Raw genomic sequence first — 72,089 nt, forward strand, 5'->3', positions numbered from 1 at the left:
TAGTGTCTGGTTCTCAGGAGCTCCTTGGGAAAGCTAGAAGGAGGACTTTCTCTTAGAGTTCTAGTGTTTGTATCTGCTGCACAGTTCCATGACTTAGGTCACCCTCCGGTTAAATTCCAAGGAGATAAAGGAGGAAAATCCCCAGGAAACTCACTTCAGTTGTGGATAAATCATGCTTTGACTTTCCACCCTAATCTGCCTGCTAGAGTTGTTTGTTGTAATCAGTGGGAAAGATAAGCTATGATTAGTTTACCTCCGTTTAGATAGCACTGGAAGGGAGTCTGAGTTTTACTTGTTCCATAGAGGAAAGAATCTGAAAATTTCTATCAGGTCACTACTAGATTTCATTTGTAGATTTGTGTAATAGTAATTATATTTATTTATTTGACATATACCATGCCAGGCATCAGGATGAGTATTTTAATGTACATAATCTCAATTCCTCATAGTAACCCTGTGGGGGACACATTATAATTTCCCTTTAAAAAGAGCGGGAAACAGAACTGGGACTTTAAGTAATTTTCCTAAGATCAAATAGTAACTGGCACATCAAACTCAGTTTTGATTGGCTCAAGAGCTAGTGCTTGTGCTGCTCTGGAAGGCAGCAGGGGATTGAAAAGGCCAGCGGGAGCCTGTTGAGGTGCACTTGGAATGCTAGAAAAGCTGGTCTCAGTTCCCAAACACAAGCTTGAAAGAAAAAAAAATCCCTGTTTTTCTATTGATCAACCTGATTTTTTTTTTCTTTTTAGTTGTACATGACAGTAGAATTTATTATGATATATTTATACAAGCATGAAATATATCTTATTCTAATTAGGATCCCAGTCTTGTGGATGTACAGGACATTGAAATTCACTGTGGTATATTCATATATGTACATTGGAAAGTTATGTCAGATTCATTCCACTGTCATTCCTGTCCCTATCCGTCCTCCCTTCCCTTCATTCTCCTTTGTCTAATCCACTGAATTTCTATTCTCCCCCACTACCACCCTTGTGTGTTAGCATCCAAATATTAGAGATAACACTCGACTTTTTTCTTTTTTTGGTGTGTGTGTGTGTGGGGGGGACTGGTTTATTCACTTAGGATGATAGTCTCCAAATCCATCCATAAACCTGCAAATGTCATAAATTCATTCTTCTTTATGGCTGAGTAATGATCCATGTGTATCTATACCACAATGTCTTTATTCATTCATCTATTGAACATGGACATCTAGATTGTTCCAGAGCTTAGCTATTGTGAATTGTTTTGCTATAAATATTGATATGGCTGTTTCACTATAGTATGTGATCCCACCTATGGGAAGGATAAAAATAAACATTTCTAAGATTCATTTCTAAGATTCAGGTTCTCATCTCTGAGGTTGTGCTACAAACTTTGGTATCCTTCCCAGTGCCAAGACACAGGAGTGGAAATGGAAAATCTGATCCTTATTGTTAGGTCATGGAGATAACCTCTGAGAAGGCCAATGTCTCTGTCCTGATAACCCTCTTTATGCTCCCTTAGAAGTCCCTACTGTGTTCTGGTCATGGACATGAAGTCAAAGCTGTGGGAACTCCCACTAATGCTATTCTTTGAGATCTTGTCACCTTTGGTTGGTGCTGCTTGGAATCAGGATCTAAATTCCCCAGGCTCCTAGTTCTTCAGGCTCTTTGTTCTCTCTCTCTCTCCCTATCCCCATTCTATTTTGGGGATAAGGGCACACTTTGCTCCCCTTCCTTCTCCACAATACTTTGTCTGTACTGGGAATTTTACTTTCTCCCACTCTTGATTCCTCAAAAAAACAAACAAACAAACAAACAAAAAACCCTATAAATTCTTTGAACTACTAAAGTTTTTGGAAAATTACAGCTAGAAAAGCTTTCAGAAAATCTTATATTTGGCTAAGTACCTTTAATCAAAGTAATAATAGACAGATGGACCTGCTGAAAAAGGGGGTAAATACAGTGAGAATAGAAATGAGTAAATATCTAAAATATTTATCTAGCCAAATGAGCTAAGACATCGGTAGTTGATACAGTATACAAATACATTGATTATTAGCTGTGGAAAGGTTTTACTTTCTAAAATAAGCTGTCTCTAAGTGGTTTTGCTAATAATCACTTCCGTTTTCTGGATGTGCTGTAATAAGGAAGCCAGAGATTTATGGTGCTGTCCTTCATAGCTATGCAGATCGATTAGTGGTATCCATCTGGAGCCCTGGATTCGATGGGATTTTGAAACCACAAGGAAGATCAGTAGAAGACTAATGGAGTCACATATCAATGTCTGCCAAGGGTGGGAGAAGGGGAGAGGCTGCTTGTGGGTCAGATATTTCCTTTCCCTGGTGTGTTTCATCATATTGCTTCTTTTTAGGAGCATACAAAGGGAATAGAAAATTTGAGAAGAGGCAAGGAAGTAGGCATTGTGGTAATACTATGTTGAGTCTGTGCCACTTGAACAATATTGACCTGTCTGCCTTGTCAGCATGCGTTTTAATTGCTATTTTCTATTATTAACATCTGAGAGTCTTAGTTAGATATTAAGAACAGCCAGCAAGTGGCAGAACTGGAGTAGGAATCCTGGTCTCTTGCCTCAGAGTATATTTGATGTCCTTGTAAAATTTCAGATTTGGATTTTTTTTTCCTAGTGAAAAATTTCTGGATCTAAGATGGTTCCTATCATAACACTGATGTTGTTTGAGATATAGGAGCAATAGGGCCTTACCCTCTTGCAGGTACTTAGTATCATCCAGGTTCTCACAAGCCCAGATTCTCCTCTCCCCTCCCCTCCAATCTTCCTTCACTTCCTTTCTACTCTTTCTGTACTTCTCCTTCCTCCCTCTGCATTTCCCCCTTCCCCCATACCCTCCCTTCCTTTCTTTCTCTCACTCACCACACTTTCCAGCACCTATTGTGTATCAGGCATGTTCAATTTTCTTAGTTTTTATCCTCTCTGGCCCTGGGCATGTGCTCCCACAGTTGATGTTAGCAATAGTTAATCATAACCTCAAAATTGAGTTGGTTCCTGTGATTTTGCCTAACAGCTCAGTGACTCTCAGATGATTAGCACATTTGAATCACTGTAAATTTACAAGTTTTATTCTTGTATTAGTTCTCTACTGCTGTGACTCTCAGATTATACAAACATTTGGAATGCATTGTAATTTTATAACTTTTTACTGTTCTATCAGTTGTCTATTGTTTCATAATAAATTTTTCTGAAACTTAGCAACTCACAATAACATGTATGACCTCATAGTTTCTATGAGGCAGGAACCCGGGTAGCTAGCTCTGGGTCTGCTTCTGAGTCTCTCATCAGTTGCACATAACACAGCCTGGCCTGCCATCCTCTCAAGACTCAAATGAGGAGGGATCAGCTTCTAAACTAAATCACATGTTGTTGGCAGGATTCACTTCGCCAAGATCTTGGCTGTAGGCTGCTTTTAATTCCTTGCCTCTGAGATCCTTTCCACTGCAGAGCTTACAACATGGCAGCTTGTTTCCTCATAGTGAGGAAGGGCCAGCAAGATGGAAATCAATCTCTTTTATAACCTAACTTGGGAAGTGATATTCTATAATTTTTTCCATATTCTCTTCATTAAAATCAAGTACTAGATTGAGCCTGAACTCAAGGGGAGGAGATTATGCAACAGTATTAATCCCAGGATGTCCCCACAGTTGTACTTTCAATAGGTATCAATATTCAGGATACTAATGAAAATAAGCAGTTTCCCTTTAGTTGCTGAAGCCAGGACGAAAGGAAGTGCCTGCCCTGTGCCAAGTCCAGGACCGAATGGTTTCATGTCCCTTACTTAATCTTTACATCCTATCTGTGATGTAAAATTTGTGGCAGATTCTGCTAGTTTTCCCTCAATATTCATTCTTTCATTCTTTTCATAGTACAATACTTTTTAGGGTTGTCTAGATAAAAGACTACATTTCCCATCCTTTTTTTGCAGCTAGGTGTGGTGATATTCCTAAATTCTGGCCAATGGGATATAAACCATGGTATTGTGTAGATATAAACCACAGTATTTGTGGCAGCTTCTGGTAACTTCCTTAAAGGAAAGTTAGTGGGTGTCCCTTCCTTTTCTGTATCCCTCTTCCAACCTTCTACTTGAAAGGTAGATCTTAGACCATAAGTTAGAATCTTGTTAATTAAGCAACAAGAAGGAGCCCAGGTCTAAACACTGTGAGCACAATATCAGCATTGGACTGCCTTTTGGGGCTTATTGTTGGGGCAAGAAACAATAAGTGGTCTCTTAATTAAACTACTGCTATTTGAGGATACTGTCATTGCCAGCCAAACCTAATCCTAGATAACTCAGAATTTAGTACCTGGAAGTGAGGTGCTACTTGTGACAGAACCTAAAATATACACAATTTGCTTAGTGTAGGGTTGGCAAACTTTGCTGTAAGAAGCCAGATAATAAATATGTTTGGCTTTGCAGACCATATATTGTTATGCAGCCCTGAATCATTACCCGCCCTTTAAAATAACCTTTTAAAAATGTAAAAAATATTCTTAGCTAAGTCCTTTACAAACACAACAGCCATTTTTAGCTCAGGGGTCAATACAACTGGTTGGTCCTGGAGGGACGTTTAGCTGATCCCATTCCTATCCAGTAGGGTTTAGCAGATGCCCTCAGGAAAATGTCAACTTCAAAGCACACATACCTTTTTGGAGTCCTGTTTTCTCTTCTGAACGTTTCTCTGGTTTTATTTATTGATTAGAAAACAATACAATTAATTCCTAAAAGTCACATTTACTCTCAGAAGATGCATCAGAATTTTTATAAAAATGGGAATGTAAAAAAAATCATCAGAAACACATCACAATTGCGGATTAACAGTAAGATATTTACTCAAAAGAAAAAGTAAAACTTGAGTTTTCAGAAAAGAAGAAATCAGACAGCAAGTTATGTTGATAATTTTTTAAAGTTTATAATGGTACTGTAAAATTCAATTAAAAAACACTTCACTCTCCCAGAATTACACACTATTGCATTGTTTCTCATTTCATATGATTTATAATTCTAAGGTGCACAATATGTTCATATCTTTCAAACCAACAATTATTTTCCCAATAAGCAACTTGTATAATTTTATTTAATTTAGGTAGATAGATAATAGGTTTCTATAAAACATTGTACTCAAAGTACAAATACAAGTGCTTTATGCACACTCTTTAATACTGTTTCTATCTTTCTTTTGGTACCTTAGTTAACTTCACATAAACAAAAACAATAACAATAAGGAAGAGAAGCAAGAGATTGTTTAACATGTGGAAATTAGAAATGCATTTCAGTGAGAGCTTGCTTTTCATCAAGAGATAAGGGATAACAATATTTGGCTATAGTGCAGTCAGAAAAATGAAGAAACAACAGTTCCATGAAGGATTAGGAAAACAAAAATGCCAATGATTACATGAACTATTTATATCAGTGAAAGTGATGATTGATTTAAATAGATACATTTGCAGTTTGGGAGCTCAAAGATGTGCTAGGAATTATAGTGGAAAATGCCAAATTTAAAAGTAGTATTATACATTTGTAAAAAGAAAAAAAAAGTTTGTATATTCATTGCAAATCATTCATTGACAAAAATACAGGTCGGGCTATGGCTTGTTAAATAGAGTTTTGAATTTTGTAAACACAAGCACATCTAGAAAACAGAAATAGTTAATGACCCAAGTGTTATGTTAATAAATGAGTACCATGTTTCTCATTTACTTAAGTCAATATATGAATTTTTTAATTTCAAGTTTTAAAGTGTCTTCTGAATCTCTAATCTTCTTCTGCTTTGGCATAATTCTTTATATTTTTTTCACAGAATATATTTTAAAATTTATTTTGCTTAAACAATAATAGGTCAAACATTAACTTCATCTTTCAAAAAGACTCTACCAACTAACTCAGTGTTTGGCGATAATAGTGGAAACTTAAGTTTTGGAATAGAGCTGATTTATTTTTGGGATTCTGACCAAGTGGTAAAATCTACCAGCTGATGTATTTGTATTCAGCTTTGAAAAAATGCAGAATGGACCACTGGACTGTGTGCCCCACTGAGGAGAAAAATGAGAAATGTATGTATTGGTTTTCACAGTTTCTGGGATAAGAGTAGGTACACAGTAAGCACAGACTGATCACACAGCCTATGAAGAGTAAGTTGGTGGGTTAATAGCAATTTAGCTATTCTTTATTAATAATTCCCAATATTAGTAATGAGAATAAAGGAAGAGTAAAAATTCTATAAAAGGGGAAACTAACCCGTCAGTGTTACTTTAGATTAAAAATAATAGAAACTGTGTGTGGAATTATGTAAAGTTTTTTTTTTTTTTTTGGTGAAAAATATTTGTTAAGCAGCTGTATTAGTGAAGTTACTGCAAGGAAATTAGTGTTTAAACAAATTTGTGAAATGGAAAAAGGGGGGAAAGGCAAAAATATTTTTAAGGTATAGATTTACATAGGAAGTTCTCTCTGATTTGGGATGTAAGTAGCTTGGTTTAAGGAAAAAAGGAACTGGCAAATGTTCTGAAACCCTGTGGATCTTGACAGGTTGGGCAAGCATTCCCAAGGGCCAGCTTTCATCTTGTCCCCTGACAATCTGGCCAAGCTCTGCCAAATCAAGGTGGAATTCAGGTTTTGTGTCCCAGCAGAGTAAGGGGAGACTAGGACTCCCCTTACTGAAAATACACTTATTGAAAATTCTCTGAAACATATGAAAATATACTAAATAGTATACTGAAAATTAATATAAATTAAAAATTAAATTGATATAGCATTTTACTAATCTTATAGAAGTCTTATAGAAGACTTGAAGAAATTAAAAAAAAAAAAACCAAACAAAAATTAATTTTCTGCATAGCTATGATCAATTCATGGCTATTAACAATACATAGCTATAGTTTAACTTCCACCCCGCTTTAAAAAGTTGAGGAACTGTGGTTTGCAAATAGGTCCTCTTTTGTTAGATATTTTTTGAAGTCAAGGTTTTCATAATATGAGGTAGTTTTCTAGCAGCATTTTGGGTGTTGATACCCAAACACAGTGTAGTTCGGCATGATACTGGGGTTGAAGGGTACCCTAGTTATCTAGGAGAATTATGTTTTATTGCAGTCAAAGGTGATTTTCTTGATATATTAAGTGGGGGAGGGAGAGAAATATAGCAATTTGAGAAGAGGCAACATTTTTATAGGTAAGGAAACAAACATCCAATCTCAGTGCTGTTCCATTTCCTCCTAAGTAACACTGGACTGATTTCAACCATCAATAAAATATTCATTGACAAAATTTAGAAGCTCAATACTAGGTATCTAAATTGTTGGTTTAGGTATTTTATTATTATCACTTGATTTGCTAACTAATTTTATGTTTTTCTATGGAGAATTAGAAAGCAGTCAAGGAAGAGTAGAAAAATGAATAATGATGGGTAAGGTATGGAGGTGTTAAATAGGTGCTAATTTCTTAAATCTAAAAATATGAACATTATGCAAAATTAAATTCCAGTTCTATACTTGTTTTTTTAGAAAAAACTAATTTTCCTCCCCAGAGTTTCAAACTCATCATAGCAGAATTTGCTCTATATTTCTTAACTTGGGGAAAATAAAAACAAGCATAGACACATGAATGTATTATAAGGAGATTCAAAGTCTCAAAAACATATCTGTTCACTTGTCTAAAAATCAGTCCTAAGAAGGCAAATGTTACGTATACCTGTGTTTCTCCTCAAACGTAATGATATGGTGTTCCACAGGTAATTTTCTTGACACTTTAGTATTTTTTTTTAATGTTTATATCTCTACTCTTCATCTTTTAAAACATCATTGACAACCTCATTCAGAATAATGACTTTTCTCATTATTCCTGTAGTAACTAATCATCTTTTCATTTGGAATACATTTAAAATTTCTCTGAATTAGTTTTTCTATTTTACATTGACTGAACTTTGCAGAATGCCCTTTGCTATTTATTTTCAAAGATTCTAAGGAAAATCAAAACTTTTGCTCTCGGAATTTGGAATGCTTTTTTAGGCTGAGTGGAAATTTGCCTTGCCCCAAAGAACACTTGTCATTGTAATTGTTGTCTTTGAGAATAAAAGCAGATCTTTGGGGCAGTATAAATTTGAATATAAGAATTGCTTTAGGAGGAATATTTTTACTTTCTCATTTTTAGAGTTTGACTCAAGACTTAGTTCGAAGTCAAATGAATTGTATTTAAATTCATACTGTTTACAAGGTGAACATATGTAAAAATATGCTTTGGCTATTTGTTTTAACTCAGTTTTTCCTGCATTTTTCTATTTAATAAAAGTGAATTTTTTTTAAAAAAAAATTAAGAGATGGGGTGGAAATTCAAAGAATATAGCAGTTCCCAAACTCAGCTGCACACTGAAATCACTGTGGAATTCTTAAAAAATACAGATGCCAGGCCTCCACTCTAAGACATTTTGATGTAATTGGTATGAGGTGTGATCTTGGCATTAGCATATTTAAAAGCTCTCCAGGTGTTTCCAGTTGCAGCCAAGTTTAGAAAATATTATCCTTGGGAATATGAGAAGCTAGATGTGAAACAGAAAGCACAAAAACCTTTCAGAATTTCAGCTGTTGTTTTGAAGACTTTGATGTCTGATTGGAATTCATAAATTGAAATGTTACAAGTACTTTTAATGGTGATTGAAATTTACCTGACTTCAAGTGGAATCTGGCCTGATTTTGGACCACAGAATTCCTAAGGAGCTCACAAAATTGTTGACACCTTCGTGTTTCTGTTTTCCTTGGAGTGTCCTATAATTTTGCAAGGGTCAAAAGATTTTTTTAAATGAAAATCCTCATGCTATGCCTTAAACCTCTGATAAAACTAGCATAATAGTAATAGATATTTGGTGCTGGACTTTGATTACTTATGTTTTGAATAAAGTGATCATTTACAAGTATGTCAGGAAATAAGTGCCTCCTTTGTACCCTCATTCTTGGTTGGCATCACCTCCCCACCATCAGATATTCTTGGAGAAGAATCCCAAGACTCCAGGGAATTTGAGCAAATAATACTCTTGCTGGGTGTTTCTTCTGAAGAAACAGTGTCTATTCAGTAGTGGTGGATATAAAATTATCTTGGAATGATTTCAAGACAAAAGGACTCAGGTCTGATAAAACTGCCTCTCTTAATTGAAAATAAAAGGAAAGGATTCTGTGAGTTAGATAATTCAAGGCTCCCCCAGTTTATGTAACTGTCTCTGAATACTAGATGGTGGTCTGGGTGCTGCAAAAAAAAAAAAAAAAAAAAAAAAATCAAAGAGTTGAAAACAGGACTGGTGGTGCAGGTTAGTGTGGAGTGCCTACCTGGCATGCAGGAGGCCCTGTGTTTGATCCCCAGTACTGCAGAGCAAAGCAACACAAAATGACAATGACCACCAAAACAAAACAATAGACCAAAAAAACTTCACTTTTGTCTTTGACATGACCTTGCAGCCTATTTTGCTGAGTAGGAAAAAATATCTTGTAGATATGTAAAGTGTTTTTACTGCATTAGAGATGAACACCCTGCATCCAAGATGAAAACATTTCTGTATGGATAAGGAAAAGTTTTTAAAATGAGAAAGTAACTTCATATTGGTATGGTTTTTGTACTATGGCATCCTGGGCAGGGCAGGAGTTCTAGAGAAAAATAGTTTAGGCTAAAGAGTTGAATAAATAAGAAACCTGGAATTGTTTCAACAGTATGTGCAACATGTTATATCAGTTTCTAGGATGTCCCCAGAGACTGAAGGGGCCAAAAGTATTCTGATTTATGACAAAATTTGATTGGGTGGAATTTTCAGACTGAAGTGATGCTGAATCCATAAAATCTTGGACAAGTGTCTTAGTTTCAGATCTGGGATATGGGCAATGGTGAAGGTGTTTTGCAAAGTAACCTCCTACCTTCCTTTTGCCTCTTTGTGACTCTTTGTATCACAAAAGCAGCTGTGAGCCAGGGATTGAGAACCTGGAAGTTAATCAGCTTCCCCTTGTTGTTACTGACAACCCAGGTTTGCTCAGCCCTCACACCTGCCTACTGAGAGATCTCTCCCACTCTGTCAGTATTTGTAAACATACTTCCAGGACACTCAGGAACCTTGGAAGAATAAATTTGGGGTCAATGGCTCTGCAGCTTCCTGTTAAACAAAAGGCTCCTTGACATTTGATTTCATTTAGGAATAGCATTCACATTTCATGATTCTATAAACGAGTGCCAGTTATACTGTCTTAGGAAAGGAACTACTTTAGGAAAGGCATGGCTTACGATCATTAGGGTACTGAGTGAGAAGTTTATTTCTCCTATATAGAGGTTTGTGTTTCTTATTCCTAAGTTAAAAGAAAGGTATCTTCAGAAGGTTCCGTATCCATCCCCTCGGGCAGTCACTGCAAAAGTGGGGTAGACCTCATAGGTTGTGTATGCTGCTAGGTCTTGTCCAAGGGTCACTGCTTGCTTGAGCTGGGCTGCAGACACAGGTGCTGTTGCACTGGGGACAGCATATCCTAGAGAAGGAGGCAGAGAAAACTTCATGAAAGGCAGTCAGATTTGCTCCCTTTGGGCATGTTGTCCTCCTTTAGGAATTTGAAAATATTTAACATTGGCTTAAAGTTAAATTTAAGAAGAAAAAAGTTAAAAGCAAGTATGTATGTTTTAAAAGGTGCTCTCATGGGACACAGTAGGTGGGCACACTGATTTTTAAATGGCATTTGGAAAGCCCTAAAACAGTGATCATCAAAGCAAGAACTGTCCGTGTCACCTGGGTCAGAAGCACTTCATACCTGGTGAATTAGAAACACTGGAGAGAAGATCCAGGAAGCAGAAATGTAGGAGGATGCTGGGTTAATGAAAGTCTGCAATGTGGAGCTTTTTCAGAGTGTCTCGGAAATTTTAAAGAAAGAGAGGCCATTGAGGGGTCAGCAGGGCATGGTGGTGGTTCTGCTGCACCCCTATACCTGCCAAATTAAACATGAAAAACCATTGCCTTCTCCCAAGAAGGATGTGTAGGCACTGGCTAGATCAGTAGTGGAAATACTGTAAAGTTTTAGTGTGTGTCTTCTTAATACCATAAAAGCAGATGTCTACCCTGTCCACGTTTGGACTTAACCATAAACAGCAGAAGCCCTATCTTGGGACCCATCCACCAAGCCTGTCCTTAATGTATTCAGAGGCCTTGATACTGGTCCTCACTCTCAGGGAACCAAAGAGTTTGAGTAATAAAGAAAGCATTCATGCTCTCAGTTTATATTATGTCTGGCTGATGAACATTTGTTTTTGAAGAAGAAAACCCAGTAGTTACTGTCTACAGCTATATTTCTTTGTTAGTGTTCTAGAGCAAAGCCTGGATGTTTCAGAGATGACCCCCAAATTGTAAAAAAGGGAGAGAGGAACTTAAGGAACAAGTTGGGATCTGATTTAGAATTTTAAAAGTCCCGTTGGTTTATGTGCAGTGGGAAGTCTACCCTAGCCCAGACACATTGATTTTTTTTTTTTCCTGGTGGCTTCTCAGGAAGTGTTGGCAGGAAGCTAGCTGGACTATGTTTTTAAAGATCAAATTCATACCTCGGTTGTACACTTTGGTTAGTAATGCTGGCTAATGCACATGTAAAGTTTGGTACTTTTCCCAAAGATATGAGAAAAATATCAATATTACTTTCGTTATTTTGGAAATGGTGCTTCTAAAGTTAGCAAGGAATATAAATGTATGAGTGTGTTTGTGTAGCACTGATTTTTCCTTTAGAAATGTTGGATTTTCTCTTTTCTAATTTCCAATTGGCTAATTTCTTAACTGTAAGGGCATTAGTGTTTTAGATTCTGTCCTTGGAGTCTATTATTCTTTGCCTGACTCCACAGTAAAGTTATAACAGGCTACCAAATTCTTAGGTATTCATTCCTAAAACAACTCTCATGCCCTAAATATTTTTAACTTCTTGCTGAACAAATAAAAGGGAGGATAAAATTTAAAAAAAAAAAATCTTGGGTGAAAGCAAATCCTTTGAGAAAACTTTAAAATTCCCTTTGACATGGCTTATTTATTCTTATAGTATATTGGTTGTCTATGGGTACAGCTTTCTGCTCAATTCTCCAAGACTTGAGAAGCCTTAGCATAAACCCTGAGTAGAAGGAAAGGTAAACACTCTGTCAGCACAGAGGCTGATGACAGTGCTGCCCAGGGAGGACCTTGCTCTCTGCAGTGGCAGCTGTTGCCTTGGTAACCTTACAGGGTCTCACCACAGAGCCTCTCCATGTTCTTACAAAGAAACAAAGCTGGAATCGAGGTCACATTTGTGTGTAAAACATGATTAGCTTTAGCCACATGTACCAGAATGGAAGACATTCACAGTCTTTGAGGAATAAAAGAGAGGAAGAGAGAACCCCAGGTGTTCTGGATATGAGGAATATAAAATTCTCCCACCTACACGTGACCTATAATGTGAGTGAATCAATGGTATAATTCTAGGTCTTGCAAAAACTCTCAAATTTGAGCATATGGAGGGGTACATGCTGAAACAATGACAGGACAGAACAATAATTTCTTCAAAAGAAATAGAATTTTTTACTAAAAAGTAGAGGGTTAAACTAGCTGCTATGAAAAATTTTCTTGCTTGGTCCTTTCTGATCTCTAGAGGTTTCATTTTTAATGATTACCCTTTGTCGTGAGTATATAATAAAGTGGGAAGTCCTTTAAATATGATTCCTGAGGACATGTTGATAGAATTCATGCTAAGCAATCAGCATATGCCCTGGACCAAAATTAGAGAATGATAAATTGAGGCCTCATTGTTTACACATTGAAGAGTCTTTGTCTTTCATGCACACACATTTAATTTTTTACTAAAAATGATTTTTTTAAAATGTGATATATGCATCTTTTTCCAGAAAGTAAAGTAATAAAAGTAGATAGAAGACTAAAATTGGAGAGGGAGTTTAAGCATTGCTAAAAAATCTAATTGACATTGGCCCAATTACTTCATCCAGTACCTGGGTTCTTTTATCTGTAAAATGGACATCATGATTTAACCTAAACCAGTGGTGTCATATTATAAAGCTTGTGAGCATTAGGGTGTCTCATTCAGTAACACCCCCTATTAATAGATTGTCCCAAAGTCTGTTACTAAAAGGGAAAACAAAATGTCATCCCAGACTCAGAGAGAGTGACTCATTCAAGATTTTGCAGCTGCTTTAATTTGAGCTGAGTTGAGAACCAACTCTGCTGCCTTGCTCAATTTCCTTGCCTCATACTTGAATGGTTCACTCAAATGGCAGACCCTTTTTGTTTCACAGATGGTGCAAGTAGGATCTATTGGAGGTGGAGTTCACAAACAATTCTATGAGCACTTGATAGCAAGAAGGGTTTCCCAAACACTCTCTGGCATGATTTTTCCTTACCTGGGAAAACAGCAGCAGAAGCAGCAGCAGCAGCAGCAGCAGCAGCAGGTGTTGTCCCCAAGTCACCTCCATCGGTGGGGATGCCCAGGGTCTGCAGGGTGTACTCCGCTGCGTATGTCTTCGCTTCATCCACATAGGCACTTAGCTTCGGAGGTGTGAAAGGGTGGCTGGAAAGCACAGCCAGAGTAGGAATTTTTAACCTTATATACCGGGGTCAGGTGAAAACCTAAGGTACTCTTAGTTATCATTATCATTTTTTCTGATTGGCTATCTGCTGTCACCATTGGAACTTTAAGATGATTAGATGATGGATTTTGTATGGTTATTTTTTTATAATATTTGCTATTAAAATCTTCTAAATATATGTATGTGCATGTAGGGATATACGTGAATTGACCCAATTGCCAGTGGTCCGTGACATTCTTGGGGCATACTTTATAATTTACTACAGCACATGTGAAACGTAGATCCATAAATGCAAACTTGAGATAAAATCCAGAAGGTGGTATCCACTAACAGGGAGGTCATGTCTTTGGTCCAAAACTTTTAAATGATGAAACTGGGTGTGGTGGCACATGCCTGTAGTCCCAGTGACTCTGAAACAGGAGGTTGAAGCTGAAGTAACTTAGAGAGACCCTAAGCAACTAATGAGACTCTGTCTCAAAATGAAAAATTAAAAAGGGCTGGAGATATAGCTCTAGCTTGGTGTAAAGTGCTCCTGGGTCAGATCCCCAGCACAAATAAACAAACAAATGAATAAAAAAACAAAATAAAAATAAAACGTTAAATGATGGAGCAAACATTATACATAAAAATGGCAATTTCATATGGTTCAAACTAAACACAGATTAAAAAAAACTGGCTATAGTTTTTCATTTATTTCTCATGACCTACTGGTCTCCATTGGTTGATTACATTACACAGTTTTTGTTGTCTATAGGAAATTTGGGGCTTTTTGATGCAGGTCTCATAGCTGGCACCTACATCCCAACTATACATCTCAATGTTTGCATTTAATGACAAATTAGTAGGTAATAGACTTGAGAATTTATACTGTTTAGATAATGATCAAATAAATATATTAAATTTACAAGTGGATCTTATTCTAAGAATTTGGAGAAATTTACATACATTGCGGGATTCTGACTGGCCAGAGCAGGAATAGTTACTTTGAATAAAAATAATTGTCTTTGGTCTTGTCCAATGGCAGAATGCAGCTGGTACACTGGCTGGCCCCAGTTATTTTTCTGACAAATTTCTTCTAATATCTGTAAGAGTAAAAAAAAAAAAACCAAAACAGATGATTTCTCCCTCAAATGTCACATTTGCATTATTTTTCTAGTTTCCAGGTTTTAAACTCTGATCTCCAGAGTTTAAACCAATATGTGAAGATAGAAAATGCTGCATGATTTAATGACTCATAAAATTTAAGTTGAACTCAATTTGAACTCCATTTAAAATGTTATATCTATTAGTTCATAGAATAATTTTCACACCATTTACTCTAATAAGCTTTTAGTTTAGTCCATTAGCTGTAACTTTTTACTAAGAGCTTAATTTCATGACTTGTTTGATATATTTATTTCATCTTTAAAAAAACCCTCTTTGCAGCAATGTGTGGATACATTTACTTATTATTACCCTCAAGTCCTCTGTTTATAGTGGTTTAGAGAAGATAAATGAAGAATATATTCTTATTTAATGTCACTTGTCATAAGGCATATTTAAAAAAAAAAGTTGGTGAAAAGTTTTATGAGTTGGTATTTATTGATGACATTGATAGATGAGTGTTGATAGTTGCAATGTTTGGCAACACATTGCTTTTGGATACCTTTATGGTGACCTGTTTTTTTGATTTGTTTTGTTTTGTTTTTCATCCTTTGCATGTTTTCATTTTTTCTTGTGTAATTACACCAAACTTAATCTTTTTAATTTCTTCATCCAGAAGTCATTCCAGAGAGGTCCTGATCAGCAGAATCAGTATACTGTGCAAAACAGGCACCAGTCTGAGAAAATAACTCTGAGACAGAGCAGTGCCCCAGGATGTGTCTCTTGGCACTTCTTATCTCATTTGTTCTAACACTAATCTAGCTGTGTGGCATGACATTTTCCAGCTTATTAATTTGCAGATTGCTCTTATTTTCTCTGTTAACTCTTTTTCAAAACACTCTTGTAGCATTTCTTGTCATCTGCAAAGCATTCTCCGAGGTTCCCAAGCAATAATAAATTAGCTCTTGCTGGAAGATAGTCAGTCTGCTGTTTATGCTAGGTGAGCAACATGCAGTCAGAGTAACCACTCTAACTACTGACCATGCAGGACAGGAGCCTCTGCTCTTCTGCTTAGGGTTTCTAAATGCTACTACAGGGTATTTTTGTTAGGGGTCACATGGTCTTCAACTTCTCAACCATAGCTGCTAATATTCAGAGATAAATTAATTAAAGACCTTTCTTTAGGTGATACACACAGTTATTCACAGATTAATATAAAGCATGGCCAATTTCTAACCTGAGTTTTGATGTAAAAAGCAGAGATCTTTGCTCATGCTACAGCAGGTCTCAGAAATACTATACAGAATTTATGATTATTGTCTTTTAAGATGTTCTTAAATGATTTCCATGAATACCAGTACTTGAAGTTTTTAATAATTGGATTTTGACTCAAGAGAGGTATTTTCTCAGAAATCTTTATCATGTCACCTACCCGATTTCTCTACAATCATGTGTTGGTATCATCCCACTTTATTGCCATATGAAATTTGATGGTTATAATCATTTTTTCTCTCCAGCACTTAACACAATGCACTGTTCATAAGAGAAACCCAATTAAAAAAAAACAATAGCTGATTGTTACTCTGATAGGCATTCTTTTAAAAACAAATTGCCTGCTAGGTACAATGGTACATGCATGTAATCCCAACAGCTGGGAAGGCTGAGGGAGGAGGATCACGAATTCAAAGCCAGGTTCAGCAAAAGCAGGGGGTTAAGCAACTCAGTGAGACCCTGTCTCTAAAAATACAAAATGGGGCTGGGGATGTGGCTCAGTGATCAAGTGCCCCTGAGTTCAATTCCTGGTATGCCTCCCTTCCCAAAAAATCCCCAAATTGCCTAAATAGAGTTAGCAGAAACTTTAGATGAACTAAAACTGTGGTTATTCATCCAAAGTACAGTGTAGAGAGATCAGCATATAATGCACACCCACAGGGAACAGTCTAGGGTTAGCATAGATTCTATTTTGTCTTATTTTCAACCCTGAAATTCAGTTTTCACACTGAAACAAACTTTATAACTTTCAATTTTCATTTAAGAGAAACCTCAGCCTCCTACAGAAACACGGAAAGTTAGAACTGTTAGATGATTGCAAAAAAACTTCACCATAATGCCACTGAACAAATATGATCATTGTAGAAGACTCAATTTGATATGACTGATGGCACGTTATAGTTAAAGATTCACTTAGATATCATGGAATAGCTTTCTCTTAAACACAGCATTTCTAAGAAAAGATGTCCTGATTGGTCTATTTAGAGTTCCCTGCCTTTAGTACTCTTCATTTACCAACTGAATTGGCTCACACACTTAGACATTTATTCTAAGCCAAGGTGTTTGTCTTGTTTTATTTCAATTTAATATATTGGTTGACAATTCTTAATAGATTCTTAGATTCTTTGCATTTGAGTGGAAGATGATTTAAGATTAAAAAATAATGAAAGAGCCTATAATGGAAAATGACACTCAATACCCCACATCCCCTCAAATTACATGATGTTGGCTAGCCACTTTATCTATATAATATATATAATATCTATATATATAATCATAGCCCAAGTAAGGATCAAACACAATCATTTGATGATAGGTGTATGATGATCATTGGCCCAACTTAAAGAAGCTATCTCTGTAATTAATTTACCTACCTGGGGAGCAAGTTTAATTCCTTGGGGTTTTAAAGTTACAGGATTCATTGGGGTGAGCTCCATCCCAGGTAAAATATCATAGAGTTTGTCTTCTCTCTTGTCTCCTTTGACTTGGTATCCACGGCCCAGGCCTGTGTATGCCAAATAGCCACGGCCGCCCAGTCCTCTCACTCCCGCAGCCCCTACAGGTACATTCATGTAAATTTCTAGGAATGTAAGAAGGCATTAAACTGAATCAAACCACCAGGAAATCACCCTGAATCTTACTGTAATGGAAAAGTTAGCCCAACTCACGTTGATTACAACCTCAAAGATAGGTAGAAAACTCTAGGAATCTAATGTGATGAAACTCAACCTAAATTAAGGCTCACCGTAGGCATCTCTGTTTTATAAACTACCTGAAACTAATACCATCAGGGCTTTTGATAAGCACATGAGCAATTTAACAACTTTGGTATAAAGAGAAACTTTGCAATTTCCACCTTCAGTTAACCTTTTCTTAATGTTTTTCTGAAGACTAAAGTTTGGAAATGTGTGTATTGAACATTTCAACATAATATGACCACTTGTATTGAAACCAGTCTTGCATACAGACTGTCACTGATCAGAAAATCAGAAATGAATTCTAGCTTCCCCAATTATTCTACCCCTAATGGCTTAATGGAAAACCAACATATAGAGAAAACATGTTTTTAAGATCATCATTCTCTTTCTGATATTCTGTCAATGTGAGTCTTAAATTTCCATTGAGTTTCACACATAGATTCCTTTTGAGTTTTGTTTTGCCATGTTGTTACTTTGATTTCCTCTTGGTGGCATAAAGAGATAAAAAAACTAAATTGATTACCCTTCATCCATTAATATTATTCATTGATTCCTTTCTTTTTATAAATCATATATATTTCTCTTAGAGTCTTTTTTCTACATCACAACTGGTTGACAACTTATATTAATATATGGCTTGCTTAATGATATATTTTAGATTATATATGTATGATGTTTCAATGACATAATTTATTATCATATAACATAGAAGTTCTGTAGGAAGACCTGATGATTTCTTTTGTATTACAATTTTGGCAGGGATGATTATGATTGTAGAACTTTTAAGCCTGTTGAAGGATAGAGGTCCTAAAATGCCCAATTCAGTTCTACTGAAAAATTGTAAAACAGTAATATGTTTGTCTCCACAGTAACATGGATGTGTCTCCTTGCTTCTAAGTTGAACCCAAGAATAGATCTAAATACAGAGTTTGTAGTTATTGCTAATATTGATGTCACCTTTGGAAAACAGGACTGGGATTCTGCTGGCATTAGCCATATTCTAGCACAACCACACTTATCTATCCTATAGGAAGAGACAAACCAATTGCTTGCTTGGAAATGAAAAATGTTTTTCTCATCTTCTATATTACTTGAACAGACTGAGCTCAGAAAACTGCTTGAATATTGGGAATTCTTATAGGATTCAAACATGAAATTGTTGTGGTCTGGAAGTTGGGCTGAGTTTGTTTTTCTATTTGGAGTTTAATAGTTTCCCATACACTAAAGAAATCAGTTGATTTCCTTAGTGATTGGCTTTTTGAAGGCATAATGTATATTCATTAGGAAAGGTCAGATGAGAGTATCCCATCAATCTATTAGTCTATATTTATGGTGATTTGTAATTTATGATAAAGATGATGCTACTCAGTCACCATCAAGTACATAAAGCCTTAAAATGTTTTTTGTTATTTCAAATCAATTTCCATTTTGGACAATACTACTTTGCCTTAGAAGTTTGTTGTTGTTGTTGTTGTTTTACTGTGGATTGAACCCAGGGGAACTTTGCTACACAGCAACATCCTCAGCCCTTTTTATTTATTTATTTGGTACTGGGGATTGAATTAGGGGCACTTGACCACTGAGCCACATCCCCAGCCCTATTTTGTATTTTTATTTAGAGACGGTTGCTTAGTCCCTTGCTTTTGCTGAGGCTGGTTTTGAACTCATGATTCTCCTGCCTCAGCCTTCAGAGCTGCTGGGATTACAGGCATGTGCCACCACGCCCAGCTCTTTTTATTTTTTATTTTAAGATAGGGTCTCGCTAAACTGCTAATGCTGGCCTTGAACTTGTAATCCTCCTGTCTCAGACCATGTCCTGCCTTTGGAAATTTTGTAATTAGTACAAGATGGTAGAGCTAGGTTTTAGTTCATTCAAATTTTATGGGTCTGTGCAAAGATCAAATTTGTGCACTAGTTTCATTTACACAAAGTTCTGATCAAGGTTTTTCAATTACCAGTTGTAATGTAAAAAAAAAAAAAGATTCCTATGAAGTGAGAGCTATTGATATATTTGATTTTTAATATGCATTTTTCCAGTCCTTTTCTTCCAGTGGTCACATCCAATTGGTCTAAGGCTATTGCACTACAAATCATTTGAAATCCTGGAGTTACTCTAATACAGGAAATGATTGGTGTTACCTCTAACAGAAGGGGCTCGGATAATGGCCCTGTTGCTGAGGTGACCTTTTGTGGCTGGGAAATGAAGACTGGGAATTGCTGCATAGGCCTGGGGGGCGTAGAAGACTGGAGCTCCAAGGTAGGTTGTGGTGGGATCATAAACATGGCCCAAAGAGTAGGTGTACTCTCCTTGAAGCATGGTGCCCCTTCCACCTGTGCCTCGGGTATACCTAACATAACTGTCCTTGTCCACTGGTTTGGCTAAGGTCACTTCAATGGGGGAACCATCCAGCACCTGTCGTAGAGAGCAAGGAGGAAGCAACATAAGAAGATATTAAGACAATCGAGTGCGGCTGAGCCCTAAAAACATATCTTCTTCTGAGTGCTAGAGTATTTCCTGTATATTTACTGACTGATTCAATTATTCACATCTTGTGTCTTTATAGATTCTTATTTGTATGCCTCTTGATTTTCTCTGAGTGGTTTTGTTGGTAAATTGCATAAGGTGCCAACAGGTTTGACAGTGGCATACTGGCTACTGTTCATTGATATATTGGTTATGAATTTAAAATCTAGAGATAGAAAAATTATGAGATGGAAAATTATGTAATATCTCTATTATGTGAGATATATATTTTAAAGCATATATTTATATAGTCATATAGTTACCAGAAATTTTAGGTTCATTATGGGTGAAGTATAATTTTTACTACATGACATAATAAAATAAAGGTGAAGGAAGACAACAAAGAGTTCTTATCACTTGTTAACACTGAGCTACTATGGGTTCTTTAGCTAGGCCTTTTCAGCTATCAGGGAGCCAAATGTCTTGCTCATTAGAGCCACTACATAATAGGTAATTTTCACTGGGGAAGAACAGAGGCTCAGGTGAGGCCCAACTCAAGGAATAGAAACCTATGAGGCTATGCATTTTCTCCCACAGATACTTCCTTGTGAAAAAAAAAATTGATCCATTGAGCAATTGGGAACTAATAAACAGGGTTGACAGGGATCGTGATTGGGATATGGGAGCAGTACTGAGAATTCTCCAGTCATGAGATGCTTAAAACATGCTCTCTAGAGTTATTGGAGTAGCCCTTCTCCAATGCAAGTTTCTGAAACTGCATACAACTCCAGATATTGAAGATAATGGCTGTGTAGGTCTTCTGTGTAACTTACTCCTATATACAGTTTGCCTACCCATGAAACAAAGATGTCTCTCAACAAATACTTGATAGATTGATGTATTTTCTTGTTTAAGGGACAAAGTGTTGTCAGAAAACATTCATGGCTTCTTTTGAATAAGAAAACAACCAGTCTCTCATTTACACAAAGAATGTAAATAACAGAAAGTGTTCCTGCAAAAATTTCTGTTCATAGCAGCTGAGTGTACATCCTTATCCTTCAATTTCATGAGTGACTCAGTGGTTTCTGGCTTACTGAAGTGTGCTGGACAAAGCTGTGCCTCACAGTCATCCTGATATTTTCATTAGCCTCTGCAGCAACTTTCCCCTAGTTTCATGTATCTACCTGAATTTTTAATAGTAGGATCCAGTGTCAAATATAGACAGAATGGACAAAACCCAGCTAATACTCAACAATCATATATTGCTATAGATGTAATTGGAAGAGACTTGGAATGTTGAAGGAAGGGGAAGGACTTAAGTATAAGACTCTTTATATCTTTCGTTCTGTCTTGAAGAAAATGAGGTACTCAAATAGGTCTCTGATTATAAGAACTTCCATATCAGGAAATGTTTTGAATGAAATAGTCACTGGCAAGTCATATTTCTTACTGTAATAGATTTTGTTCTGCATTTCTCTGCCTTTTCAACAGCATCTTATACACAGTATAGTATTTTAGTTGTTGAGTTTAGACATTTGAATAGTTGGGACAATGTCTTATTGATCAGTAGACTCCAAGCCCCCCCAAATTTTTATCACCTCAGAGATACACATAAGTATTTATAGAATAAGTGAGTAATCATGTTCAAAACTAAATTCATCACATTTTTCTCCAAAATAGGCTTTTCTTCCTGACCCACCTAGTCTGTCATTATGGAAAACTTATAATGACTTCTCCTTTTTCATCATCTCTAGTCATTTACTACACTTTGAATTAACTCCCCCAGAGTTCTGCATAGAGGTCTCTATTATATTCCATTTCCACCTTAGTTCAAGCCCTTATTTTGATGATTGTAATAGCTTTATAACTAGTTTCCATCATCTCTTTCTTGCCACTCAAAAAGTCAACTCTTACTAGGTTAATTTCTCCAAATTATATATGATCATTACTCTACCTCACAAAGAAACTTCAAAGTCTCACCTTCTTTAATAAATGAAATGTAAATACCCAGAGTTGAAATAATAAGCCTACATATGTCCTGGGAAAACTTATTTTTGATTTTTTTTCATGCTACATTATACTTAAATATAATATTTGATCTATATTTGCTAATAATATTAAATATAATTAACTCTATATGAGAACACTGCTGTGAAAATATCTAGCTGCAAAATTGACAATAATTTGAATACTTTTATGCCATAATTATTCCAGTATAATTATTTAGACTTTAATTTACAGTTGGCTTTGGCTTCTCAGCAATCATCATGTATACTCAGAAATATTTCCTAATAGAGAAAAGCTAACTTACAAATTGTTTTCAATGTAATAACATGAATATGTCACATACATTGAATATATCATATGAATGAATATGTCAACATATATTATGTATTCGTTATTACTTTGAAATAATGGTTTGTTTCATAGGCATGTAGGTATGTATTTAAATATGTATTACCTTTTGCTTTTCAGTATGCACTGCCTTAAACATTTTTGAAGGCTTCAGGCTGTCTGAAGATACCTGGGCTGGAAAGTCTCCCATTTTTCCCTCTAGATCAACTCCCCACCAATCTCTACCCTGCCCTCTGCTCTGGGAGACTTCTCTATATGGCTCCTCTCTAGGGATTGTGACCTTCTTTATTATCACTGGACTTGCCACTGAGGAACATTGACAGGCAGGTAGAGAGAAAAACAACAGTGATTTGCGGGCATGTATTCTCCTGGATCCCTCTCTAAGAGGCTACCTTGGACTGGTTGTATCCTTTAACCAAAGGACATTATACCTTTCAGACAAGATTGAGCCTGTTCAAGGTGGTATGGCCCTAAGTCACTATGCCTTTTGAAAAGACCAACTGTACCCACTTCTTTTTTCTTTCAGGATTTCTATTAATGCCCCAGTCCCTTGTGCCTTTGACTTCAGGAGTACTGTGAGCCTCAGGTTCCTGTACTACCTCTTTTAATTTCCTTCCTCCCCACTCACACATCTGTAATTAATTCATTTGACAATGTTTTTCTTTTGGTATCCTGACAGATGCAAGACTCAAATGTAAAACAGCCCCAAGTGCATTATGTTTTAACTACATTGCTTACCAATTTTGCCTTGCTATGCCCAATTCTGGCCTCTAAGACTGAGTCTCCTTTCCATATTTTGTCTTTTGAAATTAGATCCAATTTCTAAGGCTTCTCCTTTGTATTATCTTCTCATGTCCATGAAGATTTTCTGGTTCTTGATGACCCACTTCTTCATTTGAACTTTTTTTTTTACTGCTTTTCTATCTCTTTTTACGATATTCTACCTAATTGTACTTTGCATAGGTGTTTGTGTGTTTCTCTTATTCCTCCAGGAGAATTCTGGCTCTTTGATAAGTATTTTTGGTTTGATTCTCTTTGTATCACAGATGATATTAGTAGATAGTGTGTTTTAGTGTTTATTGGACTGATGTAAATACTAAGTTGGTTTCTACAGACAAATCAGTAGTAGGGATATAGATGTTTGTTTTCCTTCAGATATTACTCTTGGCAAGGTGGGAGATTCTAAGCCATCCAGAATTGGAAGATCAAACTCTGAGGGTAGAATGACAGATATCTTGACATTTTAAAAAAGGGACCGTTGGCTCTTAAAATACTGCACTAGAAAGTACAATAATGAGAGAAATTTGGAATTGGGTGGGGGGAGACACCTTAAAGTAATTAAGTCTAATCCCCTCTTTCTAAGAAAATTGTGGGCCAGTGATTTGTTCAAATCAGAAAAATAATTAGAGGCAGAACTGGACATATTAGCTCCATCTCCATCCTCCACTGTATGTTTATCATTTTTCTTCTGTGCATCTTAAGGGGACTGCAGAAGCCATGTTGGACATGGGAAAAGATGCAGTGCAGTGGACTTGTTGCTCTATTGAACAGGAATCTGTACATATTTTATCCTTTCTCCTACATTACCTTCCCGTTTAAAGCTTTCATAGCCTCAACTGCATCTTCTCGGTTACTGAAGTGCACAAAGGCATAGTCTCGGATTTTTTTTACTCTCTCCACCGCACCTGAGAAGAGAGTGAAAGTAGCCCGATTAGCAAACTTGAGACAGCATTGAAATGATGCAGTTAGCTTCTGAGAGTGCACATAAGGATCTTATTAGGAATATTGTGTGTCCAGGTTTAAAGTTCTGCAAATTTCAAAGATTTTGTTTGTAAGTTTAAAACAACACTTGCAGTGTGACTTGTTATAATTATCTGTGGATTAGTGTTTTCTACTTCCTAAGATTTTTAAGGGCAGAAATGGCAGCTTACTTTGCATTTTATATAAATGATGATATCATATGCAATGGTAAAATGCCATTGAATTGAGTTGAACTCAACTATTGGTCATCTTACATATTTAGTTGATTACCTTTTTGAAGTTTTATGCTATCCCTCTGAAATATCTTATTTCTTTTGACTATATAATAGAATTTTAGAGCTAAGTGAAACTTTAGTAATGATTTTAATTTTTTATTACTTTTACTATACTTATTTTTACTTATATGTTAGGAAACTATGATTCTGACAAGATAGGTGATGTTTATCTTCCACATAGCCAGGATCTAGAACTAGATCTTCTATATCTTATCCAATACTCTTTAAATTAAAAAATAATAATAAAATTGCTTCTGAAGAACATCTGAGATTCCTCCCATGCTATAATGATATCTAAAGATTCCCTCCCATGCTTTAATGATATCTAAAGGTTGGAAATCAAGTAGGTATCTACTAATTCTATTTTGAGGAACATTTCATATAGAAATAAAATTTGCATTAAGATTATGCATGAGTAAATTAATTATACCACTCTTGAAACAGCAAAAACAAAATAACTTAATATACATTTTTTATGGAGTGACTAAATCTGGTACATTTATACCAATATCAGAGTCTTCAAAGGGAACAGAATGGACCTGTAGGTACTTAAATGGAATATTGAGACCCACTGTTTATTTACTTATTTACTATATTTATTTTTTAGTTGTAGTTGGACACAATACCTTTATTTATTTATTTTTATGTGGTACTGAGGATCGAACCCAGAGCCTTACACATGCTAGGCGAGTGTTCTACTGCTGAGCCACAACCCCAGTTCCCACTGCTTATTTTTAAAAGTTACAAAATACTGAAAGAATGACAGTTGCATGAATGAATTGAATAAGGATGGGGTATGGGATCCTAGAGTTGTTAAATTGAGGATCTCCTACCTACTGGTTGTATGACTCTAGGTAAGCTACTTTACTCTGGGTTCTGGTTTTCTTATCTAGAAAATAATGGAACTAATACATTAACATACATTATTGGGTCACTGTGATGAATAAGTAACACATGATGTAAAGTGCCCACTGTAATGCCAGCCAGTTGTTAGAAGTTTTCTATATTAGCCATGAATTTGTAGGTTTTGGTATGTGCTCACACCATAATACTAAAATATCAGGGAAGGCTGAGTTCCTGAGGCTGAAGAAAGACAAATCTTTGGGGAATCTTTAAAAAGAAAAAATGACATCCTTGCTAATTAACTTCAGTGTGAATCATCAGCTTATTATTTTATTATGCCCGAAATAGCACCCAGAATCTGAAACAGACAATATGAATATATTCAGTGAATATTCTCAGGCAGTTTAACATGGTAGCATTGTGGCCCAGGCTTGTCAACATTCTAGAGTATTTTTCTGGAGACTTAGACATTCTGTCATGGAAAAATGTTATTACTGTGCTAAAACAAGCCAATATTGCCCAGAATATGTCCCATGATACACTAACCCGCCAAGGTAGCCTGCCACAAAAGAGAATCCATGCTCCAAAAGTTTGGGAAATGAGGTATCACACATCTCTTCTTGAGGACTTTCAAGCATGTTAGAAGGCTAATGACTCTAAGTCCCATAATGAAGAAATCTGCTTAATTTTGCAGAAACTGGTGTTTACAAACTTATTTGACCAGGGGACCCTTTTATCAGGAACATCTACTAACATTTTGTAGATGTGATGTTCTGTATTAGTTTATGCAAATGCTCATTTTTATACTGTTTATTGAAATGCTTTACCAGTCTCAGTGTTATAGCTTCCATATTGAGAAGAAAGAGGTGGAGAGTCAAACTTGTAGTTTATAATCAACATTGAAAAGTATTGGGGCTGGGGATGTGGCTCAAGTGGTAACGCGCTCGCCTGGCATGCGTGCGGTCCGGGTTCGATCCTGAGCACCACATACAAACAAAGATGTTGTGTCCGCCAAAAACTAAAAAAATAAATATTAAAATTCTCAAAAAAAAAAGTATTGACAAGATAATTAGCAACTAGTTATCCCTTTTTGTTGGGACCTTTCCTTGATTCTTTTTCCTCCCTCTTCACCCAGTTTCCAAAGATTGTCACTGCCTTACTTTTGCACCTGAAGTCAAAAGTGTATTCCATTACAACAGTGGTTCTCAACTGGGGGTGATTTTGCAATGTCTGGAAATACTTTTGGTTGTTATGGAGGTCACTATTGGTGTCTACTAGGAGGAGCCTGGGCTGCTGTTGAATATATCCTACTATCTTCTGGACAGATCCCCACTATCAAGAATCATCTGTTCCAAAATTCCCTTAGTGCTAAAGTTGAGAAACCCTGCATTAAACCTAGAGTTATGGCCATGAACTCAATAACACAGTCAATATTTATCGAACACTTATTATATTGCTGGCCCACAGACTGAGGGTCTGAGGATTGAGGACATAACAAGAGAAAAAAGAACTTATATTCATGGAATTGCTAGTTTAGTGAAGTAAATGTGGATTCATTACTCACACAGATAAATACATGATTATAATATTGTTAAATGTTGTATAACCATAGGTATCACTCTCTAATCCAAAAATGGAAATGTAGCTTGAGTAATGTACATTCAATTATGAGAATGACCTTAAACAAGCTATTCTCTTTAAAGTTATCAGAAGCCACCTGAAGCATAAGCTTGTAAAGTATTTTTTGAAAAAGTAACCTTACATGTACGTCCCACCTGGTCTAATATTGTTGAATTCCTTTTCAATCATCTCTTCAGAGGTGGACAGCATAAGATTTCTTACGTATAGGATTTTCACGGAAGACATGGTGTCTTCATCAACTTCTACTTCTGGCTCTGCCCAGTCTACTGCAATAGGATGTCCCCATAACTGAATTCTTCCTGTGGAAAATGATCAAATGTATGGTACATTATTTGGAAATAAGGACAACATTATCTCAGTTCATGCTGATGTTCTTTTAAATTGAACTGACCCTTGAGGTCTTGAATGAGCAAGACCATTTAGAGAGGTTATTGTTGATTTTAAGACATGCAAAAAATGTAAAAGTTGGTTAGAAGTGAGTTCTGTGTGACTAGTGGTTTATTACAATGATTGAGTATAAAAGGAAATAGGTTGTGGTTTGAAATAGAAACAGTAGACATGTTTGGGTCTTAAGATAGATCTTACAGGGTAAAGATAGCTGTTTAAAGGAACAAAGAAAAAGGAGAAAAAGGCCAAGAGTGGATTGAGAACTCAGACACAGAATTTGGTTTCCTGAAACATTAAAAAGGTCAGTAGAATATGTGTCTGCTGCTATTGGAATCTGTATTGTTATCTGGCCCAGGCACCATTTGAGATGTCTAACAAATGGTACTTGGGCAAGGGTGGGTAAGACCCAGGGACCCACTCACCCCTAGTTTGTTCTCTACTCCTTATACTTGGTCAAGGCTCCAAGCTACTGTGTTTCCTGCCAATTTTCTTTTAGAACATGGGTAACTTGGGAATCTAGAGAAAAATAATTTTTTAAAATCCTAATTAAGAAGAGAGATGAAGAGCAATGAAAAAGTCTATGATAAGAATTATGTTAAAAAACGTTAAACTAATAGATTATTTTAAAAATAGTTTTAACAGTATAATTTTATAAATTTAAAACTTAAGTATTTGCATTACAGCAAAAATTAACATATATTGCGTTAACTCACTTTTACAATTTAGTGATGTGAGATAGCTAAGCATCAGCACCATAAAACTGTTAAGATCTGTTCCTGAAAATTCAAGGAAATAATTCTAAAACACTAAAAATTCTGACTGAATACTAACCCAGAGTATCAATAGTTTTGAAAGCTATAATTCAGTGAATGGTTTTCAGAGTTACCAAAGTTTTTGTTAACTATAGAGACAAAGCTATAGTTAACAAAACTCATATTGAGTTTTTTCATTACTCAATTTTAACAAACTTTCCAATAACTTCCCATCTGTCAGCATCTCGCGATCATGTCACAAAAATGGAAAGAACTACAGGTATTTGGTATAATTGCTATCTGTAATTCAGATTCATAAAGATATTTATTCTAGCAAAAAATCAAAAAATATGTTAGAAAACTGCTCTTAAAAAAAAATACAGTTACTAGGGATTTAGCCCCAGGTCATGCACATGTTGGGCAAGTGTTCTACCACTGAGCTACATCCTTAGCTCAGAATGGGATTAAGTCATAATTTCTCTGAGGGTCAGCTCAATTATGACAAGAAATCTGACTATCCTTAAAGTGTAGTTGCTGTCCAGGATTACATATATTTTTTGTATTTCTATAGTAATCATTTATTAAGTATTTTTCTCTATGTGCTTTCTCAGTTCTTTCTTACCATAGCCTTGTGGGGAAGAGGATGAATCCCAGTTTTACAGAAAAGGAAAGGAGCTTCAGGGTTGGTAACCTGCCCAAACCTATTTCCCCTCACCACCTCTCTCCTTTGGTTTTTGTGGTTCATTTCTTTTACCTCTGTGAGTTTCAGATCCTTGTCACAGTGGTAAGAAGGTGAGACTCAGTTCTGAATTTGATGCTAAACCTAGTTCGTTCTTTCTTTCTTTCGCTTTTTAAAGTTTATTCTGTTTTATAACCCTCAAAATACAGCAACCCCAGAGTAGCCCTCAAAGCAGTGCTCACTGCTCCCCTGGAAGGGATGGATGCTTCTGGAGCCTGGGGCAGACTACCTACTTTGTTTTTATTCATTGTTTGGGAATAAGCTCCATCCTGTGAATAATACAAAGTTGGAGAGAAGAAAGTCAGGAGTCCTTAGTAATAGTAAGGATTTATTTATTTAAATATGATGCATAGGAGGCAAGTATTTTCAACCCAGATTCATCGTTTTATTCCTTGGAAAGCACTTGTGATCTCTGACAAAGATTCCAAGAACTCACAGTGAGTACTGAAAAGGCAGTCTCTTCAATAAATGCTACTGGGAAACCTGAATATCCACATGCAGAACAATGGTGTTAACCCTCATCTCAGACTATATAAAAGAATTGACTCAAACAAATAAAACAAATACAAGGCTCAAATGTAAGACCTGAAACTATAACACTGCTAGAAGAAAACAGTGGGTGAAAAGTTTCTTGACACTGGTCTGTACAATAATTTTTTGAATATGACCCCCAAAATACAGTCAACAAAGCAAAATGAGACAAATAGAATTGCATCTAACTAGAAAGCTCTGCACAACAAGAAAATAATCAACAGATAATGCAAAGAAAGGGAAAATATTTGTAAACCATACATTTGATAAGGGGTTAGTATCCAAAATATTTAAGGGATAACTCAATTGCAAGAAAACAAATAACCCAATTAACAGTGGACAGAAGACTTAAATAGACATTCTGAAAAGAAGAAACACAAATGGCAACAGGCTTAATATCACTAGTCATATGATATGCTCAATATCACTAGTCATCAGGAAAATGCAAATTAAAACAATGAAATATCACTTCACTTTGGGTAGAATGGCAATTATTAAAAAACAAAAGATAATGTTGGAAGGCTATAGAAAAAAAGAGAATCCTTGTACAATGTTGGTGTGAGTGTAAACTGGTACAACAGTTACAGAAAAAAGTATGGCAGTTCCTGGAAAAAATAAAATAGAAACTTCATGTGATCCATGTGATCCTGCAATCCTACTACAGGATAGATATCCAAAGGAAATGAAATCAGTATGTCAAAGAGACTTATGCACTCCCACGTTCATTGCAGAATCATTCTCAGTAGCCAAAATATGGAATCAACCTAAGTGTCTATTGATGGATAAATGGATAAGGAAAATTTTAGAATTTTGTGAGTCAGTTGACATCAAACTGGTAGCTTGAAATTAGCCACAATTGAAGTGTTCACAGCATGAAAATAGGAAAATGCTACCAATCAGGGCTCTTGTTTTTCTCCTGAGAGCAGCTATTCAAGATATACCAGCTCATTACTGACTCCTGGATGTCCCTGGATGACCCTCGGATGTCCCAGGAGGTTACTGTACATGGTCTGGGCCTCAGGCTTTTAAAACAGTCCTCAATTAATTAACATGCAGCCAAGGTTGAGTACCACTGCTCTTGCTTTCACCTTCCCAGCCTGAGACCAAAGTAAACCATGCCTGGGCTTACAGAGCTGCATAAAGCTGAAGGGAACAGAAATGAGAGCAGACACAGGAAGCAATGATTTCAACAAACATCCATGAAGGGCTGTGGTGGAAGGCAGGGTGCCAGAGTGATTTGAGAACACGGCTTTGAAGTCAGGTATGTTCAAAATTGGAGCAATGATCTTGGCTAGAAAACATACTTTCTAAGCATAATTTTCATCATCTGTATAATAAAGGTAACTAATATTGTGAAGACAAAAGAAAATGATGCAGGTAAAGGACCCAGTTTATCACTTTCAAATAATTCAACAATATATAGTCCTTTAAAATTCTTTTTTTTCTATTTTTCTTATAGGTATAATTTCCTCAGTATATCTACTCTTTGAGTACAACAGCTATATGTTTTGTTTTATTATTAGAATCTCCCATATCATTTATTTTTATTTATTTATTTATTTTTTCCCATATCATTTAGAAGAGAGCATTCTGTGATGTGGATGCTTAATAGACATTTGTGGGTTGAGTGTTCCTATTTACATCCCATGAAGGTGAGTGCCTAATGTCATTAGCTGGTAAATTTATCAGTGGATCATAAGTTTGACTGCACAATTAAGAAAGAAAAAAATTCATGTGATCTGTGCTCATAATTTTTTCTTAAATACCTCTCTTTTCTTTAAAAGTAGACTCCCCATACGGTTGCTAATTACTGAATTCTTTTGTTGCTGATGAATCTACAGTAGAGTAACAGGGAGAGGGCTCTGAATTGGGTAACAATTTTGTTCTTAGGTCTTCCTAGAAGTAAAACCGTTTGCTTTGGCTGGCTTATACCCTATTGGGCCTCATCTTGTTGGTTTGCTGGTAAGGCAGCCCAACTGAAATCCAGTGGAGTGAAGCCAAACTGAGGTCATCTCAAAGGGCTGTAGTTCAGGGGGTCGCCTTCTGTTGTGATTAATATAAGAAGTGGAAGGGGAGAAGATAGCCTCTCAACTGTTGGATTCTGGGCAGGGAATCCATAAAGGAAAGGCAGAGTCTTGGCTGGAAGCCTTCACCAGGTGCTTGAGAATTTTGAAGCTCAGCTACTCAGTCTTGCTTGCCTCTAGTAAGCTGAACTTACATATATAGAAGCTGCTTTTGGGGTCAATGTGCTGTTTTCTTTGAAGAGACGTGGAAGTTTTCTGGAGGCTCAGACTTTCCAGGAGCATTGGTTGTCTGGACCCTGAAAACTGTCTTTCACCCACTTAGGACCCTAAGCTCCCAAACTCATTCTGCATATCTGACTTTACCGATAATGAATGGCTGCCTGAATGTGAAATTGATTAACAGGGGCAGGAAAAGTGACACTGTGTTCATCAGGATGTTGGCTGAGTTGAAGAAGGCAGAAATGAGCATAGTGGTGTTGGAAAAAATCAGTCCTGATAGAAAGGAGAGGTTTTGTTGGAAAATAAAAAATATGATTGTAAAGAACAGGTGACATGAATGAAGGGCCTTGAATACCAGGGCCAGAATTTACTCCTTCTCTTATATGCAGCAAATAGTTGGGGAACATTCACGAACTGGCAGGTTACTGACACCATTCAGTCAGCTTCTTCATAGAGACTAAATTTTCACTTTTTGCAAGAATTTGTTTAAAGAATGATAGGATAGCACTAGTCTAGTGGTAATATTCAGGATGGAGTAGGCAGAGTGTGTTTGTGTCAAAGAGAGAGAGGAGAATTGGGAGACTTTGAAAAAATAATCTAAGGTGGGGAATGTATATATTTAGACTACATTGGTGGCCTGATAACAGGATGAATACAAGGGACTTTTGAATAATAGGAAGGTTAGTATTGAAAAGAGAAAAACTGAAGAGGACAGCAAAATCATAAGCCCAGGTCACCAAGACACTTGGATCCCACAGCTATGGACCTTTGATTCAATGACTTGATGTTTAAGTAATGAAGAATGAAGTGGTGAAGAAAAACCTCAACACTAAAGATATCTACCTTGCCATCAGATTCAGCAGTTTTTGGAGTTAATTTTTTGTTTACTTTAAGTTGTCTTTGTGAAAATATTATTAAAACATCTTTTCTTAACTCAGAAGCTTTCTTCCAATTTTGAAAATTTCTATAAGGCTAATCCTACAATCAATTGGTGTGTTCTGTTTTTGAGAATATGTACCAGGGCAGTATAAATCTATATGCTTTTGTTATTATGTTTTTTGTCCTCTCCCATAATTTTCATAAGAAAAGTTGATTCTTACGTGTCCATTCTGTCACTCTTGAAATTCTCTTTAATACTTTACAGTGTAATTTTTTATTGAACATTTTATTTTAAAATTTAATTTAGTTTGATACTTTTTAAATTGTTTGTGTATATTGTATAAAACGAGGGGCTTTGTGATATTTTCATGCATGCTTATAACATACTTTAATTGTACCCATATTATTACCCACTCCAATCCCCCTCCATTTTCAAATAAGCTGAGGTTCATTTTTTTTTATTGGTGCATTATAACTATACATAATAGTGGGAAGAGCTCAAGATCTTAAAACACTTTTCCCTAAGTTGATCTGACTAAAATAGGGTCTTGGTGGAGTCTTAAATTCAGGAACTTGTTGTTTTTCCCAGAAGGGGACCTGCCCTGTGACTGGAATACCCAACAAAGGTGCCCTTTTAAGAAGGGCTTCTTTTCTCTCATTTAGACCGAAATTATTAGACATCAGGGAGTCATAATAAAAGTACATCACTTAATTGTCATTGAGATTACTTGCAGTTTTATTACGTCTACTTTATAATGGATAATATATTCTATTTTTAATAAGCCTGAAACATAATTTATATGCAAAATAACTGATTGTTATATTTAATTTTTAGAAGATTCTTCACTTTAAAGATTCATTAATAGGATTGCTATAGCTTAAAGTTTTAGACTTCTCCAGTGCATGCAAATTAGACCTAAGGCACAGAATGAATGTTTTCAAACTCCATCTGTGCAAACTTCAGGGAACTGAATCAAGTATGCAATAAATAAGAAAGATGAAAAGTTGAATATACAACATAAGGATGTAAAAGAAAACAAGAAAGAGCAATCACTGCTTTCTTTGCTCAGAGAGCAGGGCAGCAGTCTAAGGCCCGCCGGATGGAGAGGAGAAGCCTGGTGTTTGAGGAGGGGTTTGCTAACCTGGTAACAGTTTCCTCCTGGCCATGGCAGCTGCCCGATGACTTTCATATTCCACAAAGGCAAAGCCCCGGTTTTTGGTTTTATCTGCAGCACTTGGGTAGACGATGACATCAATGACTCCCTCGGTGACCTTTTTCATCTCCGATAAGATTTCTTCTCTTTTTTTGGTTTTCGGGATTCCCCCAACAAACAATCTGCAGTTGTCCACACTGGCACAGACCCCTAAGAGACGCCCATTTCTGCAAAAGAACAGGCATTTTGATTGACAAAGATCATTGTTTTAACATGATGGTTAAGGTTTACTGTGGAGGTTGTAAATGTATGGCCCTGGGCCAGAGAGGTATTTGGTCTTCATAGTGTTAAAACCATTTATGGAGTTTTTGGCTTCTTTTGGGAGATCAGGAGATGTGTCAGTAATTTTTAAAGGGGAAAAATGATGTAAAACTGAGTAGCATCTGTTCTTTTTTAGCCCAGAAGTGGATCGATGAGTTGTGTCCATGACATTCTCTGATTGGCCCCTAACGCTGAGGCTGCTACACCTGCCCCACATTCCTCATGTCCCCTGCTTGTCCTGCAGGTGTTTGGGGTACAACTCTTCATGTTCCATTTCTTTTCCAGTCACAGAGAGAAACTATTCCAACACAATAGCTATTAAAAATGGTCCCTTATGCTGTAACATCTTTTACATATTAGCTTATTTGGCTCATACAAAGGAGCCTATGAAATGGGCAGAGTAGGTGTTATTTCCATTTTACAGATGAAGAACTTGAGACTCCAAGAAATTAAGTGATTTGATGAAGCTATTATAGATTTGAAAGAATGAAACTGGCCTCTAGGCCCTCAGATACTGTTTCTTTTGCTGTGAAAAATTGTTTGTTAGCAAAGTGAAGATTACCTTTATGGTCAGAGGAGAGATGGGTTCAACTATTCCAGAGCACATTTGGGAAAATCGTTCGAAAGTCTTAAGTGTGTATATTATTAGACCAAATAATGCCCCTTCTGGGAGTGTGCCCTTAGTAAATAGAGAGGAACGCTAAGCTTTTATGCATAGGTATTCATTGTCATTTAGAGTAACCGCCATATTGGAAGTAAGCAATACTTTATAGTAAGAAACTGATTTAATGCATTTTGATTGAGATATCATTGACTTTGTGACTAGATGTTTTCTCTTTGTACATTATGGTATGTTTCTCATTCCTGGTTCTTGTCCACATAATGCCAGTAGTCATCCATCAGGTCATACAAAAATGCCTTCCCCCTTTGTAAATGTCATTAGTGTGACAGTACTGCTCCTGGCTGGGAATCACTGGTAAAAAAGAGATGGACATTTTTACCAAAAATGCTCTGCAATCATCGAAAGTAGTAACATAGAAGAACACTTATTGATTTAAAATAGTCAGTTTACTATATTATTCTCAGTTAAAAAAAAAGTCTGTAAGATAAGTACATGAGAAGGCAATTTTGATTAAAAATGTAAAAAAATATAGAAAATATAGAAAGGCAATATTGTGTCAACATAGGGGTTATATTTAAGCACTTCTGTTATGGAAGAATTATTTTAACTTTGTACTTTCTAATGTTTCCATGTGTTGTGTATTGGGCCATATAATTTTTAAGTTATTAAAAATGGATATAGGGGGCTGGGGATGTGGCTCAAGTGGTAATGCACTCGCCTGGCATGCGCGGGGCACTGGGTTCGATACTCAGCACCACATAAAAATTTAAAAAATAGAGATGTTGTGTCCACCGAAAACTAAAATAAATAAATAAATTTTTTTGGGCTGGGGATGTGGCTCAAGCGGTAGCGCGCTCGCCTGGCATGTGTGCGGCCCAGGTTTGATCCTCAGCACCACATACAAACAAAGATGTTGTGTCTGCCGATAACCAAAAAATAAATATTAAAATTCTCTCTCTCTTTAAAAAAAATTAAAAAAAAATGGATATAGTATCCTTAACAGAAACTATTTATTAGCCATGAATAAAAGCTCTCAACCAGGTAAGTGGGAGATTGGTCTAATTTTCTGTGAACTAGTGGCTCTAAGGTGTATGGCAGGGATTCTGACCAGGTTTGGGCCACAGTCTTAGTTGCTTCCTGTGCTTTGCTGAAAAACCAAGGACCACATATTAGATCCATGACAAATTCATCTCAGAAAGTTGAGCTTTGTCCAAGGAATATGGTGTCTTGGTGGAGGGAAGGTTGATAAAGTAATCTTCCAATTGTTAATTTTTTTAAAAATGAACTTTAAAAAAAGATAAAACCCCTTTCTCTTCTAAGACATTTAATTAGAAATAAAAATGTTTTTAATACTTAGAGGGCTAATCTGGCTATCAGTTACCAGCAGGGGGAGCCTAGAGTTTCTGTTTCCTAATTTTAAATGTATGTGGTTTATTAGGAACCTTCCCAGAATTGCTTGGAGACAGAGTCGTCTTTCAAAAGCTGAGGGCACGACTTTAATGTCTCCAAAAGCCTGGCATCTAGACGCTGTTCAGTGAATATTTGATGAGGAGGAAGATGGTATGACAATGTGGATAAGAGCTATACAAGGTCCTCTCTCTGGCAGGACAGATCCAAGGCAGAGTGGGAGTCGTGAGGGTGGCTCTGGGAACTCTTCAGCTATTTCATATTCTATTGATCTCACTCCCAAATTTGTAAAGTATTTCTGTGCCTTTGCCGTGCTTCTGGCATCCAACTGAAACTTTGACTGCAACATTAGGTACTAATTGTCTTTCCAAATTCTTTGTCACATTTCTCCTTTTTCTCCCTCTTCCTCTCTCATCACCATCATAATTATCAGCAGACTTTTATAGAGCAGCCAAAGTGTGTCAGGTGCTGAGATTTATGTGTATTATCTCATCTATTTTTCATAATACTCCATGAGGCAGGTATATTTTTATCTCCGTTTCACAGGCAAGACACTGAAATTCAGAGGATACTGCTAATTAACAGTGACCATGGTCGAGTGATCATATTAATTTTTTATATCCTATTTTCAAAAGTATTAACATGCCCCAGTGAGTAACAGTGTTTTAAGTAGATACAACAAATTCTATTGATTCCCTACCTGGCCAAATCCACTTGTATCTCAACTCAAAAGCCCTTTTGGGACTAAGTCTTACTATTAGTAAGTCCAAGTTTCATGAAAAACCAAGGAGTTGGGAATCTTTAATCTCTGACATCACATAACTCTAGTATTAAGTTATATACTATATAAAAATATACTATAATACCATATTGCTATATATAGTATACATATGCTTATAATACTATATATACTATATAATACTATAAGCAATGTATATGTATATTATACATACGTAGACTATAATACTATATGGCAACACATATGTATACTATATGTACTTACTCTAGCTAAAGTTCCTTTAGACAAGCCCTTTGATTTCTTTGAACATCACTCCTATCATTAACACCTGATCTTGCAACACAGAGAATAGCATACACTAAAGTGCTTTGGAAAGGGCTACACAAAAATATAATACTACATAGCAATGGCTATGTAGTATTATAATACTATAAATAAACTATACATAAATTCTAATACTACATAGCATAGCACTTGCTGTCCTTTTCTGCAATAATCTTCTCCTGGGTATAATTGTCAAAATTTGCAATTGCTATGTAGTATTATACTGTATGTGTACATATGCATCACTATATAGTATTAGGGTATATCTTAATATAGTTTTGTGTAGCCCTTTCCAAAGCACTTTAGTGAATGCTATTCTCTGTGTTCCAAGATCAGATGTTAATGATAGAAGTGATATTCAAAGAAATCAAAGGACTTGTCCAAAGGAACCTTAGCTAGACCTAAGGTCTCCTGATTCTTATTTCAAACAATCCCTTACACATTGCACTAAGCTCTTCTGGGTTCAGGAAGGCATGTGTGGGAAGGAAGCCCCCTTTCTGTTTTCTCCAACAGAGAAAACAACTCTGCTCCAAAGTCCAACCTTGGTATTGAAATAGCTAGGACAATAGTAGTTGTCAAATCCCTCTGCTTTTCCTGTGGATAAAGAGTTCAAGAAAAATGACTGAGTAGTTGATTGACTAGAGAATTATAAAGATAATGTATGACTTATTTTGGTTTGTTGAAAGTGGGAGAAAAATACAAGTGGGAAATCTTTTCTTTCTGCCTTCATCAGAGTTAATAGTCTATCAATCTTAATGTGCATCTGAATTTCAAAAAGGAAATAGATATGAAAAATTGCACCTAACAGTTGATGACCTGTGCTAATTTTTTTATCATTTGTTGACTTACTACTGAATCCCAAATACTGGATTAAACATTGCAAAACATGTATAATATACTCACAATAAAACCTATGAATCACATATTATCCCCATTTTATAGGTGAGGAAGTTGAGGCACAGAGAGATAAAGTTACTTGTTGGCACTCTCCAGTGAAGCCTGGATGACCCCAAAGCTGTTGCTGTTTCACTGCTATACTAATCTGCCTCCCAGGTGGCTCAGGGCCTTTTTAAAGAAGGAATTTATGACAGTTTTTCCTTCAAGTAAAGTTTTTAGAACTCATTCAATTATATAAAGTTAGCTGCTTCCATTTTATAAAAACAGGTGATTGGTTGCACAGGATCAATTATATCCTGGAACTCTCCTGTAGTTCCTATCTATATTTGGCTGATTCCCAATTTATACTCCAACTATTACCTCTCTCCTGACTCCACTGAGTTCTGAATGCTCTCTCCCTTTAAATCAAATATCTAGCAGGCCTGTCTCCTAAGCCTCCACAGTGTATTCCAGATGTGAGCCTCTTTGGTCACTTCCACCAATGACCCCTTGTCCACTCATGGTCATCTCTTGTCTAGATCTAGGCTACGTAGGAGCCTTCTGCATCGCTTCTCTCTTTTAGTCCTCACTTTGCTGTAATCTGTTCTTCAACCAACAGCGCGAGTAATATTTTAAAACCATACATCTCATTAAAATCCTCCTACGACTTCCCCTTCCTATTTAGATATTATTCAAATCTTCATCACAGAGAGCAAGGTTCTCCAACTGTGTTGCTTACAACATCCTTTCTCTCTTTTCTGGAGGCATGGACTTTCTTCCTGTCCTTCAAACATATCAAGTTTCTCATTTTGGGAAGGTTGCACTTGCTGTTCTTTTCTACAATAATCTTCTTCTGGGCCTGTCAGGGCTGCATCTTTTCATTAAAATCTCAGATCAAAATTTGCTTTCCTAGAGAATATTTTCTTAAATGCACCAAATTAAATTAACCAACTCCTTGCACAACCATATCACATCCCTGGTTGATTTTTTTCATACCATTTTACATAATCTTATATATTTATTTACTATAAAGACAAGGAATTGTACCTTTATGTATTTCCAGTATTTGGAACAGTACCCAGTACATACTTATGAAATTGATAAATTAGTAAATTTCATTTCTTTGAACATACAACAGAACTTGGTTGGGCATATCATGAAGCATTAATATTAAATAAATATTTAACCAGATTTATTTTCACCAAATAACAGATCTAACATTTAATTTCTGGCTTGACTATATTGTCCATATGCCCTATTGGACAAAGTTGATAGAAAAATAGATACAAGTGCATTGTCTGATGCAATTTTAATTTAGAAGATGTCAGTCTTACCTAATTTCATAATTATTAAGTTGCTTGATTGCATTCTTGGCTTCCAATTTATTTGAGAATGTTACAAATGCATATCCTCTATTGTTGCCATTAAAATCCATCATCATTCTCATTTCATAAATTTTACCAATCTATAAGTAATAGAAACAGAAAATTCACATTTATATACTTGTACTTCTAAATAAACATGTGCACATGTGTGCACGCGCGCATACACACCCACTTAATGTTTTCTGAATTCCGCCTCCTGCCAGTGTTTGGTATTTGCATCTCATGTGGAATGGTTTACATATTTTTATGCTTTGTTGAGATTAATTATGTGACTCATGGGAAAAGTCAAGTTAAATAAAGAAAATATATACAAGTGGCATTTCAGCCTGAGTTAACCAAATATGTTTTGACAGAGAAAATGACCTTTCATCACACTATTATCTGGAGATTTATGCAATGTTTTAGGAATCTGAAACCTCATTTGTCATCAGAAGTACAATTTCTTAAAAGATTTGTCCATGGCTTCTAATTTAGCTTCTGAGGTCTCCATAGTTTGACCTTTACTTGGTCATACTCTATCACTGATATTTAAAACAAAGACCAGGAACACTCATTTGGGATCTTGCTAAACTATGTGGCTGCAGTATTTCCCCCTGCCATGACATCAGTATAAACACAGGTGAGTTTCAGAGGATGGTCTGGGCAGTGCTGTCATTTTCTCAGTGTGTGGGCTGAAAGCAAATGCTAATCTCAATACAGCTGACATCGGGCTAGTACCTCCATAACAGAAGAGCATTCACTCTGCCCCTGGCTACAGCTCTTCTGCTTGCCCATGTTCTACTCCTTCCTGCACCCCAAGTGTTCTCTAGCCACCCAGACTCAGAAGTTCATTCTCTTGGGGCTGTAACAAGGGTGATCCAAATAGGTGTGGGCATGTGTGCAGAGAAGTGTTATGAAGAGCACTTCACATTAGTGGTTGGTGGCTCCTCTGCTCAGTCTCACGCTGCCCCACTAAAGTACTCAGTGATGAACATTTTTTTTTCCTTCTGTTCTTACTAGGTAAAAACATGAACATGTTTCATCTGTGTTTCAGATTTTTGAGATGCTCATTTTCAGTTTAAGAATATAAAATTCTTACAGGGTTAGGTGCTTATAATTTGTCTATATGCCAACTGAGATTGTATACATAAAATTAGGTGTGATTTTGAATCTGAGGTTGAATTACACACACATGTATGTGTGTATACACGCACACAATTGATTTTGGCATTCATAAGAAAAATTAAATTCTCATATTTACTAAATTTTCCTGAAATGTAGTTGCTGCTAAAAGCTTCTTGATAAGTTATTAAAATAAATTTTAATTTTTTATTTTCCCTTTAATCTTGAGTTTACAAAATTATAATTTGGAATCAAAACTGAGAAAAATTTATGCCTTAATAGTTACATAATGACATGGAGAAACCCTGTTTTAATCTTACTGATATTCATTTCATTAATAAGAAATTCAGACTTTTAGAAAGAAGAAACTTTTATTCTGAGTTAGTATGTACAGGTGTATGTTTGAGCTATGAAAAACATATACAATGTTGTTATGTGAAAATGCTACACTGATAACATTATATTAAAATGTCAAGTTGGAGCAATAACTTATTTTTAGATAGACTATTGTAGTAATTTTCTGGTTTGATAGACACATTGATGTCAGATGGTCATATCAGTGGACGGATTGGCGACAAGATATAAATCTGAGCGCCATCAGTTTCTATAAGTAACAGGACAGAGAGCTGAGTCAAGGAGGGATAGTCACTAATGACTAGAAAGGCTTTAACTTTGTCAAAGAATGGCAATTAGAGGAGAAACAAAGCAGGGTGTGAGTGCACACTTGTAATCCCAGCAGCTCAGGAGGCTGAGACAGGAGGATCATGAGTTCAAAGCCAGCCTCAGCAAAAGTGAGGTGCTGTATCTAAATAAAATGCAAAATAGGGCTGGGGATGTGGCTCAGTGGTGGAGTACCCCTGAATTCAATCCCGGTACAAAAAAAATAAAAGAAGAGAAGCCTTCACTGACCAGGAAAGACATGAGAAAAAGCAATGCAAAGTAAGTAGTATTTTCCTTTTGAAAGATAAGAAGAGTTAAATATTAAATTCGGACTCACTTTTTCACATAATGGGATAAGTTCATCCTCAAAAAGGTCTCGGGGAAGTTTTCCAATAAAGATTTCACAGCCTCTTTCTGGAGGTGCAGCATCCCAACCAGGTGGAGGGCCACCATATTTTCTTTGTCCATTTTCCTGCAAATTCAGGGGGATGTATATGAAGGAGAGAAGAAAACAATAAAATCTTTAGTTTCATTTCCTTAATTTCATTTAAAAAAATCATTCACAATAAGGAACATATTTATCATTCTCAGGTAATAATATTTGACTGGTTGGAGGGCAAAAGGTAAAGTTTCCCTCTTTTTTAAAAAAATATTTAATTTTTTTGGTTGCAGTTGGACACAATACTTCTATATCATTTATTTATTTTTATGTGGTGCTAAGAATCGAACCCAGGGTCCCGTGCGTGCGAGGCGAGCACTCTACTGCTGAGCCACAACCCCAGCCCCTGAAGTCTCTTTTATGTGAATTATAATACCATGGTTTGTGTTCAGAGATTTGCTTGAGATAAGCATTGTTAAAAATTGTAAAGTGCTGGAAAAATACATTTAAAAATTATTATGACAAGAATATCTAGCATTGATATCTTAACAAATTAAGGAATTATTATTTTTTCCTATTGTTATGTACTCACCAAAAATCTGATTACCAAATGAGCTGACTATATTCAGGACTCTGATTTAACATTGATGGCTATGTAGGGTGGTAGCAAATGTCCTGGAATTACTTCTTGGCTCCACTGCTCACTGGGTGTGGAACCTTCACAAATGACTTAACTCCTCTAGACCTCAGTTTTCTTATATGTAAGATGGAGGTAATATCAGCTTTGGGTTGGAGGAGACAATTCATCAATATGCATGATATGACTGTGATATGTGCTTAACAGTTATTAATTCTTTTTTGCTTTCTTGGATTTGGGTCGCTTCCTAACTTAAGATTTACATTTGGAGAGGTTCATTGACTAATTTGGAGGGTAGCTAGTGAGGGATTTGAATCTATTTTCAAAGCTGATAAGATCCTAAGAAGTTTTTACTAATGTTGGCTCTTTATGTGGCGAATAATGATATTCTCAGCTCAAACTGAATTAACTACTACTACTTCTTTTAAAATTTATTTTGGGGAGGAGTAATGATGGTGTTTTTCTGCAGTGCTATCTTTGTTTTAATAGAGGTTAAAGACCAAAGGAAAGTATGGGCCTAATCCACTGCTATTGATCTTTAATAGTTCATTTGCTGGGGAAAGATAAACAAATTACTTTGCACTTTGGCACAGTTAGAGCTCAGGTCATTACATTTTATTGTGATTTTTGGAAAAAGGAAAATATAAGGGACCAAATGTCAGCATTCTACTAACTTCACAATTAATATTTTAGGATGTTTTATGCTATACGATGATACATGTTGGAGAAAAAAATAGTAATGTATAAAATAAAAAGAAAAATGCCTCAATATATCATTTTATTCCCCATGAGAAGTAGTTACTATTAAAAACTTCAGTCTGCTTTTCCAAATATTTTTCTATCTATACTTTTAAATTATGTTAGTTTTTTAAAGACATTGTTTTTTGTGATAGCTGTTGTGTCCCCAAGTCACTCTGAGATTGCAACATATTGCCTTTCTAAAAAAACAAAAATTTCTGAAATTCTAAATATATCAAACCTTAAGAAATTTGGAAAAGGGATTTTCAGAGGGTTGCTGTAAGGATTAAACATAGCAATCTACTGTAAGTACCTATTAGATAAACTATTAATTGTGACAAGACCCCTGAAATATGATCTTATTCACTGAATAAATATCTATTGAGGGCTGGGGATGTGGCTCAAGCGGTAGCGCACTCGCCTGGCAAGCGTGCGGCCCGGGTTCGATCCTCAGCACCACATACAAACAAAGATGTTGTGACCGCCGAAAACTAAAAAAATAAATATTAAAAAAAACTCTCTCTCTTTAAAAAATATCTATTGAATTAAAAAATTAGTGTAAAACAGTTTTTAGTATCTCTGTTAAACATTTACACCAACTTGACTCTTTCTTAATTATTAATAAGTACCGGGAATTGAACTCAGGGACATTTAAACACTGAGCCACATCCCAACGCTTTTTAAATTTTTTTTTTTTTTTAATTTTGAGACAGGGTCTCTAAATTGCTTAGGGCTTCACTAAGTTGCTCAGGCTGACTTTGAACTGGCAATCCTCCTGCCTCAACCACACCTGGCTTTCTTAATTACTTTGTAAAGTTTGCACAAAGGCTGTTTGGATCACAGAATTTACATGATGTCTGTGGTCGAGACCCTTTTTAGATTCTTGATAATATAACCATCTTGCTTTAAATAATATGAAAGGTTGATAGATGAATGTTCCATCTTGCCTTGATATTTCTTGTTTCAGGCAATTGGATACTTTTCATTTTACTGAATTCTTAAAAATTTGACTATAGAATTCTTGTAATTTTTTCCTGACCCTATATTCTTACAGGAGTACCCAGTACTCCTTGTAAGAAAGTGAAACTGTGGTGTCACTGACAAATCTAAGAATTTAAGTATTTCGTGCTTTTAGGAAAAAAAACTTAAGCATTTAGTGCTCTCAATAAAAATATGACATTGGTAGAGATATTGAAGGTTTTAGTCATTGATTTTCTTATTCTCTAACAAATACCTATGTAGCACATATTGTATGCTAGATGGTGATCTAATTCTCAGAACAATGTCATGGGTTAGTGATGTTTTTTCACCCTAATTTACAGAAAGCATGAATTCCATAGAGCAACTTGCTGAGCTAACATGGTTATGGGGTAGAAAAGCCAGGATTTGGACCTAGGAAGTAGGCCTGGGTTTATTAACTTAATGTTGCTGCCTTGATATAGGGAAGCCTGAGCCTTACCACACATGCATACATTAAAATAATCCTTATTTATGAAAAAGTTTATCATGTTATTAAATAGCAAACTCTCTGCTGCATTTAAAATCCTTTCCAATTTTCAATCATCTTAAAACACCAAATTTTGGGGAGAACATCTTCCAGAGAGGCCTATTTATTGCCAATCACAGTTCTGCCTGAGCAATGTCTTTCCACTTGACTAATGATAATGCCTTTTGTGTTCATTTCTGTATATCTTAGATGTCTATAACATTCAATAGATCATTGTAATAAATTTAGTATAAATTTGGCAGTATTTCTACCTGTTAGGTTGAAGAAATCAAGCCCTCGTCCCATGAGAGTAGAGTGGCTCTTTCAGAATTTCTGATTTGACACACTTTATCTGATAGTTTGAAAACAGGCAACCAACAGATAGACATTTCTAATTTTGCCTTCAACTTTCTTGTTATAATTGCTAAAATTGTCACCAAGCTATTCTCTCTCTCTGTATGTGTGTGTGTGTGTGTGTGTGTGTGTGTGTGTATATATATATATATATATATATATATAATTTTGTATGTATGTGTGTGTATATATATATATATTTTGCGGGGGGAGGAGGCTTGGGATTTAACCCAGGGCTTAGTGCATGCAAGGCAAGCACTATACCAATTGAACTATATCCCCAGCCCTATTTTGTACATATTATGGATGTAAGAGGATTCATTTGTTTATGAGCTAAGATGGTTAAGAAAGTTTATTAATTGTGTTTCTGTGGTTTCTACACACACTTGAAAAAAATTCTCCAAGAATAGTCTTTGGTATTGCAAACAGTCTGACTGTTCCAGAGATGTTCTAAGTTCATGAAGTGGAGGAGATGTGCTTGCTGAGCCAACCAGTGGGTTGGAATGCGCCAGTAGTTAGAAGTCCAGAACTATTTAAGACAGACCTTGGGATTTAGTCATGGGGTTAGAATAGCTGTCCGTTACTCAGAAAGGACAGTTCAGGTTCTGGTTTGCTGGTATTGCAGGCCCTATTTTTATAGTTGAAGAGTTTAAAATAGATAAAGCCCAATTATAACTGCTCTTTTCCCTCCCGGCTGATATCATTCTTATGGGATGTGATCTCCTAAGCAGCCTGAATGTATTAATAGTTCAAAGGAAAATACAGATTTTTTTAAAAATGAAAAGATGTTTATTAAACTCTGGGAACTTTTACTTTTCCAATCAAAGACTTAGAAATTTGTTTCTCTCATTAATCACATATACATAATTCAACTGTGTAAATTAAAAATTGAGGACCCAATTCTAACTGTAAATCCAGTGGCTTTATTTTAAATATTGAGTGTTGAGCCTACCCGGTAACTCAGTTTGCATGTCAAGAGTATTTGGAAATCCTTCCTGTCACAGATATTTCAAATCCTTCTTAACAGAGTCATGGAGTCTTAAAGATATTATGGCTACCATCTTCTTGACCTTCAATAAAAGCAGACAGTCTTTTTCAATAGATCATTCTGGGCAATAAGCCTTAGCATGAAAATTGAAAATACTGAGTTTATTTGGCCACCAATCATCTGAATTTTTTATATATATATTTGGGGAATCTGTGCAAAACCTCTTTCTCCTGCAGAATTTTGAATTGACAGATACTTGCTTTTCCAACTTCTCTTGAAAAAACTGGGATGACCATGGATTTACAGTAAAATAAAATTAAATTCTGGTTCTGAAATCACAGTGGTGGAAACTTTAGTGTTGAGCATTCTGCAATGGTGTATACATTTTCTTATAAAAATCTGTGATGTGTTTGGAGGTTTCATTCCTAAAAGCTCACTCATGAATTTTGTTCTCTAAGTTCAAAATTGCTATAATCCAATATCCTTTTAATAAACTGTTTCTCCTTACTTAGCCAAGACTATATTTTGTTATTTGCACTTAAAATTTACAGCAGCAAAACAACAGCTAAACCTGGTTAATCAGGCACTGTGCTAAGTGTTCTATATGTATTAACTTAAATAATTTTCTCAACAAACCCACGAAGATAAGGAATTGAAGGCATAGAATTCATCCAAATTCATACAAGCAGTAAGCAGCAGAGACAAAATCTGAATTCTAGGTCCATGTTTGTCATCAAGATATTCCTGCTTTTTGGGTTCTCGATTAAGCCCATATACTCATTTTATAGATGAGAAAACTCAGAGACATTACATGAATTGTCCAAAGACAAAGTGGTTTAATTTATTGGAGAAAACACTAGAATAAGGGTTCCATGATTCTTGGATGAACTTCATGGCGTATTTACTATTCAACAGTTGTGAAGACTTTTCTTCTCAAGCTTTCCAGCCTCATGATTCTACATGCTGTGTGTTATTGCCTGCTTCACCAGATATGGAGACCAGATAGTAGCTTCCTCATACATGATTTCATTCATAAACTGGAAAGCTATTAATTGATGAACCCTCATTCAATCTGTTTTCTTTCTGACTAGTAATTTTGATTCTTTTAATGGATCTTTGCAGATTTGATATTATAAATCTGTAATCATCTTAGTGGTTCTCTTTGGTTCTTTATATTTTTCTTTCTCTTTTTTTGTCCTAACTAAACTGCTTTCAGATGTTCTTCTATCCATTTTCCAATTGACTGGGTTTGTATTTGCTGCTGTTCCTGGCCAATTTATCCACACTGGGTGGCATTTCTAGATTTCTCTGCTTGTCATACTCAAGACAGTGGTTCTGTGTAAAACTGCTGTGGGTAGTTCTCAGAGTTGAGACCAATACATTAAGAACATCTGTCCAGATCGTGTCTGTTGTGGTTCGTGAGTTTATACTAGGGGTTCCCACTTGTTAATTTGTGAGATTGACTAAAACTTTTTATAAGACATGATTTCAATTACATTCCATTTATATCCAGATCCCTCATGATATGATGGGGTCTAAAGCAAGTCTAATGGGCCTTAAATAAAATCTACTGAAAAGACCCTCCTAGATGTGATTTTTACATTGAATCTTATGAAAGTTTTGTTGCCTGGAAAGAAGAGACAGTGCCAAAGGGAACATTCATTTCATTGATTCTATATAAAGGATAATTCTCTGTTTTGTGCAATTTGTTCATTTTTACATCTTGTTAAGAATGGTGACATCATGGTGGCAAAATCTATTTTTAGACTGGGAATTTTTAGTGGGCATAATTTATGTGACTTACATTTTTATATGCTCAGTAAGTTGGTGTTACTCTTAATAGCTCTTTTCTATAATCCTTACAAGGCATATGCAATATGAATGCCAGATATTATCCTAAGAATAGACAATTTAAGTTCTGTTGCCTAGGTAAACAGTCCTAATTTCATCCTTTTAGTTGTTTCATGAAAGCAAAAAATCAGGGTTTTATTTTTTTTTTGGTCAAATTGACACATTTAATAATAGCATATTTTAATAATTTTGTTTTACCTTTAAGGATTATGTATTACAAACCACCCCTTAGAGATTCTGTACATCAATATTTGAAGCATTCACAAACAAGCAGGCTTTTTAAAATGACTTGTGTTTTATGAAACTTTTTATATGTAAGTTTTTGCCATTCATATGGGATATTAAATTCAAGAATACATGAAATTGAAGTCAGAAAACAATGACATGTATATTAGTTTAAATGGAGGGAAAAGTAAAATGCCAGCTCACTACTAAGACTCTCTTCTGGGGCTGGGGCTGTAGCTCAGTAGTAGAGCACTTTTCTAGTACATGTGAGGCACTGGATTTGATCTTCAGCACCACATAAAAATAAATAAATAAAATAAGGTATTGTGTTCATTTACAATTAAATATATATATGACTCCCTACTTATGTTTTGCAGTGAGGTTTGCATGATGATGGACCGTGGAACACATTTTCTTCCGGAGGCCAGGAGTTGCTGTGCTCATGCTTACCTCTGGCTCTGTACATGTGTTTTGACACAGTGTTCGGTATACAGGAGCCTCTAATGTGCACTTAAGAAATCACTCAGTGATAGCTTTAGTGATGTGTTCATCCTTTTGGGGTTTGGGAATGTATTATTTATCAAATAGGCCTATCTAACTTTTTATTTACTTACAGATACAGCTTGTCTTTTTGGATTAACTAATACTATTAAAGTAGCTGAAGATCCCATTAAGTTATGTAAAACTGTCCACATGTGGATAAAGACATAAGAAGGAACATCTGGTTTAGATGATTGCTCTCCTGTCTTTTCCCACTTCAGCATCTGCCAAGGGTAATCTCATCTACTGCACTTGGATTTTGGCATGCAAGAAATTTCATATAGTCATTATTCTCTTTATCATACACCCGTGAATTTTAATTTTTCACAAGCTGAGGGACTTGGCAAGGCACTCAATCCTTTCTTTCATTTCTTCATCTATAAATAAAAGCGGGGTTTACTAGGCATTTGCAAGAGTTCTGTGGGGTGCTAGGATGCTCATGAAAGGGAAGCTGACTTTGATGCCATATTTAAATGCAGAAAAATGTTCATAGGATGTTTTATGAGTTAATCAATGGAAGCCTTACAGGGTAATGTATTGGAATTTTAAAAATTAGTGTATCTCTGGTTGAAAATACATATCTACTTGACATCTATTCTATTAATTACTTAACAACTTTCTTTGCATTGATTCACTATTGAAGAAACTTATACTACATTTTATATATTTATATATGTGTATGTATACGTATATAATAACATATGTGAGTACACTATAGGATTAATACATATTATAGGATATATATATATACATTATATAGATGGAGAATATCTATATCATTATCATTTATCACAAATGAAAGGTAATTTTTATTTAAAAGGTAATTATTATTTATCAAATAGGCCCATCTAACTTTTTATTTACTTACAGATACAGTTTGCTTGTTTGGATTAACTAATTCTATTAAAGCAGCTGAAGATTCCATTATTTTCTTACAGATACAGTTATGAAAGAGGAAAATCATGATCATCTTCTAGCAAGGAACTGTCATCTACTAAAAGATCCTTGTCCTACACTGTTTGTTTAAAAAGATGAGCAGAGGTTGGGGGATTGTTCAAGACATGACTCCATCAGCTAACTTTTCTCATCAGAAAGCCTGAAGGAGGATTTAGAGTGGAATAATTCCTTAATATATGCTTCAGGGTTGCTTAATGCTTGGCAGTGTACCACTTAACATCATCACAGTTCTCTGTGCAGCACATCTGAAATAATGTTATAAAGGATTACAGACACTGAAGTCCTATAAACATGACGACACAGCTTATGATCTCAATAATTTCTGTCTAGCTATGTTTGAAAGCTGTCTTTGCATCTTATAATGGTTCCAAAGATGAAGTCACTTATTTTTGGTTGCTGATCAGAAATAACAAATAGATATCACTTAGAAACATCTTGAAGTTGCCTGCGAGTACAGTCTAAACCTCCTGTCCATGCTTCTTCATATTTGGGTCATGAGGTTTACATTAGTTTCTAATCTGATAAATAGGAAATCTTTGTGCTAGAAGTTTAAGGGGCAGTTTGCAAAGATTTTGAATTATACATTGAAGATTTTATATACCAATGCTCTATTAGACTGTCTATTTGAAAATAGCTTCTAGTACATACTTCTAGGGATGATGAAATTCACAAAAATATTAGGCACATACATTCTCCTTAATGGGATCCTTCATTGGGGGTCTTCTACACTACACTCTGGCACCTCTGGCTAGAAAAAAGCTAGGTTTCTTCTGAGCTTTAAAATAAAGTTGGCCCATGGGTAGCCAAAGTGATAAGCTTAGGGAAGCATGAGTCTGTGATGATCTACTGGTCCCATTCTGTTCTCAGGCTTATTGCTACCTATTTAAAGAACTGGTATCCATGTACTTGGTGAATGACCTAAGTCTTTGGATAGCAGGGATGTGATCATGTGGTGAGAACAAGCCATAGAAGAAAAAGGACCCAGAAGCTATATTTTGCCATGAAGTCAAATTCCTATTTCTGTTCCTAAATTTTTTTTTGTGTGCAGTGGTTAGAAAAAACTGTCAATGTCACAGTGTTTTTCCATCAGTTTTTCTCTGGATGAGTTCAGATGAAATCAGTTAGTAAACTCAGGGTCCTAAAGTTACTTATTGGTTTAATTGTATTAGTTATGGTCTCTTGTTGAATTGATTTATTTATTACTATTTAATGATATTGTCTTTTTTATAGTTTTTTTAACTTAAAGTGTATTTTGTCTGATAAATGTATAGTTACTCCCTGTGTATTTCCATGGAATATCTTTTGCCATCCCTTCACTTTGAGTTCATGTGTATCCTTACACATGAAGAGAGTCTGTTGTAGGCAGCATATAGCTGGGTCTTGTTTTCTCTTATCCACTCATCCATTCTGTATCTTTTAATTGGAGAACCTAATTCATTTACCTTGAAGGCCATTATGGTTGGGTAAAGATATACTACTTCCATTTTGTTAATTTTTTTTCTGGTTATTTTGTAGATACATTATTCCCTTTTTTCCTCTTTCACTGTCTCCTTTTTGGTTACGTTATTTTCTCTCGTAGTATGTTTTGATTTCTTTGCTTTAAAAAAAATTATTATAATTTTTTTTGCTTTTCATGGTTACCATGAGGCTTACAAACAACATCTTGTAGTTATGACAGGTTATTTTAAACTGATAAGAAGTTAACTTTGATTATGTAAAAAGGAAGAAGGGGAGAAAGAAGAAAGAAAGAAAGAAAACTACTTTTTTTTGTTGTTTGTGTGAAAGGTACTGGGGATTGAGCCCAGAGTCTGGCACATGCTAGGAAAGGGCTCTACCATGGAACCATACCCCCAGCCTTTTTAATTTTATGCTATGGCATCTCTCTTAGTTGATGATCTACTGGTCCCCTCCTGTTCTCAGGCTTATTGCTGAACTTGAACTTATGACCCTTTTGCCTTTGTTTCCCAAATGGCTGGAATTACAGATGTGCTCCACCAGGCCCAGTTGAAACTTCTATTCTTTAACCCCTACCCCCATTTTGAATTTTCAATGTCACAAATTATTATATTTGTTATTATTTTAGTAGTTTTGTCTTTTACTCTTCATACTAAAGATATTAGTGGTTTACATATCATGATTATAGTATTAGAGTATTCTGAATTTGTCTGGATCCTTATTTTACCAGTGAGTTTTATCCCTTTACTTATTAGTGTTCTTCTTTTGTCTTTTCAGAATTCCCTTTAACAAGGTGGCGATGAATTCTCCAAGTTTTGCTTTTTCCTTTTCATTTCTGAAGGATAGTTTTGCTGGATATAGTATTCATTTTAGGTGGGTTTTTTTCCTTCAGAATTTTGAATATATTATCTCACTCCCTCCTGGTTTGTAAGGTTTCTGCTGTGAAGTCTGCAGCTCGGCATACTGAAACTCCCTTATATTTTATTTGCTTTTTTTCTGTAGCTACTTTCCAGGAACCTCTCTTTGTGTTTGACCTTTGACAGTTTGATAGGCCCAATTAAAATTACTAATGTATATTATACCAGACTAGAGAAGGGTAGTTAATTTAGGTGGGATTACCTTTACCATCAGAAGGGGATTGGTATTCTAACCAGACCTATGTTGAAGTAACACTATCCTCTATACCTATGGCTTGTAGGTATTTGTTGAAGAGTTGAACAAATTAGAATCAAAACACAGTTGCATTGAAACTCTATATAAGAGAGAATGCATCTGAAGCAAAGTTTGAGGGATGGAAATTAAAGAATGTATTTTGTTCTTAGCTTGAGGGGATTGATCCCAAGGGTAAACGAAGCCCACTTAAAGTCTCTTGTTTATCTGTTGTAATCTCTCTAGATCTTTGAAATTAAGATTCATAAAAATCTTTACTTCACCAAGATCAAGCATTTTACAAATACTTTGGTGAAGGAGTGGTCCCCTCTGATGCATAATATCTTCTTGACTGCAAGGTTTGCTTTTGTCCTCTAAGTCTCAGCTTCAATGCCATCTTTTCTGAAGAAGGTCACCTGACATATTCTGTCACACAACCTGGTTTATGATGTTCCAGGATTTATTACCTATAATTATTTTATTTATTTGTTAACTTTCTGTCTTCCATATGAGAATAATCTCCACGAAGGCAGAAACCATGTTTTTCTTTGGAGAATCAATAAATGAGTTAATAAATGAATGAATGAGGGCTGGTTCTTGATGAATAGGACGGGAGGGATACACTTACTTCTTTGAAGGAAGCTTAAAAACTTTTATAGAGCCTTATACAGAAAAGTATACTCATATTTTGTGTTACTTTTACTACATTGCTCATTTGAGGCTGACTAATATTGCCATTTTAAATTTTAGATAAGTTAATTTTCATCTCATCTACTCTGTCCCCTTTGGGCCAGGCTATGCATTTTATACTTCTGTACTCCTAAGACCTAGCACTAACACATTGGTTTCAATAATATAGAATAAGGAAACAAGCAGAAAAACAAAGTTAAAAAAAACCATTGATGTTCATTTAGGGCAACCATTGGTGTATTAATGCAATAGGAGCAGGATGTCATGGAACATACATACCTGTAAGCCCAGTGATTTGGGAGGCTGAGGCAGGAAGATCACAAGTTTAAGGACAGCCTCAGCAACTTAGCAAGACCCTAAGCAACTTAGAGAGACTCTGTCTCAAAATAAAAAGGGCTGGGGTTGTAGATCAGTAGTAAAGGGCCCCTGGGTTTAATCCCCAGAACAAACATAAATAAATAGAAGAATGCAATTCTCATTGTTCATAAACATTGACTGGGTTATAATAATTTTTAGAAAATAGATTATAAAATAGCATACTTGAACAAGTAATGCTAATATACACTGTATTTTAAATCATGTAAATTATATATGATGATAATCCTGAGTCTACTTTTAAAAAGTACTCAAACTGCTTGAGGGTGATATTTATTAGACATAAATATACTAGTAGTAGAACTAAGATTAATGTAAACTGACCCCACATTGGGTCCAAAGTTTTCTGAATATGCTCATTGGTGAGTATGTACTTTCCTGGGTCTAAGGAGAAAATCTCAGGCAGAGGAAGCATCACATACCTGAGTTTATGACCCACTCCATTAATCCATTCTTGTAACAAGGACCATCATAATGTGATTTTTTTCTTTGATTCTCAAAGAAACATATACTAGCTTTAGAAAGTCTGGAAAGTGTAATTGGGAGTGAAAAATTAGGAAAAAAATAAACCCATACAAATAATTCCATACCCAGAGACAAAAACTGTTTATGTGTTAATGTTGTATAGCGCAAAACCCAAGTATTTCTTTCTATATGGCATAGTGCGACTATAAAGTTTACGCTTGCACTTGTCAATTTTATATGATTTTTATCAATACTATTTATTATCAATGCCTACTATATACAGGGTTCTGTGTTAATTTTCTTTTATTTTCTAAAGTACTTTGATAAAAATTCTCAGCTATCAATATTCAATTATTAAAAAAAATCACAAAACATGCTTTTAAATCCTCAAAAGCACATATTATTATATCAGTTGCCATGTAAAGGATTATCTCATATTATTAAGTAACTTGAAAAATCTATTTTTGATAGCTGCTAGTGATGAGAAGACAACATTGTCACCCTGTTTTTGAATTCTTGTGTTGGAAGAAGCTAACATTTAATATCAGAGACTGTGAAGATACAGCAAAAGTAAATCTACCAAGCTGTCACTTAGCAAATACCACAAAATTCTGAAACCATTACCTTAGGGGTATGCTCCTTGAATTATATTAAGAAATTTCTTCATTTTTGTATGGAGATGTTTTATAAAGTAAATCTGATTCTCAAAAAAAAAAAAAAAAAAGGAAAACCTGATGTTGCTGTTGCTGTCTTTATTTGATAATCATAATAGTTTTTTCCATAATCCAGAGTAGGAAGAAGACTAAAAGATTTTCCCTAAGTCACCCAGTTTAAGACTATGTCTTCACACATGTCTGGTTCACTTCTTCAACCAAATAGTCCAGTCTGCTGACTCTGCTGACTAATAACCAGATTCAGAAAATACTAGAACCACAGATTTATGCCCAGTAGAGGAGGGGAGTACTTTTGGGAAATTAAGGCCTAAAGTAGTTAAATCCCTTGCTCAAGATCATACAATTTGTATATAGTAGGGAACACGTTAGATCATAGGCCTTCTGATTTGAAAATTTGAGTGATTTCCCACATTTTGCAGCTAATATCAGGAGATATTTTTTCAATTCACTTGAAACTAATTGCATGTGTATTTACATTTTGATTAGAGGTTGTAAGTCTAAATAACGAGTATTTAGAATTTTAGGCTTTCATGTTACTGGAGAACTTCTGATCCAATAGTCATTCTGTTAATGAATATTACTTAAAGTAAATCATGCTTCAAAGTTAAGGAGTGTTACTTAAGTTTTTTAAAAAGATTAAAAAAATTTTTTTCCATGGATGACTTTATTTAAGTCAAAGGAGAAGCTGATGTTTCTTGTTCCAAAACCATAAAAGTCATGTCATTTTTAAATCATTAGTAAACTTTAAATATTTTTATTTCTAAAGTTAAAGTGCTTCCATATAGTGAATGATTAAAATTTTTATTCAGCTTTCCTAAAAGGAAATTTTATAAGTGATAGGGGAAGCTCTGTAGATTTTTATAGTCTATAACTTTTTTTTAACTTTTAAAAACCTCTGCTCAGGTATAATTAGTTAAAAAGAGGGTTGCTTCTGCCTTGTACAAACAGAGGATTTTTTTGAGTCTACACAAAGATGTTTGGAGGCAACTGCTGTTAATATTGAGTCTCACTTTCCCTGCACAGTAGAGATTGGTCGGGAAGGGTGTCCCTCCCTTTGCCTATAGTAGGGAAAAAGTGTTAAGAAAAGCACTGGATATTTGCCTTTTTATCTGGGGAACACACCAGGTTGTGTGGGAACACACTCACTCCTGAGATATCTAAAGGTGAGCTGTCAGGTGGCCTAGTGCCCTGACATTGGCCAGGGGAGCTGGCTGCTTTGGTTTCCAGTTTCCTGGGTCAAAAAAATGAGTGAATGTTTCTAGAGAAGTGGAGTATGACTACCTGTGGAACCCCTCTGTTGTTCCTCTCCAAGAGGACTGCCTGGTGTCAAAAAGAGTTCAACACAAAGAGGCTGACCTGGGAAAAGTATGGCCAGGTGAAAGACTGTGACTGTGGGATGGAGGGCATCTCTGACAATCCTACAAAGCAGCCCACAACTTTCAATATCTTTCAGGGTCTGAGAGGCAGCATTAGTCAAATGAGAACTTTCCTTTCTTCTCCTGTTCCTTTTCTCTCTCCCTTCTGTTCAACTCCAAGCCAGAAACCTCAGTTAGCAAATTGGCATTGGGAGCGTAAAGCATAAAGCAGGAAAATGGAAAAATCACCCTCCATCCTGATATACGTGGGAAAGAGAAATGGTGATAAGATCATTCAGATGAAGAATATAAATAACTTTGAGCATTGTATTACATATAATGAAGCATGTCATGATTTATAGAATTGGTCAAAACAAATTGTATATTTTGCAACTATCTGATAAAAGAACATCTAATAAAAGGACACTGTTGCATATTTTATGGTTAGGCATGGATGATATTTATATTCATGATAGTACCTAGATTTGTTAAGTAGGAAAAGTGTGTGGATGAAAGACAAAAGCTGAGGACTTAAAATACTTTGTCTTACTTTAAAAAGAACATTATTTATTCAACTAAATAATATATGTATCTAACAGGTTTGCTTTTCAGTGCAGCATAAGTTCTCTAGAAGAATTTATAATAGCAATGATAATATACAGACAATTCTTAATAACCAATGTCTATAAATACTGTTTTAAGATTGACATTTTTTATTTTATTTAAAAATTGTTATTAGTGCATTATAGTTGTATCTAATATTGGACTTCATTTGGACACAATGATGCATGCAATAGAATATAATTTTCTCCAATTCAGTCCCTAGGACTTTCCACTTTCTCTTCTCTTATCCCTTCTCTGGTTGCTTTCCTCTACTCTGCTAGTCCTTCTATTTATTTATATTTTTTAAATTATTGCATTATAGATATTCATTAAGGTGAAATTCACTGTGGCATATTCATTATGTACATAGGATAGTTTGGTCAGGGCACAGGCAAAATTTAGTGTTAAATATTCTAGGCTGGATGGGGAGGTATTCTGAGAAAAAAAAAAAAAAAAAACTAGAATAGGTAGGCTGCCAAAAGTTCATTTCTTGAACCCATACCCAGAAGTCCTCCTATATCTTCAGGGATCTCTCTGGAAACTAAGGCTAGTTCCGATGAAGTTCTCTTTTGCTGATTCCTGAAGTACTAGTTTAGTTCTTCTTTGCCAAGAATGGGAAATTCCACTGGCCTTTTCATAATCTAATTGTTTTTTCAAAACTGTGATAGTCTGTATGACTGTGGATACTGACTCTGTTTTTAAGTGACAAGATAAGGTTGAGTGGATAACCTAGAATAGAAGGCCTGTCACCTACCAGTCACCACAGAACTGAAAGGATGCACTTTTCTTCGCTTTCAGAAAAGGACAGCCATGTGAAGAGTTACATAAGTTTACAGTTTGCATCTGAGGACTTCTAATGTTCCCACCACTGTACGAATTCAGTGGCGAGTCTCAGCAGACGTCAAAAGAAGTTCCTACCTGGACCAAGCTATATCCTGTGCGCTGGACCAGTGCGCGGAGGGCTGCTTCCTTCTGGGTGCCGCTCAATCCATCCCCGGATTTGTGATTTGATTCCATTGAGAGTGATTATCAGCAAAAAATCAGGTTAATTAGGGTAGCTCACTGAAATCAAATTTAAGATAAATTAAGTAAATTACTTTTGCCAAGTCCAAACTTGTCCTTCTGATGAAGAATATCTTTAGGAAACATTCTCTACAAATAAGTCATTGAAGTCAAAGCAACTAACAGCCATACACAAACAAAGTAGGTGACTAAATGTACTCTTTAAGAATAGAGTGCTTTAGGGGCTGGGGTAGTGGCTCAGCGCGTTTGCCTAGCACGTGCGAGGCCCTGGGTTCCATCCTCAGCACCACATAAAAATAAATAAATAAATAAAATGTATTGTGTCCAACTACAACTAAAAAAATAAATATTAAAGAAAAGAATAGGGTGCTTTAAAAGGTTCAGTATAGTTGAAACTTAGAAGGTGAAAATGTGTGGTACCCCTTCTCCTGTTAGTATGCAGGTCACTAATTCTCAATCCAGTTACCTTAGGATGTCACCAAATGGTCAAATACAAATGAGTTCACATCAATTAGAAGAATATGAAAATCTGGGCATGGTGTTGTATACTGTAATCCCAGCGACTTAGATGGCTAAGGCAGGAGGATGGAAACTTTGAGGCCAGCCTCAGCAACTTTGCAAGACCTTATCTCAAAGGCAGAAATAAAGAAGGTTGGGGATGTGGCTCAGTGGTAAAGTGACCCTGGGTTCAATCCTCAGTACCAAAAAAAAAAAAAAAAAAAAAAAAGGAGAAAAAGAAGAAGAATATGAAGTTTGGTTCTTATAGATGGGGGAAGAGGGCATTGTGTCTATATCAAATCAGCAAAGACAGGACATCAAAATTCTGAGATTGACTTTCATTTATCTATTGCACATGTTTCCTAAGACACTTGTCTACTTATTTTCCAAAGGTAAACTTTTAGAGGAAAGTGTGCTGGTGACAGAGAGATGTACAGAAGCCACATATGGTACATGCCACAGAATGAAAATGTGGCATAGATTTTAACAAAACAAGAATAATGGTATTTTTGGAGGGTGTTTTGGAAGGGTGTTCCAACACCTGGATCATTACAACATACACAACTCAACCCTTTGTATAATCTAGGAAATGATGAAAGTTTATATAGGTCCATGTCTGTGTGCAATTTCAGATTTTGTTGTCTAAACTCCGTTTTGAACCCTATTCCAAACATCATGGTTGTTACTCAAATTCACAGGTTTCCAGGACAAGAATAATGGCTATTCTGAAGGTTTCAGACTGTAATGGAGTGAGGCTCTAGAGGTTCCTATGTACGTAGGGTGGGCTAGAGTGTAAGCAGCTCAGTGAAGGTTTTATGCTGGGTTTTTACTCTGCTTAATGTGCTCTACGGCCCGGCATAGAGGAGATGTGTTTTACAATTATTTGAACCAAATGGAACCCTAATGTATTTGACTATAGATTCTTTTGAAAAATTTTTATCAAACACACTGAGATTTCCTATATTATCATCATTTATAAAACAATATATAAACCATTAATAATATAGGAAACTGGGTCAAAAGTTGAGTGACAGAAGAAAAAAGTGAAGCTTCAAGGAATTGTTACTAAAATTATTATTACTTAAGTAATAGAATAGTAATATCACTAGTATTAAGATTATCAATAGTAGCAATAATGCTATTGCTAGTAATAATAGCAATAGGTATTCTATTACTAAGGTGACAGAATAAAAAAGCCTACAAACTAATTCACAGGAATTATTTAGAACATAATATTTTCAACATACTTTAGGAAACCAAAGGGAAACATACAAAATTCCAGAGGAAGAATACTCATAATCTTTATAGGGACAGAACAATGTCATCCTCTGCAGATGAGTATGACCATTTCTTGCCTGTGACCTTTGTGATACTGTTGCTTACTCTTGCCCCAGGTCAACTCACTCATTCTTTTAAGAAGTATTTAGTTAGTTCTGTCTGTATGCTGGCTCCACTCCCTGCCCAGCTTTAGGGCATTGTGCTTCATGGGCAGTCTGTTAACTCAATAAGTTAACATACCAGGTTCAGTGTCTACACTTTGCAAGGTTTTTTTTTTTTTTTCTTGTCTTTTTTTCTTTTTTAAAAAATTTTTATTATTAGTTGTTCAAAACATTACATAGCTCTTGACATACCATATTTCATACATTTGATTCAAGTGGGTTATGAACTCCCATTTTACCCTGTATACAGATTGCAGAATCACATCGGTTTTGAATCTTGCAAAGGACAGATTAGAATTTCTTTGTAATAGTAGTGATTTGATACACATGTAACAACTTAGGTTGGGAAAAGTACCTTTATTGATACATTTAGAGTATAAGTACTTTTTCTATGGATTCTAAAATATAGTGTAAATTGAGACCTGCATTCAGTTTATAACCCTAAAATGCTGGTGAATACAGGCATAAGGATTTATAGGAGATAATATAAACCTTAAAACAGATAAATAAAACTATGAAAATTTTTGAAGATTTATAAATAAAACTACCTTTAAGACAAATTCTAATTCTTACACTGTTTCCAAATGTTACTAAATTGTTTTTTCATTGGACATTCTCAAACTCTCCCGCTGTGCTGATTTAACTTGCAAGAGAAGGAGGTGGTGGATGAGTGTATGTCTTACAGCCCTTTGAAGGCAAAGTCTACAGTCTTTTGCCAGGTTACAGATTTACACTTTGCTGAACTTCATCTTTTCCATCAAAAGATAACAGTTCATGGTGACACGACAAATTTGCTTTTACAAAACCTACCTTTCGTTTTTGTTAATAATTACTAAAGGTGATTAAAGGTATTTTGATATCAGAAAGGTCTTATGATTACATATGAGTTCACTCTGAAGTTGAGACAATTTGTGTAACATTTGAATTTTGTCTCAAGTCATTCGAAATCAGGACATGGAAATAAAGTTCAGAATCTGCTAAAGAGGCACTTGAAGGGCTAGGGGTGTAGCTCAGTGGTGGAGTGCTTGCCTAGCATGTATGAGGCCTTGGATTCACTCCCCAGCACTGTAACAACAACCACAAAACAAAACAAAGAAACACTGGATATTCAGTTTTTATTCCTCCAAAACAACTCCCTCTCCCAATGTTGACCAAATCTAAGGGGTAAACTTGAATCACAGATAAATATTTTTTTAAGCAAGTCAAACTTTTGTGAAAAATCTTGGTCAATTTGAAATGAAGGTTTTGCAATACATTTTCTAATTCAGTGCTAGCTGTAAATTTTTAAGATCTGAGACTATTTTGAAATAGTAGTTCCCAATGTAATTTATTGAGGTAACAGCATCCAAACAAAACCTATCCATATGAGGCACTGGAGCTAGAAGAGAGCATTAACAAGTATCTATTACTTATTAATCAAAAAATTGCTTAGTGCCTACCATCTTCCAGGAATTTTGGAGACACTGAAGATATAGCAGAGAATGAAACAGATCCCTCCCCCAAACTTCTCTGGGAGTTTTATAACAGATGGGAGAAACAATAAGTAATAAGATCAATAAGTAAAATAGAGTGGTGATATGATATTTTCTGAGGAGAAACAAAATAAAGTGTAGAAAAGGAATATTTACAATGTGTTTGTAGGTGGGGAACAATTAGAAAGTTTGTCCTAATAAAGTGAATTTGGGAAGAGATCTGGGTGAAGAAAGAGACTTATTGGATAGAACATTCTAGGCAGAGAAAGGACTGGGGTGGGAGCATGTTGATGGAATAACAGAGGCCAGTGTGGTAGAAGCTGAGGCTCAGTAAAAGGGAGAGAAGTAGGAGTATAGGTTAGAGAGAAAATCAGACCAGCTCATGGTAGATCCTATCAGTCCCAGTAAGGACTTTGGCTTTGGCTCTTAGACAAGGATCACTGTGACTGTTGTGAATACATGGAAGGGAGTAGAACTGGGCTGGGAACAGTTCTATATTACAAAGAGGCAAGTAATGCAAATACAGAGTCTAGTCCTGATTTTATTTAAAATTTCACTGTTTCATTCATTATGATTTTTTTTTTTTGCATTGGTTTAATTGAAAAGTATTGCCTTAATATATCATTTGTCTATATTACTGAGTTTTGGGGTATTCCTTTAAATTTCATTCTGGAGATAAACATCTTATTTGCCTTAACTTACCTCACTCTAGTTGGTGGAGATGGGAGAGAGAAGCAAAAGATATACCAGAAGCCATTGTTACATCTAGGAAAAAGATGAGAAGGGCTAGTACTTGTGTGGAGACAGTGGTGACTGTGAAAAGTGGACACATTATGGATATATTTTACTGACTGATTGGATGTGTTGTGTGGGAGGAAATAAGAATCAAGAATGACATTCAGTTTGGGAGGAAGAAAAGCAGGGGCTCCAGTTTGGGCATGCTCATTTTAGTTCCTTTGAGAGGTACATGTGGATAAGTTGATGGCAGGTGGATATGAGTCTGCATTTCTGGGAGAGTCCCAGGAAGGAGAGGCTGACTTTGAGGTTATCCATGTAGAGGTGATATTTAAGCTGTAAAACTGGATGAGATCATCTAAGCACTGAATGTAGAGAATAGGTGAAAGTCTGATCTCTGGAGTCCAATTTGAAGAAGTTGGCATGTAAGAAGGAACTAGCAAGGACAATTGAGTGAAATGTCAAAAAAAAAAAAAAAAAAAAAAAAAAAAGGAGAAGAACCAATTGAGTGAGATGGTCTGAAAGTCAAGTAATTTTGAGAACAAGTGATTGGCCAGCTGCACAAGTTCTACTAAGTCAAGGAGAAAAGGTCTGAATAGGAATCCAGACCCAGGAACTAGATTTTCAGGGTTTGCATCCTCATTGTGTTCTTACTGAATTCTCCAGGCAGATTTCTTAACCTCTCTGCTCAGCATCCTCAACTGAGGCAATCATAGTACCTCTCTCAGGGTTTCTATGGATATTACATGAGTAATGCATTGAAGGGGTTTTGTAAGAGCCCCTGGCAGATGGGACATGACTGATTAGTGTTAGGCAAAAACATATGACACCAGAAAGAGGAGAAAGAGAGAGGCAATCTCGTCCCCAACTATACAAGGAGCACCTCAACTCTAAATTCAGAGACTCTGCAATAAGAAGTTGTGTGGATTTGAGGAAGGGCACTGTTATCTAAATGAGGAGAGAACAAATGTCCAGAAAAATGGAAGTTGGATGGAGGAGAGTTTTAGTCAGCATTACAGGAAAGAATCCTACATTCATACATCCTCCCTGGGCATTAGCATCTTCGTCTGTGAAATGGAATAATAAGTTGTGGATGATACTGCCATGGAGATAAAGGAGAAAACCCTTGTGAAGCATTCAGTTTAGGTCTAGCATACAGCAAGTCCTCCAGCATGACTGCATAACTCATAGCCATGTGACTTCCTGCTACTAACTCATTTTGGAGGACAGAGGCAGAATGGAGTTGATTCTAGAAGGGGCCTCCTGGAGAGGTCATCATTTCCTTGCATAATTTCCTTCCTTTTCCCTTCTTCCTTGTTATTTTCATTCTAAAAATGGGGCAAAGGAGGAACCACTCATGTGAAAAGCCAGAGGTCCCCTCTGTCGCTGCCAACTTTTGGTCCTCTGTGGTCAGTATCTCCCCGTTCCTCTGACAGTATGTATTTTCTTAGAGATTGAATTCTTGGTTTCAGAGTATGCTCATCACCAAACCTATGATATGAACACGATCTCTTTTATTCTTCTGCTTCCATCCCAGGAAAAGCTCTCTGAGCCTCAGTCTCCTTATATATAAAACTAAGATAATTATAGTTCCTACTTCATAGCTCTTTTGAAGACTAAATATTTACACATAACAATGGTTTTAGCATTTAATAACTGATGTTAGCTATTGTGTCGTGCTGTTGTCATAATTATTTACCTTTATGATAACACTATAACACTATCTATTCACTTATGGGGAGGATAAAAACCCAAGTCCTTATGAACACTGTCCCTTCAGCATTAGATTCTAAAGTCCCCTTCCAGTCATTCACATGCCCCTCATTCAGTGTTCCGATCCTTCTTGTAACTTCAGCCTCTCTGTCTGAAATCCTCTTTGCTTCCCAAGTCTCCCAATTTCACTGCTTGGCCGTATTCATCCTTTTAAATTTGATGTTTGTTCTGTGATGCTGTCTCTGACAACCTCTGTGGATAACATTGTCACTTCCTCAATGCTCTCAAGAAAGCCTGTATAGCCCTCTCTGATTGCACACAGTGCTATAATTATTTGCTTCCATGTCTGTCTTTCTCGCTGAACTGTGAACTTGCTAAATGTGGTATCTATCTTGTACTCGTTGTTGTTTATCCAAAAGGTTAAGCTGGATGTTCCACTAAATACTCCACAGATACTTGCAGGACAAATGAAAGACTTTGAATCAGTAACTTTATAAATTACGGTGACTTGTGTTCACTCAGAAATAAAATTAACTTGAATCTAATGTCCTAAGACTTATCATTTCTCTTTTTACCAGTCTATTCCTGAAAGTTTCATCCTGGAACAAACTTGATTTATGTGAGAAATTGGTTTTCATGGTTTCTCTGCATTTATTCTTCTCTCACTGTATTTATGAAAGAGAAAAGAAAAGTAAACATTTTCAAGTGCAAGGTGATTGAAATTCAAGTTGATATTTGGATACACTTTTCTTCTTTAGATGTTCTGATTTTATATGTGCAATGTTAGTGCCCATTTGATTAAGGACCTAGAAGTTGGAGTCTAAGATTTCTGCCTTTTTGAAAGTTAGGGGAGGATTACAATGAACAGCTCACTTCATCACTTTGCTAAATTGCTCAATAGAAATTTCCAGAGTTCAATGTTGGGCAAGGTCAGAGCTGCTGTTCCTGACCCTGATGGCCTTAGGTGCCAATGGGATCCGGTTCAGGAAAGTATCAGGGAGGCAGAGAGGAGAAGTAAGCTAGAAGAGAGGACTGGGTGTGGGGGAGAAAATTCTGAATTTTCTAAATTCACATCTTTCAAATGGATATTATATTCTGTTCCATAATTATAGCCCTGGTCTAGAAAGAGGAAATACATTTATCTTAAAAGTTGGTGCCACATGGAGAACAAGTTATGAAGGAAAACCAGGAGAGAATTTTAAGTGAGGTTTGTTATCTAGACTTGTCAGAAGTTATGGCAATGAAAGAATTATTACCTCAGTGGAACATTCATGAGCAACTAGGGAAACAGAGAAAGTGGGGGACAATTTTTGTTTTATTTTTAAAAAGTCTCTCAAAATGGTAAATTGGTCAAGATATGAGACACATGTAAGAGAAATACATGCCCAGAAAGTACATAAAGAGTCAAAGAAGGATAGGCTTCAGAGGCGAAGGCAGAAATGACAATTGTGAAAGGCAGAGAACGAAAAGGAGATAAAGTTGGGGAATTAAAGTGAGGGGACATCTTGGTTGAACATCAAATAAAATAACTACCCTCAACTTTAACAAAAATATCAATAAATCTTAATTTAATATTTGCTATATACCTGCAGTAGATAAATTAGTATTAGCAAGTGAAGGAGTTCTATTATTATTATATTTACTATATTACTTATTTTGATTTGATTTTTTGGAAGAAATTAGACAAAGAAACTGGGAAGAAAGACTCCTTTTGTCTTGGTCCATAGTGGAGTGATGTTCTTTTGTAACTAAGGGGTACTTCTTAGGGCTGAAGGTGACATTATGCCCCATGTACATTTCAAGTTGTTGATGGGTTTACTAACTATTGGGACTTTTCTAAATCCTCTCTTTCCCTAATGTTTTATGCTGTAATATTTCATGATTGTAGTTGGACATAATCCCTATGCAACATGAATGTTGTATAAGTGGTTTAGCATGAATTTTAGCCTTTTAGTATCTCCTGGGAATTTTGCATTGCATTCCAGATTGTACTGAAGCGGTTTGTGAAGGATTTGTGACCAAAGTTCATGTGTTTGCTTGATGATGCTAAGTAAATAGAACTTTCTGTTGCTTGATACAAAGAAATACAAATTAGCTCTAATATTCAATTTGGAAAAATGTTTACAAATGGTCTTAGGTATATTTTGGAAGTGAATGTGTTAGCTCTTCATTTGGACACACATTATGAAGCATAGCAAAAGTCATATAGAATATGCATACATAGAATTCCAAAATGTAATCATAATGACATCACACAAAAATCTCAATTATGTGGCAACTTTTTTTGTTAATGTAATATATTTCAGAAGAAAATTGACCAGAATCTCCTCTATGTTATTAAAGCATTAGTAAAAAATCACGCATCAATTTGGACTGTGTCAGTTTGGACCTGGACAAGCTTTAAAATAGAGAAAAGAAAGTTGTTTGTAATGAATATATTGCTTTTACTTGAAATTATTGACAACTCTCCTCTGTAACGGTGTCCACATTTTTGGAGAAGATAAGCTTGCAATTAAATTTCAGTTCTGCCACAGTGATTTTTCATTTTTCTGAAACCTGGTTTCCTATTTTTAAAAAAGAATAGAACACTGATGCCTAACTTGAAGTTATGTGAAATTAAAGGGATACAAGACGAAGTCAAATTATCTATTTGCTGATGAAATGATCTCATATTTAGAAGGTCCACAAAACTACCAGAAGACTTATAGAGCTGACAAACAACTTTAGCAAAGTAATAGAATACAGGGTTAACATACATAAATCAATCACTTTCCTATATACTTCATTAATGAATTGGCTGAAAAAAGAAATAAAAAAAACCCATCCCATTCACAATAACTTCAAAAAAAGAAAACCATGCAAACTAAACCCAATAATTTTGGAATAACTTTAACAAGGAGGTGAAAGATCTATATAATGAAAATTATATAACACTGAAGGAAGAAATTGAAGACTGTAGAAGATAGAAATACCTCCTATGTTCTTGGATAGGCATTATCATTATCAAACTGGCCATACTACCAGAAGTGTTACACAGATTCAATGTAAACCTTATCAAAATGCCAATGATATTCATCACAGAGAGCAGTTCTTAATGAATTATTTTTATTTTCTTTATCTTTACTTATTTAATTATTTTTAAGCTTTCTATGATATATAGTTCCTACAATTAAAAAATGAAAACAAAATTATATTAATAAATGAATATTAAGGAAAGCATGTGACATTTTTCATTATAAAATCTGGTCAAGATTTTATTTTGAGGAAAGTATTTAACATTTATTAGAAAACAAACAAAAAGAAAACTTCACTGAAAGTAACTAAACATTCAACTAAAGGAATTAGGAAAAGGAAAATGGATCAAACAGTATCAAAGATAAAAGTAAAAATGTCAAAACCTTTAAGAAAATGATAAAATTCTACTGAAAGATCTAAAGGCCTGGATAAATTAAAGGCTTATAAAAATATTGGGTTTTTTTCAAATTATTAATTTAATGCAATTCTAATTTAAATCCAAATACAATTAGTTTCCAATATGACCAATTGATTCCACATTTCATCTGGCAGGAAAAATGTGCAATAAATGCTATGAAGTGTATTAAAAGAATAGAATGATTTTGAACCAGCCTATTCAGCTCAACAGAAAAAAATAAAGCAAGCATAATAATAGGCAAATTAGTGCAATGGAATAAAAAGCCCAGATCCATGGTTTTGTTTATATTAGAATTTGCCAACAGATTCTATTTCAAATCATAGGGAAATCATAGACAATTTGAGAAAGAGAGAAAGTTGGCATATGACCTATGACAAAATTCTAAGTGGATTAAAGAAATAACCTTTAAAAACTAAGCACGTAAAGAGCCATGATGAAAAGACATTAAGACTTAACTACACTGAAATCACAAACTTCTGTAAGGGCAAGATGAGTTAAAAAGAAGTCACAAACTACAAGAAAATGATTGCTATTTAAATAAAAGGAGAATGATATCTGTAATTTGAAAAGAGTGCTTTTCAAGAAATAACCAAAAGACTGGCCCACTAGTGGACAAAGAGCAGAAGGCATGAAGAGTCAATCCACAGAAAAAAAGAAATAAAAATAACCTATAAACTTATGATTTATTTATGGTGATCTTTAGTGATAAGAAAAATACTAATTAAAAAAAAACTAAGATATCATTTTTTGCTTATTTGGCAAAATTTAAAAAGATTTTAAATAATAATAATAAGCACTGTTCATATTTACTGAACACATATTATATGGAATATTTTAAAAACATAAAACATGATCCATTTTAATCCTCACAAGAACTTACTATTCCCATGCTACAGGTAGAAGCCAAGGTAGAGAAAGGTGAGTTATTGTGCCCAAGATCACACAGGTAACAAGTTACAGGCAGATGATCTGAATCTAGGTATTCTGGGGGCAGCATCTATGCTCTTTTTAAATATTTTTTTTAGTTATTGATGGACCTTTATTTTGTTCATATTTATATGCCATGCTGAGAATCGAACCCAGTGCCTCACATATACGAGGCAAGCACTCTGCCACTCAGCCACAACCCCAGCCCCATTTGTGCTCTTAATTACTAAATTTTACTTATTTCCAGTTTCTTCACTTTAAAAAATGTGGTCAGAGAGTAGATTATATTTCCTGCTTTCCTTAAAGTGTTGCTATGAAGGACACAGGGCACCATAACGAGGTTGATGAGGATGAACTGTGAGTCTGCATTCTGTTCCACGGGGACACAGAGTCTTGGCCATCTGAAGCACTATGTAATTTAGTCTCTTGACTGGAATGAAAATGAGTTATTATAATAACTTCTTTGACTAATTGGTTGGTGATGGTTTGTCTGATGACTCTCTTGGACCAGGCATTTGACCCCTTTCAGACGTAGTAAAAAATAGACATGTGGTATTGAACAGCTATCTCCTATGCACTGAGCTGTATCTCACCCAAACATCACCCCCTGCAGAGAGTAGTTTCTACATGGTTTGCCAGGTGATAGGTCACTTGTCAGGATCTGACCTATTATTTTTATTCTTTTATTTTAATTAAAGTATTGGGGCTTTTCTTTTTGTTTGTTTTGCTTTTTGTTTTTGCTATTGATCTTCAGTTCTTCTAGACTATAGATGATAGCCAGAGAAAGAAGTCCATTATGGATCAAATATCTGATGGGTTGGTGGGTGATGGCCAGCCAAAACCACAATTGCCTCTCACAGCCCAGCACAGCTACTTTGGGAGCGGAGTCTTACACTCTCCCCCTTCAAATGTCCATATATTCCTTTTTCGCTACCTACCTCTCACTCTCTTTCATTCTTTAATTCCTTAGTTTCCCTTTGTTCCTTTGGTGACACTCATGGCAAAGAAGTTGCTGATTGTTTCTGAAATGTATACTGTATTTTTTTTAGAAGATGCGTTTTTGTTGTTGTTATTGGTGGACCTTTATTTTCTTTTTTTATTTATATGTGGTGCTGAGAATCAAACCCAGGACTTCACACATGCTAGGCAAGCACTCTACCACTGAACCAATACCCAGTCCTATACCTGTATTTTTTAAAAAATATTTATTTTTTTTTAGATATAGATGGACACAACACAATGCCTTTATTTTTATGTGGTGCTGAGGATAGAACCTGGGTCCTGCCCGTGCCAGGCGAGCGCTCTACTGCTGAGCCACAATCCCAGCCTTCTATATCTGTATTTTTAAGACAAGTTATTAACTGTTGTTGAAAGCATCACTGATAGACATAACTTTTGAAATACATAATTATTTTTTTTGCAGAAATGTATAGGGCAAGTTATACTCCATTACTGTTTGTTGATGTTTATAATCCATATATCTACCTATTTGGAATCATTCCAAATCCTAACTAGAGTAATTTAAAATAGCAAAACCCAAGATACTGGGGAAATTGTATTGCAGTAAAAATATCTATAGAGAAAAATAAAACTGTATCAGGGGGAAAATATCATTGGAGCTACTAACTTCTTTATCAGAGAAAAAGAACAAGCAGATGTATAATAGACAAATGATTATTGTGTTGCAATTTTGCCTGTGTATATATACACATATGTTTGAGTATATATGTGGATACACAGGGGCCTAAATCAGGGCATTAAAACATGCAAGTGGAATGGAAGACATATTTTCCTATTTTTTTTTTTTTTACTATGTCAAAATCAGGAATGAGACACACATTTATTTAAAAAAAAAAAAAAGTTCCCAGAACTCTTGGGAAAGTTAAGCATAATTTTCTGGTCCACAGATCAAGCTTCTTGAAAAACAATTTTTTTGACATCTAGAAATCCTTTTTTGTTTTGTTTGAAGAAAAATTTCAAATAGAACTATTTGTTTTCATTTAGAAATCTGCTTAAAATTATGTGATTTATGGTCCAGTACAAATACTTCTGCTTTTTAGCATATTCTCATTAAGTGTATATTGTAGAGGTATATTTTATCTGCTTCAAAATGTATTATATTACTTATTCGTTTAAAATGCCCTTTAGATATCAATGAGAAGCCCTTCAAATCCCTGTGGTTTTGCTTGAAACTGGAAATTATACAGGGAAAGATAAGCAGAGGAGGCATTTTTTTGCACATTTTGTCAAAATAGGTTTTTGAGATTTAACTACAAGTGTTTTTCAATTTTAGCAAGTCACATTCAGTCCATTAACTCTAGGCTTCCTTTGTTTTTTCATAATCTCAAAAACAACTTCACTAGCTGAGCACTGTAGCATGTGCCTGAATCCCAGCTACTTGGGAGCCTGAGGCAGGAGGATTGCAAATTTGAGACTCAGCTGAGCAACTTAAAGAGACCCGGTTTTAAAATTTGTAAAAAGGGATGGGGGGTACTGGGGTTGTGGCTCAGCAGTAGAGTGCTTGCCTAGCATGTGAGAGGCCCTGGGTTTCATCCTCAGCACCACACAAAAATAAATAAATAAAATAAAGGTATTGTGTCCAACTATAACTAAAAAATAAAATATTAAAAATTAAAAAAGGGATGAGGATGTAGTCATGTGGTAGAGTGCCCCAGGGTTCCATCCCACAAACAAAACCAAACAACAACAAAAGGTTCACTGTAATCTGCTCAAAGGCAATGTCCAGTTTGAGTAAATTCTTTAACTGTGACTTCAATAACTTGCTTTAAGGCCCTATCTTTGTACCCCTATTAGCACATACTCCCTACTGGCACAAAATGATCACCAAAGAATGAGAGCTAGCTGACAACAGGAGTGAGATGCAGGAGCAATGCCCCAGGAACAGATCTCCTGCCTGGCTTCCTGTCAAAATCACCTGTGCTCAGGCTGTCCTCTCCACTCTGCAGGATTCTGATTCAACTGATCTGGCCTGAGGCCCAGGAAATGGTATATTTTAAAGCTCCCTGGGTGATGATAATATGCAGCTGAGTTTAGAACAGCTCACCGAAGCTCTGATCTATACGTGTTAAACATCAAAACAAAACAACCCAGAGTAATTGAATTTTTCCTACCTGCCAAATAGAATGGATACTCACACAAAAATTTTTATTAAAAAGAAGGAAAAAAAAAATATATATATATATATATAAATAAAAGAAAGGTGGAGACTGGACTACAGAAGAAAAGAAAGAATGATTCCATATTGTCTCTAATAATTTTTGTCTACATTTTCATAATTTTTAATAAGTAAATGTTTACCAAATTGCTGGCATTTAGAAATAAGGACCTGGAACTACCTCACAAAAATTAAAAATCCCATTCTTAACTCTATTCTGGCTCCACTGACTTGTTTTCAACTCAGTTTCATTGAGGACCAACCAAGAAAAAAAAAAGAGATATATATATATCTTTTGTGTATATATATAAAAGATATATATATATCTTTAATATATATATATACATATATGTATATATATCTTTATATATATATACACACATACACACATATATATGTCACACACATATATACACACACACATATAACATACATATTTATGTGTTATATATATGTAATATATATGTTATATATTTATTTTCTTTCTTTTCTATTTTTTTTTTTTTTGTACCTAGGATTGTGATTCTCATATCTCAGCCTCCCGAGTCACTGGGATTACAGGTGAGCTGCCACCATGCCTGGCTAAGAAGATATTTATATTAACACCATATGCATAAAACTATTTCTTTTGGCTCTGTGAGTGGAGGAAAAGCAAAGACAGAGGAAAGAGAGTGAGGAAGGTTTGTAGCAGAGGGAGGAGCAGATGGAGGAAGAAGTTGAGTCAGGTTGTTGGTGAAGCACCTGAGCAGTTCTAGGAATTCCTACATCTGAATCCATCTCCAATGCAGGAGGCTTGGCAAGCCTGGATCTCACTTTCCTACTTTCTGTACACATGTATTCCTACTCAGTGCTCTCCCTTTCTATGCCCTTTCTCCCTGCTCCATAAGATGTGCGTGTGTGTGTGTGTGGTTTTGTATGTATGCATGTATGAACACACTAGCAGACATGTGGTCCTGATCACACCTATATACAGAGGGGTGAATGAACTCCTGGCAGCAGAACACCACATAAAACCTCTCTGTACATCTCTTGTATAATCAGTTGTATCACGAATAGTTTGCTACAGAACTTAGACCAGAAGGTTAGAAACCTTGAGACTGGGATACTCATACATGACTTGTACTTGTCAACCACGAAGACTGAGAGGTGAATGATGTTTTTTGTTGTTATTTTTTTAATCCAAAAATGATCTTGGAAAATTTAACAGCAGATGGGAACTGTTCATGCATTGGGGAAAGGGGTGGGTAGTGGGGACACAATGGAGAGTTTTAAATCAGACAACATGAGCAGCTGCGACTCCCCTCAAGATGACACAGGGAGGGTTAATCATATATGTCAGTTGGACTCGGCCTCTGAGGGCCCAGACATTTGGTCAAATGTTATTCTTAGAGTGTCTGTAAGGACATTTCTGGATGAGATTAAAGTCTGAATTAGTAGACTGAGTTAAGGGATGTACCATTCTAATGTGGGTGGCCTCATCTGATCAACTGAGGACCTCTGTAGAACAAACAACACTTAAAGGAAACTCCCAGTGGGTTGCTCAAGATGAAAATTTGACTTCTTGAGTCTCCAGCTTGTCAGCTTCAAGATGGGAACTTATACCACTGGCTGTCCTGGCTCTCAGGCCTTGGACTTGGACTGCCTACTCACTGGCTTCTCAGGTCTCCTCTGT

The 72,089-nt window shown here is 35.6% G+C and overlaps 1 protein-coding gene across 2 annotated transcripts; it reads right to left on the reverse strand.

The window, feature by feature from the left end:
• Positions 1-10,348: 10,348 nt before the first annotated feature.
• Positions 10,349-57,019, reverse strand: A1cf (APOBEC1 complementation factor). Of its 2 annotated transcripts, none has more exons than XM_071610759.1 (11): positions 56,921-57,019; positions 41,419-41,553; positions 39,270-39,400; positions 33,635-33,873; positions 27,096-27,260; positions 24,029-24,126; positions 19,762-20,035; positions 17,299-17,480; positions 14,516-14,652; positions 13,385-13,551; positions 10,349-10,500 (listed from the first exon to the last, which is right to left on the reverse strand). In XM_071610759.1, exons 1-11 carry the CDS (start codon positions 57,017-57,019, stop codon positions 10,349-10,351), a joined length of 1,779 nt encoding a protein of 592 aa, XP_071466860.1. The 2 variants fall into 2 exon arrangements, with proteins under 2 accessions (XP_071466860.1, XP_027805043.2); XM_027949242.2 differs by having other exon boundaries at positions 17,299-17,504.
• Positions 57,020-72,089: the final 15,070 nt, after the last annotated feature.

The sequence above is a fragment of the Marmota flaviventris genome, chromosome 4 (assembly GCF_047511675.1).
Source record: "Marmota flaviventris isolate mMarFla1 chromosome 4, mMarFla1.hap1, whole genome shotgun sequence".
In the NCBI taxonomy this organism is placed as follows: Eukaryota; Metazoa; Chordata; class Mammalia; order Rodentia; family Sciuridae; genus Marmota; species Marmota flaviventris.

Coding starts and splice junctions, on each gene's coding strand:
- A1cf (XM_027949242.2), bottom strand. CDS start 57,019: ATGGAATCAAATCACAAATCCGGGGATGGATTGAGCGGCACCCAGAAG. Junction 27,261..33,634: donor CAGGAGGAAACTGTTACCAG/GTTAGCAAACCC, acceptor CATTTTCCACAG/GAAGAATTCAGTTATGGGGA. Junction 17,505..19,761: donor CCGAGCCCCTTCTGTTAGAG/GTAACACCAATC, acceptor TTACATTCCTAG/AAATTTACATGAATGTACCT.